Source organism: Acomys russatus, chromosome 3, assembly GCF_903995435.1.
Source record: "Acomys russatus chromosome 3, mAcoRus1.1, whole genome shotgun sequence".
In the NCBI taxonomy this organism is placed as follows: domain Eukaryota; kingdom Metazoa; phylum Chordata; class Mammalia; order Rodentia; family Muridae; genus Acomys; species Acomys russatus.
Genome location: NC_067139.1, coordinates 21,809,071 through 21,879,983, shown reverse-complemented (window position 1 = coordinate 21,879,983; position 70,913 = coordinate 21,809,071). Strand labels below are relative to the sequence as shown.

At 47.0% G+C, this 70,913-nt stretch overlaps 2 protein-coding genes and 1 pseudogene across 2 annotated transcripts; 2 read left to right on the top strand and 1 right to left on the bottom strand.

Moving 5' to 3' along the window:
- Positions 1–8,675: 8,675 nt before the first annotated feature.
- LOC127186969 (ragulator complex protein LAMTOR1-like) lies at positions 8,676–10,206 on the top strand (annotated as a pseudogene).
- A 10,157-nt stretch (positions 10,207–20,363) lies between these two features.
- Txndc5 (thioredoxin domain containing 5) lies at positions 20,364–47,888 on the top strand. Its single transcript, XM_051170189.1, has 10 exons — positions 20,364–20,622; positions 25,176–25,325; positions 32,331–32,436; positions 37,739–37,835; positions 40,011–40,126; positions 42,171–42,257; positions 42,815–42,955; positions 45,576–45,658; positions 46,731–46,860; positions 47,743–47,888. Exons 1-10 carry the CDS (start codon positions 20,402–20,404, stop codon positions 47,863–47,865), a joined length of 1,254 nt encoding a protein of 417 aa, XP_051026146.1. The 5' UTR covers positions 20,364–20,401; the 3' UTR covers positions 47,866–47,888.
- A 2,400-nt stretch (positions 47,889–50,288) lies between these two features.
- Positions 50,289–68,770, bottom strand: Bmp6 (bone morphogenetic protein 6). Its single transcript, XM_051143233.1, has 6 exons — positions 68,760–68,770; positions 64,274–64,422; positions 63,339–63,536; positions 51,685–51,761; positions 50,557–50,667; positions 50,289–50,465 (listed from the first exon to the last, which is right to left on the bottom strand). The coding sequence occupies exons 1-6, from the start codon at positions 68,768–68,770 to the stop codon at positions 50,316–50,318; spliced, it is 696 nt and encodes a 231-aa protein (XP_050999190.1). The 3' UTR covers positions 50,289–50,315.
- Positions 68,771–70,913: the final 2,143 nt, after the last annotated feature.

Here is a 70,913-nt window from a genome sequence, read left to right as displayed (position 1 = left end):
AAAAACAGTTTTTTTGTTGATCCCTGCCTAGGCTAGACTAAGCTCTGAGTAAAAAGAGAGTGTACATGGATTTATTTATTTATTTATTTATTTATTTATTTATTTATTTATGTTTCCTTCCAAAGCCTCATTTTTGTCCAGGGCACTTTATAGATTTGGTATAGATAGTTGCTTCTGGCTTTTTTTTTTTTTTTTTTTTTTTTTTTTTTTTTTTTCCTTTTATCTGTACTTTTAGGGTTGCTGGTAAAAAAAAAAAAAAAAAAAATAGTTCCTTTGTACATGTTCTGGGTGATGTTGGAGCCTGTGTCTTTTCACCAAAAAAGAACTGAAACCTAGAGAAACATGCTCAGCATTCCCCAAACCCATGGGAGCCACTGCAGGGGAAGCAGACCGGAAAGAGTCTTTATGGCCCAGGCCAACTTCAGCACACTGAGCAGTAGCCACATAGCAAAGCCCTGGAGATTAGCATTACAGTAGAAAAAACTGCAGAAGGAGGGAAGGATAACAGCACATACACTTCAATCATTTGACTCCAGAGCCCCAAGTTGTGAAAGCCCTAATCAAAAGGGGACCCAAAACTCATATAACGCCACACAGAGGGAGCTATTGGCCGTGGCTCCCTGGGAAGCTAGTGGCTCCTTGTCATAGCTGTAACGTTACTGTAGTAGCAGTTGCCAAACCAAAAGAAAAAAAAAAATAGGCAACAGAACAACTTTTTATGAATACACTTCCTTTCAAATACCCAAAAGTTGTCAACTTAGTCAGAGCTGTGTTCCTTTGAGTATAAGCCATCTTCTGGGCTGTCAAACCCAAAACATTGGTGGGTGGCAAGATGACATCACTGGGACTCAGCAGTTGCAGTAATTTCCACTCCCAGCCCTGCCCAGAGGTTGCAGTGATGGCTGGAAAAGGGATTTAGGCTTTCAGATGAAAGTCATACTTTTCTTTTCCATTGCAATCACAACATTCTTCTCATGAGTGGGATAACAATTGTGCTGTCACCAACATTATGTCATGCTATCTCCCTTGAAAAAGCATTGTGTAAGCGTGTGAGCTCAGTCAGCTGTGAAAATAAAGCACACTTGCTGGGATCTGGGTTAAATCCTATAGCCACATACTAATTGGCTTGACCTATTAAGAGCAATATCAAAAGTCTAACATGAGAGCACTGATGCTGCAGGTGAGCCAGGAGAAAGTTCAGGGACTCTGGGTGGGGTGGGGAGGTGGGGGGGGCAGTGTTTGGATCAGGCCTGGGCTCTTAGGAATACCCAGGACAGCCAGCGGAAGCCTCCATTGCCATGCTAACCTACCGGTGGGCCCTGGAGGGTGGCTGGGCTTGGGGAACAGGGGTATTGCCAGTTGATAATCAAGAGCAGGACCTTGCATGTTTCATTGTCTGAAGGCAGCATTTATTGGTAGCTTTTGTCAGGATATGAAAACCTTGAGTATCTTTTGTAGCCGCCTAGAGCCCATCAAATAACTGTGGCCACTACACGATTACTAAGCGCTGCTATGTACCAGGGTGTGAGGGTTTGAATGGGCAGTGTCTCTTATAGGCTTAAATATTTAGGCGCTTGGTCCCCGTTTGGTGGTGCTGTTTGTGGACTGGGTTAGGCAGGGAGCCTTGCTAGAAGAGGTACATCCCTGGGGGTGGGCTTTGAGAGTGTAAAGCCTCACTCACTTCAGTTTTACCTCTGTTTCCTGATGTGCTGACAAAATGTGACCAGCCAGCTGCCTACCACACCTCCCCTGCTGCTATGGACTTTCCCTCTGGAACTGTAAGCCAAATTAAACTCTTTGTAAGTTGTTCTTGGTCATATCTTATCCTGCAACTAGAACGTAACCTAAACACAGGGCAAACCAACAAAAGTATCCTGGTGTTAGACATAAGCTTAGATGTTACAAGGGCAGATAGGAAAAGATTAGCTATGTCTGGAAGTGAGTTGCTTCCTTTATTCTACAAACACTAACAGAAATGCCTTATTGGTAGCCATTTCACCCATGGCTTCTCTACACACTGTGTCTCTGAGAGCCCTGGGGTACTCACCTTCAGGGTCATAGGTGGAGGGTTTGAGCAGTGGAGGCTTCAGGATGTTCTTCCTCATAGACAGAACAGTGGCTGGAGCTCTCTTAGCTTTCTTTCTTGTTCTTCCATCTCATTATCTTTTGTTGTGTTAAGAAAACTCAGAAAGAGCTGGAGATTTGGCTCAGTTGGGGAAGCGCTTGCCCAGCATACCGGAAGCCCTGGGTTAAATTCCTAGCGTTATATAAACTGGGTGCGATGGTGCACACCTGTAACCCCAGAATTTAGGGAATTGAAGTTGAAGGTCATCCTCAGCTATGTAGTTTGTGACCAGCCTGGAATACATGAGATGGAAGAGGAAGAGGAGAAAGAGGAAGAGAAGAAGAAGAGGAGGAGGAGGAGGAGGAGGAGGAGGAGGAGGATAAAAGACACTCCTTCACAGAGCTGTGTATCAATAGGCCCAATCATTCATTCTGGGAATATATGTCTCCAAAATGGCAGCATATCCTGAGGTCTGTATCACCAAGGGAAATGGTGGTTTACTTTGATGAGATCTTCATAACAAATATCATAATCTAGGGAACATAAACATCAGGAAAATATTTTTATCAGAGATGTGGAAACTAGAAGTTCAGCTAGAACTGGGTCCTCCTGATGATTTCTCCTTGGCTTGTGGAAGGTATCTTTTCCCTTGTCCTCTTGCATGTCCCCCCTCCCCCGCTTCTTCATATAAAGACTACAAATGGCCTCACTTTAGCTTCCTTGCCTCTTCTGTGACCCTGTCTTCAGACAGTCAAATTGTGAGGTCCTGAGGATTGCATCTTGTGACAGACAGCATGTTTAACAGACAAGGGCTCTGAGCCTGGACCCACTCTGCCTGCCCAGGAAGAATTATAGTGATATGACAAGGAAGGACCACTCAAGACTCTCAGGGACAGTCCCATGTGGATTTGGCTTCAGAGCCCTAAGGCAAAACTATATCACTAACCTTCTGTGCATTTAAAAACCAGCTCTTGGTGTCTTATAAGAGGGGCAATCTCAGAACAGTAGAAACATTTTTCCTCTCTAGGGAAAGAGTGGATTTCTTCCTTCCCTTCTGCCAGCAGAAATTTCTAGAGTGTAGGGCATTAAAAAAAAAAAAAATCCATCTGAGGGCCTCATTAGCATTCCTCTGCCAGCAAGACTTTGGCAGAGCTAACATGTAAGTCAGAAATTCCATACTTGTAAGCCTCAGTGCTACAGATGTGAGTGACCACTTCTGGCGACATGCAGCTCTCTCTGATGGGGTCCCCAGAAGCTTCCTGGATGTACCCAGCAACCTATCCCACCACTGGCTGCCATGCCGCTCTTCCTGGTAAAGGGTAGGGAAGCCAGTGGGTGTCAGGGTTTGGCTGGACAACAGCAATCATGCCACCGTGTTTATAGAAAAACACAGAGACGTTTTAATCTAGTAGGATTACATCACTGAGGTACGTCCACCATTGCATGACTTGATATATTTTATATTATGTCTGACTTTTACGGGCGAAGCTATGGAATCATCTATGTTTACTTAAACACCAAGCAAGAAGGCACAACTGAGTAAACACCAGACATTCAAGATCAAGAATGTGGGCACAAAGGTCCGTGATTCTGCCCACAGCTCTCCAGTTATTTGTAGATCTTTTGTTTCATTCCATAAAGCAAATAGAGACAAGCCTATTTGAATAAAAACCTAATCAAAGATGCAGTGAAAAAAAAAAAAAGAACTGATACTTTAAGGTAGTTCTGCTAGCTAGAGACAATCAGTTTTAACATGGTCTATAATGGTTAACATTCATTGTCAACTTAGCAGGCTCCAGAACCATCTGGGAGACACACTTTCTGGGTAAGGCTGTGATGGATCATTTTGATAACGTTAATTGACATGGGAAGACCCACCCTAAGCAGGTAGCAGCTTCTCATTGGCTCCCACAATGAGAAAAGAGAAGGTGAACTAAGCAGTAGCAACCACTGGCCTCTGCTTTCTAAGGGTGGTTGCAGTGTGATCAGCTGTCTTAAAATCTTGCTGTCAGGGCCTCCCTGCTATGATGGACTGTGCCCCCTGGAGCCATGAGCCAAAATAAGTCCCTTCCTTCTCACACTGAACTTGTCAGGGTATTTTATCTCAGCAAAAAGGAGAGTAGCTAATGCAGTATGTTTGGGGTTTATACAAATAGATTTAAAAAAAGAAGGAGAAGATAAAGGGGGAAATGTGGTGGCACAGCCCTAAAAATCTCAGCCCTTGGAAGGAAGGAGGCAGAGGATTGCTGCAAGTATGTGGGGGGGGGGGGGAGGGGCCAAGCGCGCGAGCGTGTAGAGAAATCGGTGTCAGGTGTCTTCCTCTGTTACTTCTCCATCTTTTTTTTTTTTTCAGAAAAGATCTCCCACTGACCCTGGAGCTCACTGATTTGTTAGACTGCCTCTCCATCACTGCAATCACAGATACTGCCATGTCACCCACCTTTTGCCAAACTCAGGCTCTGGTGCTTGTGTAGTAGGCACATGGATATAGCTACATCTTACCTATGGGTGCCAGGAAGTGGTTTGAATAAAAATGTCCGCCCCCCAACAGGCTCACATACTTGAATGCTTAGTCATGAGGGAGTAGAGCTGTTTGAAGGAATTAGGAGGTGTGGCCTTGTTGGAGGAAGTGTGTAGGAAGGGGTGAGATTTGAGGTTTGAGAAGCCCATGCTAGGCCCAGTCTCTTCCCCTCTCTGCCTATGGACCTGGATGTAGCTCTCAGCTACTGCTCCAGTGTCTTCCTGCAGGCCTCCCTGCTCCCCACCATGAGTAATGAGCTAAGCCTCTGAAACTGTAAGCAAGACCCAATTAAATGCTTTCTTCTCTGAGAGTTGCCATGGTCATGGTGTCTCTTCTCAGCAACAGAACAATGACTAAGACAGTACATTCACCAACTGAGAAATTCTTCAGAATGAGATCTTGGTCTCTATGGAAATATAATTATACCAGTAACTGAAGAGAGAAGAGAAGATGTAATTGTGTAGGATTTTAAAGTTTCGCATTTCTTTCAGTTTTCCCTAATAGGTCTGTTAATAAACAACTTTAGAATTTCATTGCCAGACATTTTGGCTGAAACACAGGAAGACTGAATATGTTCCCTCATTGAAATAGGTACTGTGACCATATCTATCAATTATCTGTCTGTCTGTCTAACTACATATCTGATAGACAGATATTGATATAGATAGAATGTCTTTGGAAATTAAGGGAAATAAACTGCTGCTTTATTAGACATTTGGATGCACAGACCTGAAAGTTTTTTGTTTTTTCAAGCCGTATGCCAAATTGGTAAAATAAGTGACATTTCTAAGCATTTATAAATGCATATTTTAAAATAACATGTGATAGAAGCTAAGACAGCCATTATTACAGAGGGAGACTATTAACTTTTGTTGGAACTAATTTACTTAAAGATTTATTTTTCTTGTTCTTTTACATATGTGTGTGTGTGTGTGTGTGTGTGTGTGTGTGTGTGTGTGTGTGTGTGTGTTTATGCCATATGTGTGTGGGCACCCCTGGAGGCCTGTACTGGGTGTTGGACCCTCTGCAACTGCAATTACAGGCGAATGTGGGCCACCAATGTAGAATCTATAAACTAAACCCAGGACCTCTGCGAAGTGCGTTTAATCTCTGAGCCATCTCAGTTCCCGCCTGGTCCCCTCAAAATGTTTGTGCTGAAGCCAACAAGCTGGCAGGGTCTTGGGGAAGTCACTAGAGTGGCCTTCTCGTGAATTAGGGTCGTATCTTTACAAAAGTTCTAGAAGGCTGTCCTGCCCCTTCTGTCATGTAAGGAAGGCTGCAGGGAGAAGGTGACGTCTATGAGCCAGTAAGAGGCTTAGTCCCAGAACTTTGAGCAAAACATTACTGTTGTTTATAAGCCATTCAGCTTGTGGTATTTTGTTACAGTAACCTCCATAGATGGCAACACTCAGGAAGTGATGTGAACAGTTTCAGTGTACAAACACGAGGATCCCATGTTGTGGGCTCAGTGCAGCGTACAGAGTCCCTTGATTATAATTAGTGGAAAATTATGGTAAAGTGATGCTAATTGCCTGGTAAGATTGGACTGGGGAGTTTGGAGCAGGAAGCACTGTGTTGAACATGAAGCTGCTGGTAATAGGCACAGCATCCCTGGATGGTAGCTGTGATGGCTCATTTTGGCTATCAATGTGACACACCTGAGAAGAGAGAACCTACCTCCATCATACTGAGCGTGTCTGCTGGGCATCTTCTAAATTGCTCACTGATGTGGAAGGGCCCGGCCAACTGTTGGTGGGTGCGATCACTGGGCAGGTTGTTCTGGGCTGTAGAAGAAATTAGGCTGAGCAAGCTAGGGGTTAGCAAGCCAGTCAGCAGCATTCCTTCCTTCTTGGTCTCTGCTTCAGTTCCTGCCTCCAGGTTCCTGCCTTGAATTCCTGCCAGGACACCCCTTGACAATAGATTGACTGTTACCTCTAAGTGAAATGAACCATTGCCTCTATCTGGTTTGCCCTGTGATTTATCACAGGAACAGAAGCTAGAACCAGAGCAATGACCTAACATCAATCTTCATCAAACAGTAACATCTATGTAGGGAGACTGAGCTGCCTGGGGCAGACAGAGTAGTGTCACCGTAACCATATGGGGAAATCACAGGGACAGAGTTCACTGTGGCTCAAATGCTCTCTGCTGTACTCAGACGGATCACTCACTGTGTGAGCAATAATCATAAGTGGAGGAAACAAATAAACAAACCTAATATGCTATCCATAAAAATGTTCTCTGTCATGAAGTCTGAGGTTGGGTTCAGAGAGGACATGTCTTTGGACTTTTTGGCTGATCAATGAATTTCAGACAACATTTTAAATCTCAGTAACATACAAGGAATAGCTCCCCCATGAAATATGATGAACTGTAAGGCGACAGCAGAGGAGTAAGTTGAAAAGTAAACAAACCATAAAGGGAAATAAATGAGATATTGAAGAAATGGTTTAGAACCAGGCAGATAACATCAAGTTTTCAAGAAGCATTAGAAGTGGCAAAGAACAGAATCAAACTTGCCAAAAATCATTTCAGTAATGGAGAAGACACTCTGAATTTGGAGAAGACACACACACATACACGCACACACCATAATACAAAAAGGGTAAAAGAATATGAGAGTTCCTATAGCCATGCAATAGAGAGCCAACATATGCAATAGTTAATCTTTTTAATTATTTCATTTGTTTGCTGTTTATGTGTCTATTGCATGCAGTGTGTATGCATGGCACAGCCACAATGTCAACTTGAAGGAGTCAATTTTCATTTTCTGCCATCTGGGTCTGAGGATCAAACTCAGGTTCTTGGGCTCATTGGCCAAATACTTTTACCCACTGAGCCTGTCCCAGACTATCTGGTATATTTTTTAAAACTGCCAGAAAAAAATGAGAAAAGTATTATTTTTAAGCATGTACTTAGTTGTTTATCTTTCTGTGTGTAGGTGCACATGTGGTGGCCAGCAGACAACTTGTGGAGAAGGGCTCTCTTTTTATACCTCATCAAACCACAGGTAGTCAGGCTTGGCAGCATGTGCCTTTACTCTCTGAGTCATCTCTCTACCCTGGAATGCAATATTTAAAGAAATAAAATTTCCAGGAGCTGAGTAGATGGCTCAGCAGTTAAGAGCACAGCTGCTCTTTCAGAGGACACAGGTACTATTTCTAGCACACAACTAACAACCAACTGTAGCTCCAGTTCCAGAGAATCCTATGCCCTCTTTTGGCATCCACAGGCAGTGTATACACATGACGCACAGACCTACATGCAGACAAAACACCCCTCTGCATTTGACAGCGGCCTGGTCTACAGTGTAAGTTCTAGGCCAGCAGAGTAACCCTGTCTCAAAAACAAACAAACAAACCCAACGAAATAAAATAGAATGAAATAATTAAAGACAAAACTCACTAGAAATCTAAATTGAGATAGTCAGCATATATTAACCAAAATCAAGGCACTCCTGCTAAAGTGCAGAAACCTATGTATAAATGTAAACACATGAATAAATAGCACCATCTATACTCTGAAGGAATTCCATACAGGTAGAGGTAGAAGGAAATAAGCTGACTTTGGAGCTATAGAGGTACCCTGATTTTTACAATATAGTGCAAAAGACAATGAAGCAACATTGAACAGGTGGGGGTAACTTGTGATCCCAAATGCCTTAAAGAGTCAAGTTGTTGATTCAGAGAGACACAGTTTAGTGAGGCCCGGGCCCTGTGAACATGCATACACTTCGTGGAGGGAAGAATGGTCAGAGGTGCAACCTGGAGCCACTCGAGCTGTGCTTTATAGTCCAGCAGGATCCTGTCACCTTAAAAAATCCTAGGAATCATGTAATCATGGACTTGGTTGCTCAGGTGACTGGCACTGCACCCATACAAGACACTAGCAAGTCACCAATGGGAGATAGGATCATGGGCCCCTACCCTTGATGGCTGAAGGGTTTGTTCCTGATAGACTGGGGGGGGGGTGCCATTGCTCTCAGTTGTGTACACACTGGTGAAGTCACCAGGCTCCAGTGAATACATCCAGTCCCAAGCCCACAGAGACAAGTGTGGTCAAACCCAGAGGGACACAGAACCCAAACACATGAGTGCGGATGAGGGAGGGTGAGGTGGGGGGGGGGGAGATTAGTAGGGAAGAGGGGAGGAGGCCAGGTCAGGAAGGAGGAAAATAAGAGGGTGGGAGTGAGAACAATCAGAATTCATTGTATATGTCTATGAAATCTTTAAAGAACAAATTCAGTTCTCTCTCTCTCTCTCTCTCTCTCTCTCTCTCTCTCTCTCTCTCTCTCTCTCTCTCTCTCTCTCCCCCTTCACCCCCAGACAGAATCTCAGACCCACTAAATAAAAGTCTGACATTTATCAAGCTCACCATGTGATTTTATATGCGCATTAAAGACTAAGAACTCAGGTTGAGGAGCTGGCCCAGTAAGTAGGAGCACTTTTAGGGAGCACTTTTAGGAGCATAAGGATCAGAGTGCAGCTCCTTGGCGCCTCTGTGGAAAGCTGTGACCTTACTATGCATTGGAACTGCAGTGTTGGGGGCACGGCAGAGACCGAAAGACCGCTGAGGCCTGCTGTCTGTCAGCCTAGAAGAAAAACAGCAAACTCCAGGTCGGTGGATAGTGATCAAGGAGGATGCTTGAAGTACTCCTTTGGCCTTTGGATGCAAGTAAGTGTATACCCAAGTGCATAAGGGCACAGTGGGGAGTGCAATAGCAAACTCAGTAATTGATCAAAGTGTAAACTGAGGACTGCAGTAAATACCCAAATGAAATCATAGAACCAAATCACAGTCTCTCTCTGTGTATGAGAATTAGTTCTCTGCTTCTACCATGTAGGCTTGGCAGCAGCCCTTCCTCAAGTGCACTATCTCCATAGAATCAAACCTTAATAAACCAATATGGAGGGCTGACACATAGGCTTACAGATCTACAGGACACGTCTCCAGGTTATCTTGGACCACCCCCCTCCACAGACACCTTTCTGAATACCTCAGGAACAATTGTTGAACACGGCGCCGCCTGAGCGCCTGGCCGAACCCTGCCCTGGGGTGCTGCTACAGCCGGTAGAAAGAGGACTCAGGGACCAGGATCGGGAGGAGAGGAAGCTGTTGCGGGACCCCAGCACTCCAACCAAAGGCCCCAATGGAGCTGAGTCCAACTATCATAGCCTACCTTCAGCTTGCACAGATGAGCAGGCCCTGTTTTCCTCCATCCTTGCCAAGATAGCTGGCAACATTATGATGTGTCTGCTGCAGACTCGCAGGGCATGGAGCAGCCTGCGTCCATGGACCACGCAAGGCAGTACAGTACCCGCTTGGCTGTGCTTAGCAGCAGCCTGAGCCATTGAAAGAAGCGGCCATCGCTGCGGTCTCTCACCAGCCAGCCCCACCAGGTGCGGGCCAGCAGGACTATGCCTTTCTCTGACTTGCAGCAGATCTCCAGGATAGCTGAGTATACCCCACAGTGCACTTTCTCAGATCCGTGTGGACGCGAAAGAAGAGCTGGTTCTACGGTTTGGGATCCTATGAAGAGATGGGTCCTGGAACAGCTCTTCCCTCACCTTCATCCCATCTCCACCCCGTCTCTCCTGGCCCCCAGCCTCACTGTGCCTTTCTACAGTACCTAGCCTGCTATTAAGCACGGAGAAGAAAGTGGAGGAAAAGAATAAGGCTAGAAGCCGGAGCGAGTGAGGACTGAGCAAGGGAAGGGAGAGCCCATTGCCATCGGTCTTCAAGCTCTGGCTAGAGTGAGGTTGGGGCCAAGAGGACGGGGCCTGGCAGATCTTCACAGTCATTGGGAAGGTGGAGATACCACTGTAGGGGTGAACGCTGGGAGACCTAGGCATCCCCCTTCTCAGCCTTTCTCCTGGCCTCCGATTCACTCGTGTCCCAGAACCTGACTTGGTGCCCAGAGGCACCTTACTAGGGATGATGACCTTGGTCTAGATGGACTTGAAGGTGAAGTGAGTTTGTATCTCTAGCACTCTGAGTTTATACATGTTTGGTCTTTTTACTTTTGTTTGTCACCCCTCGATAAAGGAAATACATTAAAAAAAAAAAAAAAAAAGAATAATTATTGAATGTGCTGGAAATAGCCTTGTGAGAGGAAAAACTGCCTGAAATTTCCTTCCTGGGTCTTGGTCCTCCAGATGTCCAAGATACCATCTTGACTTAAGAAGGAGGCTCCTGGCATAGCCCAAGCAAGCTTTGTTCCCCTCTCCAGGAGGCGTGTCCTTCAAAGCTCAACCCAGCGAGTCACTTGGGCCCTGAGATACTTCAGTCAGGCAAGCTGACTTCTTCTATCCTTGGCTGTGAAGCGAGTGTGACAAGTGTAAGCCTAGACTCCATCTGCCAATTTTGGGGCCTTGGGTACTGGTACACAGTGAGTGGTAGGCAGGGTACTTGTACACAGTGGGTAGTAGGCTGGGTACTGGTACATAGTGGGTGGTAGGCTGGGTAGTGGTCCATGGTAGGTGGTAGGCTGGGTACTGATGTACAATGGGTGGTAGGCTGGGTACTGGTACACAGTGAGTGGTAGGCTGAGTACTGGCACACAGTTGGTGGTAGGCTGGGTACTTGTCCATGGTGGGTGGTAGGCTGGGTACTGGTACATAATGGGTGGTAGGCTGGGTACTGGTACATAATGGGTGGTAGGCTGGGTACTGGTACACAGTGCATGGTAGACTGGATACTGGTCCACAGTGGGTAGTAGTCTGGGTACTAATACACAGTGAGAGGTAGTTTGGGTACTGTTACACAGTGGGTGGTAGGTAGGCTGGGTACTGTGCACAGTGGGTGGTAGGGTTTCTTTACAGTCAACTTGGTTTAGGTCACTTAGAGCCTGGGAGTGTGCTCTCTCCCCAGACTGAAGCACCTTAGTAACCAGCACACAGCTTTGCAGTAGCACAAAGCAATGCCTTGAAGATATAGTTGTCAAAAAACATAAACTAGAGAGGTAGAAAGAAGGGTGATGGGAAATAAAATGAACCTATTGTTCCATAGAGCTCTTAATCTGAGGATGTTCCCTTTAACTTGGTAGACATCAATGATGTTCTTGAACCTTTTAAAGGTGAATAATAGCCAAATTATATTATTTATCTAGAAAATGACTTGACAGGGGAGAAATTGTATAATAGGAAAAATAAATTAAAAAGTAAATGGATCAGAGCATACTCCTTGTAAAACTAAATGCAAACCAGAGAATAAAAGCAGGCTGGATCTCAGTGAAAAGAGCTGTTTTGTTAATCATCAATTCAAAGGACATAGAAAGTATAAGAAAGAACCCAAAACTCTTCTGAGCTCCCATCATATTCAAATTAATAGAATATTCTAATAATCATTGTCTCCAAAAGTCATCTTAGTGTTTATAAATAGGACCATGCTGCACAGAGGTTTTAAACCTACCCATCGAATTTGATGCCTCCTTGTATTGTCCCTGTTATTCTTAATTCCCCGCCCCCCGCCAATTGTCTTGTCTCTCTGTCTCTGTCTGTCTCTGTGTTTCTCTCCTTCTCTGTCTCTTTCTCTATTTCTCAAAAGGATTACATAGCCCAGGCTAGCCTCAAACTCTCTATGTAACCAAGGTGCCCTTGAACTCTTAATCTTTCTGCCTAAACCTTCCAGGTATTGGGATTGCAGGAATGCACCATGCCCAATAATATACTTACTTAAATGTAAAATATCAAATGACAACTAGCAGCAAGGAAATCATATTTAGAATTAAAATTACAAAGTGGTATGAAGATGTGTTTATTGCACAAAATTCAAATTCAAATGTGTATGTGGTATGCTCGTGTGTGTACATACTCATGAGTGTATGCATGCACATGTGGAGGCCAGATGTTTTGTGTCTTCCTCTGTCACTTTCTACATCATCATCATCATCATCATTCATTCATTCACTCACTCACTCATTCATTCATTTATTGGAGATTAAATCTCCTATTGAACATTGACTTCCTTACTTTGTCAAGACTAGTTGGCCAGAACTCCAGGGTCCCTCTAGTCTCTGTGTACCCATTGCTGTAATCACTGTCCTGTGCCACCATGTCCTTTATACATGGGTGCTAGGGATTGAAACTGAAGCCTCATGCTAGTGTGGTGAGTGTCTCAGTAAGTGGACCAGTTCCCTAGCCATGTACTCTAGGTTTAGTTATCCCTGAGTAGTTCATATGTTAATGCCTTGGTCCCCCTCCTGCAGTACCACTGGAAGCTGGACAAAAGTGAGAAACAGTACAGTGGGAAGTCTCTAGGTCCTTAAGGGTGTGTACACAAAGGGGCTGGCAGCCCCTCCCTTTTTTTTCTTGCCTTCCTAGCCATGAGGTGAGTGGCTTTGCTTTAGGGAATGCTCTTGCCATGACATCATGATGTGTGTCACCTCAGGCCTGAAGCCAGAAGCTAACAGAGAGCCAAAACAAGCCTTACCTTTTATAATTAAATTACTTCAAGCACTTGTCATAGAAGGAAGCTGACTAATCCACAGAGAATATGATGTCTCAGTGAAAAGTTACTAACAGATCGAAGAGGTAATGAGCTCATGTATGCTATATTCATGGCTGAGCATTACACTTCAAAGCTATCAGTCATGTTATTTGGCCTAGATTATATAGTCAGGTATTATGTCTCTTCTTATATATTTGCTGTGTCGCCTCTCTGCCACTACTCCATTTGGCCATGTCATCAGATGGATAAATCCATCTCTCTCTCTACTCTGTGGATGAACCATACAGTAGAACATACCTAGTATTCCACAATGGCCTCAAGTGGACCCTCAAAGCCACCTGGTAACGTTAAACTACCCCGATCCATCACAGCCCCATTCATTTCTAGACCTCCATTTCAGACTTTCTCTGGCCCCCCCAAACCTCAAATAGTTCCCCCATCTTCAGTATTCACTCCAGATACCATTTCCCATTAAAGCAAGAAAGTAGAAGATGCTGAGAGCAGATGCAAGCTTCCCCAAGCATCATTCGTCCATCTGTCTGGGTCTGTGCTTACCCACTGTGTCTGCTCACATCACAGGCGACTGTCCATGCTCTGTGGAAAGCTGAACTTGCCTTCATTTCACCTGGGGACATCCCTGCACTTAGTTCAGTTTCAGGCCATCCTCCTTGCACTGCAAAATCAAGCAGATTGGCTTCTCTTTCATGTTAAGAAAACAAACCGTCCTGGTCCTCTCCTCACCTTCTTTTGCTTAACAAGGTAAGTTCTTGAAAGTGCCATGTACCCTCATTGTCCCCCATTCCTCTTTCAGGTCTCAAAACTGCTCTATCAGATTTTTCTTGCACCTCCTGAAACTGCTGTTCTCACGGTCACCATTAACCTACACACTGCCTAATCCAGAGTGCTTATTCTAGCTCCCCCTATCATAGGATGGCTTGTCAAAGTGTTGTCCAAATTGGGACACATTTAAGTGTGACAGGACGTGCTACCAATGACCAAACTGTCGAAGAGAACCTTCCTTACACTGAACGACCCCAGTGGGCTCTTGTTTGTTTGTTGTCAGTTTTCTTTTTTGTGACAGGGTTTCATGTAGCACAGCCACCATCAAACTTGATATGTAGCTAAGGGTGACCTTGAATTCCTGATCCTCTTGCCTGCACCTCCCAGGTGCTTGGGTTCCGTGTGTGTGTGTGTGTGTGTGTGTGTGTGTGTGTGTGTGTGTACATGCCACCATAACCAGCTATTAGAGTTTGTTCAAACAATGCAAAAACAAGAACGATCCAGGCAGTTAGCAGACACTGGCGCCTCCAGCCAACACCGTCTTACAGCATTTACAGGAAAACAGAAGTGGGGTACATTGGCCACAGCTTAGCCCATCAGTCAACATATTACAGTTTAATTAGATCATTGGCTCCAGGGCCTCCAACAACCAACCAAAGCTTAGTCACTGTGCCTAACTTCTACGTTGGTTTGGGTTGTTTGTGCTGTGTAGGAACCCAGTTCAAAACAAGTCTTCTGCAAATCGTAATCAACAAAAATCAAGTCACTAGGCATGCACTGGGACTATCCATGGAACAATGAGCTCCGCTGGCAGATTTGAAACAGCTGCTCACTGCAGCCTTGTTATTCTATTTGTGTCTCCGTTTGGGCAACAGAGATCAGGCCTTCCTGGTTGCTCCTAGTCAGTTTCCCCCCTGCTTTTCCTCATCTGCTGGTCTTGAAACTGTAAGAGACACCCCCCGCCCCAGGCTTTCCTCTTGCACCTCTCAGACTCCCAGAATGATCTCACCCCAACTCACAGCTTTAAATGCCACCTCCACCCTAATGATTTTCAAATGACCCGGCCCACACCTCTTGCCTGGACTGGAATATGCATGGGCCACGTATCTGCACACATTCAGTTCCTGTGTTCAGCGATGAGGGACTCTAACATCCTCTATGAGTTTCCACTGATGACGACTCAGTTTTCCTGGTTGCTGTACCTAAACCCAGCAGGTCGCCTGAACCTCTGCCCGCCACCCCCACTCTGTCCCACCGCTCTCAGGCCACATCTGCTCATTCAGCAACACTGTTGGCAGTTACAATGCTTCTCTTCTGGTACTGCATCCGTCCTGGCCTAAGTCGTAAGCATGTCCTGCGACACAACTGTGACACCTGACAGCTGCCCTAGTGATGACATTGATAGGGAAAGCAGACCGTGTCACGGTTCGGCTGACCATCCTCAAAGGACATCTCTTCTCAGCCGTGGAAGCCAAGTTCACATGGCAAACTGCTTCACCCCGCGCCCCTGACCCCTCACTGCCTCTACTAATACTTGCTCCTCCATTCAATCTGCTCGGAGTGCTCTGCAGTTGCTGTTCTTTGAGGTGAAGTATTCGTCCTCTCAATGCTCTTCTTCCCATTTCCTCTGAGAAATCCAAACCCTGTCATCTTGAACCCCAACCCTTAATGCCCCTCCCCTATTTGCCCTTTGCATGTACCACCAATAACACGTGTCTCTCCCTCTGTCGGTCCTCATTCCCTTTCTCCCCCTTTTCATTCTTCCTTCTAGGGCTGGGTTTGGACAGAAGTCTATACATAGGTTAGGAAAGCACTTGTCCTCTTGGATTGGAGAAATGGCTCAGCCAGTAAAAGCTCTTGCTTGGACAAGCCTGGCAACCTGAGTTTGATGCCCAAAGACTGTCCTATGACCTCCAAATGCACTTCCTACCACATGTATACACACAAAGAGAGAGAGGGGGGGGTAGAGAGACGGGGGTGGGGTGGGGGGAGAGAGATATAGGGAGACAGAGACACACAGAGAGCCAGAAACACACAGAGAATAAAAATAAATTTATGTATTTTGGGGTTATAAACTCAGTATTCAGCAAACATATTTGAATCAGAACCTGTCTCTTAAGAAAATCCCTGTTCTCCAGGTGCTCCTCAGTAGAGCCATGAACTTCTCCAGGAGCATCAGAGGCAGCACCACTGGATCTTGGTGCTTCTCAGCCTTGGGAGTTAGGCCAGGGCGTTCAAATTGTTTCCCAGACCCAAGTGATTCCAGAGCAGCCAGAATGAAGAACTGCCCTGTTAGTCAAACCATTTTCCTGGATTCGGAGTTTGGACTAGTCTTCTGGGATTCAGGCAGCCCAGACCTTTAAAGCTGTTTCCTAAGCACCATGAGAGAACTGTGCCTCTACGCCAAACCAGGACATTGCAGATCCACAGAGATGACCATCAGCAATGGCTAGCATGGCCAGTGGAAGATTGGCAGGAACCCAGGCGATGGTGGGTGAGCTTGCGTGCTGGCCCTGCGTGCAGGCGCTCTGTGGAAGGAGGGCAGAGGAGCTTCCAAGAGAGCATCAAAGAGTAGAGAGATGGTGGACGGAAAGATGAGCTGACATCAGTGCTGACTCAGTGAACTAGTATGGAGGCAGCCAGGCTTCTGTGGACTTTGTCAGACATTGAAGACCTCAGTGGTCAGGGTCCATTCAACAGAGAAACCTCCTTTATCCCCTCTCCACTGGCCACAGTGAACCCATATGGGTTTCAAAAGCTTTTCCCTTCCGTTAGAGTACTGAATCTATTATGTTATACTGTTTTTGTATGTACTTATTAACTATTCATGAGACTGTGTTGTCCAAGAGCTTACATGGGTAATGAGTAAATATTAAGTTCCTTACACCATTTTAAAACACTGAAAATAGCACTATTTCCCTGAGTGATTCCAGGTTGGGAAATTGCTTTGTTCTTTAGATTATTTTTCCCTGCTGATGAAATTACTCACATTTGAGAATCACAAAAGTTAATTTTTAAGAAAAAGAACATATTTTCTCTCTTTAGAGAGGCATCTTCCAGAATGTTCTGACAAAGTTAGAACAACCAGATGTGTTTACTTTTGGTCCCTACTTAAAAGTAGCATTTTTTTTAGCCCAATAATAACTCCGGATGCACCTGTTAAAGTAGTTCAAGTCACAGCATTTCAGTTTCTGAGCTTTCTGTGGGGCCCTCTTTTCAGAGTGCTATTTTTAGGGGTATGTGAAACCATGAGGAGGTGGAACCTGAAAGTGTAGTTTCTCTTGTTTGGGAGGGATTCCTCCTGATGACTTAATTCTCATGGAATGCCCTAGGGCACAGAAAGCGGTCCTAACCGGGGGCTTCACCATGAACTTCATAGACTGCTACTGGAAGAAACTGCAAGCCCACAAAGGTTCAAGATGTGCAAATAGAGGACTGTGGGCCAGGACATCTTGTTCAGTAATGGCCCCATGTTTATGGCTTGTTTACCTGGGACACCTTCTCAAAGAAGTCAGTCTCTTGAGAGTGAACAAGTAGGGGTTTCTGCTTCCTCATGTCATAAACAGGTGTCAAATACCTGCTGGGCATCAAACATCTCCTTAGCAACCCTCACCCCATGCAGTTCAATAAGCACAGTAAGGAAATGGTACAACAGACTCTATTGCTCTGTTAAAGAGCTGGGAAAGGACACAGTGTCAGAGGTACAGAGTGCAGGAACTCTTTCCTTTTCAGGTCAAACAAGTCCTCTTTGGTGGAAGGTTTGTGGTGTTGTCTGCATAGGAAGCATGTACAGCCACGGGGAGGAACGAGGTCTCTGAGAGAGTGAGTGGGGACAGAAGGTTAGTTGGAGGCCAAGCCCTGAGAAATTAACATGGAGAGGGGGCACGTAGGACCCAGGAGTAGTGAATAGAGAACCAAGTCAGAGAAGCTGAAAGGATGGCAGACTCAGGTGGAGTGAGCGTCTCAACACCGCAGAGGAGCCCAGTGAGATGAAGAAAACGGAGCATTCATGGTCAGAGCGGGGTGCCTTCATGTTACCTCCATGTTAATCTGCTCTCTGCCACTGCAATAGAAACCTGGAACATACAAAGAGGAAAAAGATTTTTGACTCACAGGCTTAGAGGTTCTGGGCAATGATCAGTTATGTTGGCACTTTTAGGCCTGTGTGAGGCAGCACCTCATGGTATGAATAGACCTCCTCCCCTCAGGCACCAGGGATTGAGAGGTGGGGGGTCCCAGGACCTCCTTTGAAGATGTATCTCCAGCAATCTTCAAAACCCCCCACCCCCAACTCCTAAAGCTCCACCACCTTCCACTAGCATCACTCAGGGGACCAGATCTCCATGACCCTACAGAGGGGGACATTCAAGATCCAAACCATAGCACCTTTACTCAGATATCAGAAACAGTAAACATCCTAGATTTCCTTTTATGAAAGAGTTGCTGATGAAAATGTCCATGTGTTATCCAGCTAGATGCCAAAGTCACAGACAGGAATGAAGTTGGAAATTCCGTCAGCTGGAAGGAACCACGGACTTCAGTGAAATGAAGGGACTGTCCTGGAGGAACGGTGAAAACCAGAAGAGCAGACGGTGCCATACTCGGGAGAACCAGTGGGAGCTCATGTTCTGTAGACGGAAGGGAGCAATTTGGTAAAGGAAGGCACCTACCTTCCGTCTCCACCCCAAGAGACTAAAGGGTCAACCCAGCCATCAGCCAATGCATGAGAGGGTTCCAAGAGCTATGCTCCAAGCCAGGGGTTCTCAACTGTCCCAATGCTGAGACCCTTTCATGCAGCCCCTCATGTTGTGGTGACGCCCAGCCATAAAATCATTCTTGTTGCTACTTCATAACTGTAATTTTGTTATTGTTATGAATCATGATGTTAACATCCAATATGCTACCCCAAACAGGTCTTAAAGCACAGGTTGAGAACCACTGCAGTATGCAGATAAAAAAGGAGTTGATATTTTAAACAGTCTGTTGGAATTTCTCAGCAGCATAGTGAGAGGATTTGAGAGGTATGAACTATTGAGGAGCATAGAGTTTCTAGCTTGACTATTACATATCACTGAACGGAATCCTTGGATTTCTTTCTTTTTTTTTTTAATCCTTGGATTTCCAGTCACCAATAAGTTTCATGGTGGAGCACGTCACAGGAGGCCTTGAGCGGCAGGTCAAGGGATTTCTACTTTAGTCTATATGCCAAGGGCAGGGTTGGTGTGCAGCAAACTACCATCATCAAAAGCTTATGAGCAAAGGATGCTGGTAGAATCCTCCTGTTAACGGGCAAGCTTAGGTCTGCTCTGGTCAGGAAAGTGAGAGGAAATGCTTGGTTGACATGTGCTTACTTAGAATGGGAGGGCACAAAGCAAGATAGGGAGCAAGCGAGGGCTTCTGTCTGTAAATCTTGTGAGGACAGGTTTCGGAAGTTTGGTGTTTGGCAGACCATGGTTAAACATTTACAGGAGACTGAATTTAAGATGAGAACAATTAAAGATGATGCGAGTTTCCCCCATTGCCAACCCAGGAATGAAGGTTTTCAGTTTAGAGGGGTCGAGGCTAATAAAGATCAGGTGATTCTCAGAAGCGCTTCTGAAAAGTCCCAATAAAAGATCACCATATGCACTTCTTAAAATGCCAGTTTCTCTTTCCCAATAAAAGATGACCATATACACTTCTTATAATGTCATTTATTTTTCCTCCATCGGCATAGAGTGTAGCTCTGGAACCCTCTCAACTGTTGACTATTGGTTATTTCACTCTCCCTTATTTAGCTCCAGGTTCTCAACGCAGGGCTGGGAGCTTGGATTGCCACCTGTGGTAAGATTTTAGTGTTGGCGTGAGTTAACACTCCTTAGCTCAGGCAATAGTGCTCAGCCAACCACAAGGCCAGCTCAGCCATAGCAGCTGTTGGCGTTTGCTTTTGTAACCAGGGTGAGTTAGGACACACAGTGCTGGAAGAGGGGCCTTCCACTGCCCTTCCTTTTCATCCTAAGGGAAGGCAGGGCTGGATAACAGAGGCGGTGCTCTAGGGAAGTGGTTTCATCACACCCCCTTAGGCCAGGTCCTCAAATCGCAGTTCGTCTCTGGCTAAGAATCTGACTCATTCAAGTGCAAACCCCACGCAGTTTTGCCCAATTTCCTCCTTTCTGCTGAGAGCAGCTCAGCTTGGTCCTGAAAATTCGGGGTCTTGGTGTGTGATTAGATAGCCGGAGCCACTACTCCATTGCTTCGTTGCTTGGCCTCTTCGTTTCCAACCGGGAAAGGCTGCTGAGGGGATATAGGGAGGTGAAGGAGCTTTGTGGGATGGACGGGACCCGGACTGGGATAACGCTGGAGGTGCGGCACGAGGGACCCCAGGATCTGAGAGACCTCATCTTTCCCTTGGCTTTCAGTAGAACGCAGCAAGTGGCCCCCAACGAGCGTCCCGCAGGCCAGGGGGCGTGGCCCTGCGGGTAGGGGCGTGGCCGAGGCGGAGCTCTGAGATGAAGGCGTGGCTCTGCGGTCGTGGGAGGAGCCGGGGCGGGAGGCGGCGCCGTGGAGGGGACCCGGGGCACCGGCGAGAGCTCGCCAGCTCCGCCGCGATGCCCCCGCGCCCAGGTCGCCTCCTCCCGCCGCTGGCCGGGCTGCCGGCCCTGGCCACGCTCCTGCTGCTGCTCGGCGCGCGCCGGTGTGCCCGGGCCCAGGAGGCGGAGGCAAACAGCGGGGCCGAGCAAGACCCGCACGCCAAGCACCTGTATACGGCCGACATGTTCACGCACGGGATCCAGAGCGCAGCGCACTTCGTCATGTTCTTCGCGCCCTGGTAACTGCAGCTCCCGCAGACCGGCGGGACCCGCACTGGGGGACTGGAGCCGGGGACGGGCGCCAGGCCGCGCGCGGGCTGTGCCGGGGGCGTGGGCCGCGCTCGGGCCTCGCCGCTGACGTGGCGCTAGCCGCCGGGCGGCTAGCGAGGAAGGGCGGGCCCAGAGGGGAGACCCGGAAAGGCCTCTGAGCCTCGCCACGCTGCTGGAGTCCAGGCACCCCCAGCTAAGTCCCCTGCCCAGCTCTCCAAACTTCCTGTGCTGGCCGGACGCGGCGGGAGCCAGGCGAACACGTGCCCTAGTCTGGAGCGTCCGTCCCTGCTGGTGCTTCAATATTGGGTTGGACTGAAAAATCTAAGTCCCTCCTAAATTGTGATTTCCTATTCTGTGTCAAGGGTGGGAAGAGAGAGCCTGGGTAGGGGAGGGGGGCTACCCGACCCCTGGGAGCCCGGTGTAGTGCCAGGTCTGGAGTCCCACTGGAGTAGATTTGAGCTGTATTCTCAAGGCCTTTAACTTAAGGCTGTCCTGGGTCACCTTTTTACTTGCTCATTTGGGGCCCGGTCGCTTGGAAAGTGTGAGGTAGAACAGTTCTTCCTAGAAGTCATGCCTGCAGGCTTCCATTCTTCCGTTGGGGCTTCCTGGTGCACCCCGCCGCTTTCTCAAAAGAACTGTGCAAGTCCGGAATTGTTCTAGACATAGCAGTGCTTTCCTGCTGGGGCCTAGATGCTCAGAGAGAGAAGTTCTCAGATTCACAGCAGAAAGCGGTATTCAGAGCGTAGGCTCTTGAGATGTGGGTTGTGTTAGCAATGTTGATTGCTGAGCAAAGTTCTATTTGCCTAGCTCAGTAGGGCCTCATTAAAGAAAGGGGGTTAAATAGTTTAGAAAAATGTGCCTGTGGAATCCAACTTTTTCAGCGATCCTGCCTTCCAAAATGGAAGCAACTTTGCTCTTAATCCTATAGTGGGCTATTACAGCATTTCAATTCATTTAGTGTTAAATTAATTTCTGGGGGTCAGTTTGGCTCACAGCCATTATCTACTAAGAATACACGAATGAGCCTGGCCTGGTGGCACATACCTGTAATCCCGAGACGCAGGGAGGCAGAGGCAGGTGGGTCTCTGTGAGTTCGAGGCCAGCCTGGTGTATAAAGTGAGTCCAGGACGGCCAAGGCTGCACAGAGAAACCCTTTCTGGAAAAATAAAAAAGAGAGTGGGAGAGAGAGAGGGAGAGAATGAAGGAGAGAAAGTGCACGAATGGGATATATTGATTTACGTTCCCAAGAACAGCCAACTTGAATCTATAGAACTACCCAGTGAAAGAGAAAATACTAGTAGCCTGCAACAGTCAGTGTTAATAGTTACTCTGTGCAGGAGTAGTCTCAGGGTAGTGATTGTAGTTAAGCACGCCGCCACAGGACTTAATTGGGGGCCAATTTCAGTGGAATAAATCTATGGGTTTTTAGTTCCAGGAGAAAAATTGACATGCAGACAGTTAGGTTCTCTGCAGTGGGACGGGGTTTTAAGTTCGGAATATCACTAGTAAATAACCAGCTAGTCTTGGCCAGTCAGGGTCGGAAGGCATCACACAGGTTCTTTTTCCACTTATAGCCATTTAGGTTGATGCTGCTCCTCAGAGTAAGCCTTTAGTTGTTTGCTTCTTGCTATGCTGCTAGAAATATTAGAGCTGTGTGGGTGCCCGCCATGGCCTTTTGAAGGTTAGGTCTTTGTTGTTTTGAGGAGAAGTTGAGGCAGGATCTCACAGTGTAGCCAAGCTGACCTTGAACTCATGACTTTTTTTTTTTTTTTTTTGGTCCCAGTCTGTAGAATGCTAAGCTTTCAAAAATAAGGCTTTTAAGAACAGTATGGAACTTGAGATAGAATACCCTGGGTCCCCTCCCCTCTTCTTTCTCAGTTTGAATGCCTGTAATGTTAGGTGCCTATGTGTGATGCAGGGGCAAGGACACTGTGTATTGACCTGTGTGTATTTGTTCTAAGCTTGCCTGCTGCAGGACTTTGTGCCGGCATCAAGTCACAGTGTCTCTAGTGCCAGTTTGTGGGTCATACCGAGCCTGGGCACAGTGAGGTCAAGATGAAGGTTAGGTCCATTTGCTCTGTCACTTGGCTCCAGGCCACCTCCAAACCAGTATTGCCAGCTGGATAGAACCAGTGGATTCCTCACTGCTTCTGGGTGCAGAGGGGCATGCCCCAGATGGTCAGTTTAATTTGGGGTACAGAGTAAATCTTCATCTTCTTTTTTTAATCTTGTATTGTTTTCATATGAACCCTTTCAAAGATGCTGAGGATGTGTACAATTCTAAAATGAGGGCAGCTGATCACATTCCCCAAACATCTCAGAACAGCCTTTGAAAACCTCTCGGGGCAGCCACGCTACTGTCATCCCAGCAGCATCTCATGACCGGGTTCCAGAGCCACCACTAGAACCAACCCTGCTTTCTTTGATTAAACACCAGATGCCACAAGGAGCAAACAGGAACATGGGCCAGCTGGGGAATAGAAAGTCCACGTGCCCCTTTATGTACACACTTAAGGAGCCTTTGGGTCTTGGCTCTTTGGTTCTTCCTTGATAGCCTCTCCTTTCCCACCCACCGCCTTGCTGAGCTCACTTTGCTGAATCAGCGGCAGCCAAGTCCTCAAATACAGTTTCACCTCATGGGTTCTCTTCCCATTCAGTCTGCTTAAGTTGCCAAGTGCTTAGTGCATACCAAGTATTTGGACAGGACAGGCCTTGCTTTCTTGGCACTTACACCATATATATTAAAAGAATACTGACAATCTTTCAGGGGGAAAAGGGAATAATGCTGTATTTTAAACTTTTGTTTATATATTTTGTTTTTTATCTATGCACGTGTGTATATTTCTATGGGTTTGTGTGGCATGTGTGTGGGTCCCGAGGGGAGCAGAAGAGGGTGCCAGATTTCATAGAGCCAGGGATACAAGCAATGGAGATCGCATGTGGGTGCAACAAGTGGTCTTAAACTACTGAGCTGTCTGTAGTCCTGCCTGGGGAAATCCTGCCCGGAAGACACATTAGCTTTAAGCTGACTTTCCAGTGCCACCTTTAGATGTCTGCTTTGGAGGTCAGGTCAAGAAAAGAGGCTTATCACAGATTGTATTGGGAGTGTATTAGAGAAAAAACTCAACAGTTATCAGTGCCTGTCACTTTTGTGAGTGAACATTTGGTAAGGGATCGTTTTAAGTGATCCTTTCAGAAGGTAATGCAGCCAGTAGTTATGTTATAAACACGGCTGGCTAACTTATTAGATAAGAAAGAAAAAAAACAGTCCCATGCCATAATGCTGTGTGATCACACCCATTCGGAACTCAAATGTGATACAGAATGCAAGGTGACAGTCAGCCTTGCCCTTCAGGTCGTGTAACAAGAGAGATCCTGATGCTGTAGTGCGGTGTGCAGGGAGGCAAGAAGCATTGTTGTTGTTGTTGTTGTTATTATTATTATATTTTTTGGTTTTTTTGAAACAGGGTTTCTTTGTGTAACAGCTCTGGCTGCCATGGATCTCGCTCTGTAGACCAGGCTGGCCTCAAACTCAGAGATCCAACTGCCTCTGCCTCCCATGTGCTGCGATTAAAGACATGTGCCACCACTGCCTGGCTATTGTTTTTAATGATAGATGGCTTTCAGATATTTGTCTATAAGTTCACACAGTGAATACGAGACATTTGACCCTACCAACTGTAGATGTTTGGGCTATCACAAACTCTTGGGTAGTGATACTTAGTATAGAGCACTGGGGGTGTAGTTCTGATGGTACAGTGCTTGGGCCAGCATGCACAAAGCCCTGGTTTGATCTCCAGAAAACACTTAACATTGCAGGACTTGGAAGGTGAAGGTAAGAAAGTCAGAAGTTCAAGGTCATCCTCGGCTACCTTGGATACCCAAGACCTGCCTAAATAAATAAGGAATTTAAGTGTATTTATTTTAAGGCTTCTCATTGGAGAAGGTGCAGAGCTGAATTGTCTTGAGATTGCCTTGTCTTTGTGTACATTTCGCCATGTAGTAGAGGAGACCAGTCTTCGTGAACAGTGGAGCCGTAACAACAGAGTGCTAAGCCACTTGGCAGAGCAGGGGAAACTTCAGAAAAGGAGGAAGAACAGAGAGTGGATGGCAGGTAGCCTGAGAGCCAGGAAGCCTTGTTGGAGGAAGTGACGCACAAATTGAACGTGAAGGACAAATAGAACTCGCACAGGGGGAGTTCAGGGAAAGTTTTGGTAGCATGTATGCAAACCTTTGAGCTCCAGGGGCACAGCAAGTTCTCCTTTTCAGGAAACTGAAATACTGACTGCAATTGTGCCCAGAGGCCAATTAGAAGTCAAGGAGGCAAGGTCTGGCTTAGAGGTCAAAAAAGACTACTAGGGCCTGCTGATTGATGTGGAGAGTGGTGCCATTGTGAGCTCTCCAGCAGCTGCAGAGAGATAAAAGGGTGGGGAGTTGACTGCTTGATGGGGAAGGCTCAAGTAGTCATCTGGACACCCTGAACACCGGGCCTCAATGTGCTCCTCCTCTGGCCTCACTGTAGGTGTGGACACTGTCAGCGGCTGCAGCCAACTTGGAACGACCTGGGAGACAAGTACAACAGTATGGAGGATGCCAAGGTCTATGTGGCTAAAGTGGACTGCACGGCTGACTCCGATGTGTGCTCTGCCCAGGGCGTGCGAGGATACCCCACGTAAGTAGGAAGGAAGAGAAGGCATGCGTCTTTGTGCTGCTGTTTCCACATTGTGTGTCTGCTGTCTATGGCCAAGGAACATCCAAGCTCAGCTTCTGGCAACTTCCTTCATAGATCTGAGGAGCTGAATGTAAGCAGGCGGTTCTTGCTATTAGGACAAGATTATATTGAGCACTGTTATTGTAGACACCATTTGTATTTTGTGTGGGGGAATAGCCCTAATTAATTATTGTTGGCTTTTCCCGTTGGTGAGAGAGTGAGCATTTGCAAGGCAGTGGTGGGCTCTGGCTGCCTGAGATCCAGCCCCAGGGGACGCATCTCATATGGTTTGCACATCCTACTCAGGCTGTGTTCTCACTTTTGGTTTGAACTGTTGCCACTGCTATAGTCCTTCCTTTTCTTCTTACTGATTAAAGATCTTTCCAAAAGCTACATCCCCTGCAGCTGATACAAGGTCTGGTTCTATTGGGAAAGAGGGTGACAAACCAGAGTGTGGCAAATCTCATGCAGCCTGGTTCCCTTGACACAAATTATGACTGTCTGCTACAGTCTAGGTGAGTCCCCCCAAAACCCAGCAGACTGCGGTGCTATGGGGAGCATGTAGAACCTTTAGGAAGTGGGGCTAGGTGGCTCTCTGAAACTGTCCTGAAGTGGCTAGTGTGGTCTCAGCCCTGGGTTGGTCGGGTCATGACTGTTGTGAGGGGTAGGGCCTGTTAGCTTCTGTCCTGCTGCAGACCAAAGGCAGCAAACTCAAGTATCTCATGGCCGCAGTTGTCCAAAACTGGGAATCTAAATACGTTGTTTCTCTTTCTTAGCTGATGATTCCAGACCCTTGTTAGAGCAAGAGAAAGCTGACTGACAAATTGACTTAACTAAAAGACGGTATTTTAGTCCATTTTCTGTTGCTGTAATTGGGTTGTGGACTGGATCATTTACACAGGAGTAAAGCTGTAGTGGAGGATCAGTTTTGGAGGGTCAAGTTATTTGAGCTCCTAAGGGAGGACTTGGGCCTGTGGCTGACAGACTCTGTCTGGGAGAATCATCCAGAAACAGCCACTGTGGTGCAGATGCAAGATCTTGTAGACAACAATGTCTCTATTCAGACCACGTGGCTAATGTGGGAGGGAAAGGCAGTTTACCAAAGAGGGTTATGCTATTCCACAGGCTGGCGAACAGTTGGCTACTTCAACTCATAACTATTTGTTATACCATTTTTTTCGGACTGTAAGATGCAACTAACCATAAGATGCACCCAGTTTTTAGAGCAGTAAAACAAGAAAAACAGACCATAAGGCATATCCTAATTCCCCCCACACTTTTGGGGGGGAGTGCATCTGATGGTCCGAAAAATGTGGTAGTTGGGGTACCAAGTCAAATCTGTACAATTCATGACTTAATTGAATACTGCACAGGGCCTGGAGTTAGGTATGAAATACAAACTCTCTACTCCTTAGAGGCAGCAAGGAAGAGTGGAGGGAGCCCTGCACTTTGGAATGTGGAGGCCCCTTTGCCCTCCGTAACTGGGCAGCACTGTCCATGTCACTTAACCTCTAAGGATGATAACAGTGCCACCCACCTTTTGCTCCCGTTAGCACAGGGTTCAGTGGAGCTCTGCATTTGAGGTTTAGCATTTCCATAAAGGACTCCAGAACTCTTGGGCTTTAGTGATTGCCTACTGATATTAGTGCTACAGTTCAAGACTCTATCAAGTCAGAAAAATGTCCTAGAGTGTGTATCTTATAAACAGTACACACTCACTGTCATGTTTTTAAAGTAAGTATGGGGCTGGACATTTAGCTTAAGGCCTTAGACTCTACCCCATGGAATGAATGAATGAATGAATGAAAGAAAGAAAGAAAGAAAGAAGCAAACAAACAAACTCTGCTTGGTTCAGTTGTTGCATTCTAGACAAGCTGATGATAAGTAGGAGGATAAATAAATACCTATTAAAAGCCTGGTACTTATACAGGGACAGTAGAAATGGGCAGGCTGTGCCCCCTTCCTCAGCCATAATGGGCTGAGGACAGGGGTCACTGAGAGGGAAGCTGAATTAGTTTTGTTTCCTGTTGCTGTGAGTACCCTAACTAAATACTCTAGAATACCCCAACCAAAGCAGGTAAGAGGAGAAAGAGCCTGTTTTAGCTCTAAATGCCAGGTTACAGAATGTCATTGTGGGGAAATCACGGTGGAAAGAAGCTGAAGCAGCTGGTCACCTCCACAGTCCATAGCTGAGGAGAATGCATGTATGCTTGTGCTCAGCCAGGTTACTGAGTAGTTGGCCTAGGGAATGGTACTGCATGCTTTACCATCTCGAGGTAATCACAACCCCCCTCCCCCAACACACACACATACCCACAGGCCATCCTACTCTAGACAATCCCTCAGGGAGGCTCTCTTCCCTAATGATTCTAGATTGTGTCATGTTGACAAAACTAACCATCGCAGATGTTTAACAGGGTCCTATACTGTAGCATCAGCACTCCATGGATGCCACTGACAAACTTAAAGACTCACCTTGCATTTTGTGTCTCCTGACTTTTCTTTAGAGGCTCTGTAAGACTCAGGTCTCCGAAGGGAAATCTTTAGTCTATTTCCAGAGTCCCCAATGAGAGATGGAGTCCGTTTTCCGATGCAAATGCATAGGAATTTATTGAGCAGACACCACAGGGTCTGCTAATCCCTGTGCCAAGCTGGAGACCCCGAGGAGTAGAAGCATGGGCTTTTATGCTTTTATACCCTTTACAGAAGCAGAACTTAGCAGAGAAACGTGATTGGTTAATAGACTAGCATTGGGACTTTTTTAGTTGGGGAGGGGTAAGTACAATTTTGGGGTAGTGGAAATTTTTAAACGCAAGCTGTAACACAAAACAAGCTGTCCTTGAGTCAAGCTGGACCCTCCACAAGCTGGCTGTCCTTGAGTCAAGCTGGATCCTCCAGAATTTTACATGCTATGACCTTAATGGGGGTCCTTAAGGGAGGACTGGGGAGGCTGACTTTTCCCAGACTTTGGCCTTAATGGGGGTTCCTAAGTAGGGGGAGCTGGTTCCTTTAGCTCTAGTTCCCCTGAGTAAACCAGTCTGAAAATAAATTCAGACTATAGTGAAGGTGGCCTGAAAGGGATTCCCATGTTGATCAGGGGCTGGCAGAAGTGCCCAAGGGCACGTCTTTGTTTGGTTTTAGTTTTCACAGAGTGCAAGAGGCAAGACTGTTGCTAGGTGGTTGCATTGAGGCAGGCCAGGGTTTACCTGTGTGCTTTTCCTTTGAAACAGCCCCATGTCAGTTGTTGCAAAGCCTCGATCAGAAGATGGCTGTAGATGGGCTTTGTGTCAGCACACTGGCTTTAAAAACAATATTTTTCCTGCTGGCACATTTGAATGGAGTACAGGATTGGAGAGGAAGGCCATTTCAACTTCCATAGCCCTAGAAGTGGCTGACTATGTTCAGAAAAATGTTTAAGGGCTTCACATTGAGCCAGGAAAATGTGGTTGTTTGAGAGGAAATGCTGGGCAGGGGCTGAGCTGAGTGGAGCAAGCATCTGTGTTGATCTCCAGCTGAAAACAACAGAAAGTCATTTTCTCTCAGTTCTGGAGGCTAGGGGTGCTGTGACTGCCAGGTTCCTTCTGAACCCCGGCTTGGAAATCCTTCTGTGCCACTTTCTGGCTTCTCATGGCTTGCTGATATCTCGTTTTTTTGTTACTGTTGCAGAATTCTCAAGATGTGTAAAGGAAAAGTTACATTATAAGTTCTTGGCCAGCCTGAACCAAAGTGAAACTTTGTTTCAACTCCCTTGCTCTCAAAAGAGGAAAGGTTTGATTGACAGTTGGCAGGTTTTAGTCCATGGTCATTTGGCCCTGTTGCTTTTTGGCTTGCAGCAGGGTGGCCTATGGTCATAGTGGTGTGATAGAGCACTTATTGTCAGTCAAGAAGCAGAGAGAGAAAAGAGGATTGGAGGGGAGGGGAGCCCAGGGTCTTGATATAGTCTTCAAGAGCTCACCCCACAATGATCTGAGATTTCCCACTAGGCCCACTTCTTAAAAGTTCCACAACTTCCGAGCAGCCCTGCAGTAGAGAATGTGCCTTTAATGAATGGGCCTGTGAGACCTTTCAGATCCAAACTGTATTAGCATCATCAACCCTTTTCATCCTTGGACCATTATCTGTGTGTTCAACTTTCATTTCTTGTGAAGACACGAGTCACTTTAGTCACAGTGACCTCTGTGAAGGCCTGGTTCTGAGTGAGGCCACATCCTCAGGGTTAGGCTTTGAATAGCTCTGTTTTGGAGGTCACAGTCAAATCCCTAGCACATCAGTTTTGGTATACTTTGTCACAGGTTGTGTAGTGACACCCAAGTGGAGATTTTTTCTCCCCTGTAGCTTCCCAGGAAAAGACAGATTACCAGGAGACACACATGTCCATAGAACATTTGTAGTAGAGAAATTGAGGGCTGAACTTGGGGTCAGAGTGCCTTCTTTCTGTTTTCACTTGGTCAACTGAAAATTAAAATCAAGGCTACAGGCTAAAGTGAGGGTCTGTAACTGTTCTCCAGCTCTCCCTAGGCCCTTTCAGCTAGCTAAGGAAGACTCTCAGACTTAAGCAGCTTGGAAATATTTTTTTTTATCCAACAAGAGATTTGTGTACCAAAGTAGGGGGAAAAAAGACCCCTTCCCCCAAAAAAGCAGGCTAGACTTCATATTTTTAACTTTAGCAAAGAAACAACAAAATGTGTTTAAGCCCTGGTTCCTTTCCGGTATTTTGAGAATCCGTGTTTCCTGCCCTTTCATGTTGGGAGGCACTTAGAGGGAGAGGGACTGGAGAAGTACAATGCGCAGCTTCCATGTCTCTGTGACCCTAACGCTCCTCGCCAGAGCTGCAGGATGCCCAGCGGTGAGTGCACATGTGTGTGTGCGCTCGCGCGCAGTCCTCTAAATATGACAGTGTACTTTAGCTTGCTTAGACTTTGGTTTTGGCTTTGTGGGTAGTTTTCATTTTCAGACAGGTTCTCACTGTTTTTAGGATTGCCCAGAACTGCATTCTTAGGCCTTGTGCTGAAGGTTCACCTGCCTCAGGCCCAGAGTGCTGGGACCATGGGTGTGAGGCTCTATGCTTAGCTTTCACATGTTCTTCATTGGAGGTGCAGTATAGTGGCTAAATCTATGTAGACATTAGCTTTTCTTTGTCTAGATGGTCCTAGACTTACTGATGGCTTGACTTGACATCCTTCGTGATGGGGCAGAAGCAGCCCCTTCCAGCCATTCTGCTCACCGCTTGCAGCGCAGCAAGGGACAGGCGACATCTGGCACTGTTGTAGTGTCAGGTGATTTTGTACATCTGAGGTTCATGTATGTGTTCTGAGGGCTTTTCAGGCTGGGTAGGATGTTTGATGAGTTAAGTGATTGTTTCATCTTACTATGGCTTTAGCTTAGGATGGTTTGGGAGGATGTAGCCCTTCTATAAGCTGAAGGTCATTGTCTCTGAGCTCCTGAGGAAGCTGGGCATATGCTCATACGGTCTCCATCAGGCCAGTAAACCCTTCTTACTGCCGGGTCCAGCCAGTGTCCTTTTTTTCCCCCTTTCTCTTCTGATGTTGGAGATGGAGCCCAGTGTCTTGTGTGTGCTAAGCAAGCTCTCTACTGCCGGGCAGCATCGTGAGTTCTTCTCAAGACCTGCCTTTACTGTGTCCACGAGGCTTGCCGCAGATTTGCTATCCTGCTGTCCTGAAGGGTGCTTCAGAATACTCCACCATACAGTCTGGTTTCCTGTGTAGCAGCGGAACCTCATTTTTAAGACTTCTGTTTAAAAGCATTTGTTTAAAGGGATCTAACATGTTTGTTAATGTGACAAATGTTTGTGTTTTAGAAAACACGATGCCATTCTGACCCCCGGTGTGTTGGTATTAGGGAGTATGCTTTATTGGGGGCTCCACAGAGTTGTCTCAGCTTTCCTGCCACATGAGAGCACAAGGAGAGGGTGCCATCAGGGAATCAGAAAGCCATTGTAGATAGTGGATGTACTACACTGTGAATTTGGACTTTAGTCTCTAGAACTATGGGAAATGATTTCCGTGCTTTCTGGGCTGCCAGGCCAGTCATGTCTGTCACTGCAGCCCACACTGCCTGTGGCACTCCATCTACATATAGCAGCTGTGCACATCCCAGCTTAAAAATCTGTTTCTGAACATTGTATCAATTCACAAAATCCAAATCCTGTCAGGGAGGTGTTGGAGGGTGTATAGGTAAGCAGGCTTACTAACAGGCAAGCCCTCAACGTCATTTCCCTTTCTTCTGACAGGAGCCACATTTTTAGCGTAGTCTTGACAAGTTCCATGAAGTTTCTTCTAAGGCATATTAAGAGTGGAGTAATCCAAGACCAGGATATGTGACATTCATCCTCCGGTGATGTCTTTTGCCCACCATTATAGGAATTGTTCCCTCAACTCTGCAGTTTCCTCAGAGGCCAGCAAATAGAAAAGATTCTTGCTCCGTGGGGATGCAAGTGAAGATGAGGGGACCAGAGTGGATGGAAGGGGGCCATGAGTCGATGGACTGTACCAGCTCGGATGCCCTGATGGCTGTGAGCCATCAGTGACTGGGCATCCATCTGCCATGGTGGCCTAGAAATACTCCTACTGCAAAATGGTGTTTTGTCTGCTGCAGGTCTAAGAGAGACCCACAGGCATCAGGAGCAACAAGAGTGAGCAGAAGCCCGAGGCCAGGAAGGATAAGGGACACTAGCCAGGAGAAGCCTGGGGGAAGCCACATTGCGTTGGAAGTCTTCACCCCAGATGTGTTTTCCCTGAGTAACATCAGATCTGTGTGAAAGTTTAGGATCTCGTGGACCTGTCGTCTCCTGTGACGTGGTTTTGTTTCCCTTTGGAGTTTTGTTTAAGTGGCAGATAGGTGCCTGCCACAGCCCCCGGGCAGCTTCACTGCTGTTTCACTCTCCCCTGAGAGCAGCTTTTAAACTTTTAAGCTTCTGCTCTTTCTAACCCATTGTTGTTCTTCCAGCCTGAAGTTTTTTAAGCCTGGCCAAGAAGCAGTGAAGTACCAGGGTCCCAGAGACTTCGAAACCCTGGAGAACTGGATGCTGCAGACACTGAACGAGGAGCCAGCTGTGAGTGTCCCCTCCTCCTTCCCTTTACTGCCCAGAGACCAGAAGAGGTGAAACACTAAAGTATCAATATTTTTGAAGTTGTAAACAGACCCCTTCTACCTGGGACACTTCTGATTGAGTTAATGAGCTTAAATTTGCATACAGGAGCTTAAAAAAAAAAGCATAGCACCCCAAGTATGTCCTATGTCCAAGATATCGAGTAAACAGGCATCACGGATGCAGATGAGGGACTTCCACACTGGGCATTGGGCTCTTCTGTGGGCTACATCCTGTTGTCAGGACAACTGCAGGTTTTCTGACTCACTGTTCGGGATGGGGCAGTCGTCCTATTGATCCCTGGAAGAAGTATTCTGGGTGTCCTTGGGCAAGAACCAGATACAAAGTCTTCCTAACAGTCTTTAGTTCTGAAGTCCTCAAGCCGCTCATCTGTTTACTTCGCTGTGTTTTTCACTGGGTAGCCCAGGCTGGCCTTGACCTCAGGGTCCCTCTCCTTGTCCCCAGAGCTGGGAATATGGGTGTGTGCCACCACACTTACAGCTCTGCTCTTGTTTCTGATTGTTCCTTTTGTAGCTCAATAACTTCACCTTTCGTTTGTCTACTTTTCCCTTTCGGTAGTTCACCATAACATCCTGAGAGTTCTATTAATTTTTTATATGGATGTTAGGTTTTTAGGGTATAGTAGTCTTTTCCACTCTTTCCATTCTGAGTTGTTTAGGTGGCAGCTGGAGCAAGGCAGCCCACAGTCCCTGGAGGCTGTGTCAGGTGGCTTTGTCATGGAGGCCACTGTAGTGTTTGTCTGCGCACATGCCTTCCGTCGTCCTTATTTCATGTACAGCCGCTGTCCCTTGCGTGTAGCAGGCCACCGTGTGGTGACCATTCTCAGCAAGCGGTGGTGTCAGCTTGGACTGCTTGCTTGTTCACTTTTCCTTTCAGTTTTCTCACTCCCTTCAAGGCAATGCAGGACGTGAGGTTGGTGGAGAGCCTCCCGGTCTCCAGGTTGCACTCTTACTTAGAACTGACCGATAATAATTTGAAAACAGTTTCTTAATATGAAAATTTTTAAACATGTACAAAAGTACAGTTTTCACTGTCTTGCCAGCCTTGTCCCCCTTTCCTTCTGGTGCCCTGCATCCATCCCAGGGAGTGCCATTTGTAAATATGCTTTGTCATGTAGCCACTGTGTCACTTTCTCATGAGCTGCAGTTAGCAACCGTGCGTGCATTTGTACCAGTGGCTGGCTTTGACCACTTGGAGTCAGGACCAGGCCCACCCTGGAATCTCCTGTCTGAGCCAGTGCTTTCTCCTGATTCTCCAACTCCACCTCCTGTAGCTCACTCGGGCTTGCTCCCGCTAGCAGTCCATAGTGGGGCTCTTTTCCTTGCTTCTTGGTCCTCAGCTTTCCAGGCCTTAACTGGCTTTTCTAATAAAACCCTTAGTCATTGCTCCTGTGTCCTCCTGCATCTGTGTGTGTGCAGACACTATCTGAACACTGTAGGAGCGTTACTTACTAAGGCTGGTATGGGAATCTTCATAATGATCATATACGGTTTCCTTGGTACCCTGCGGTCTGTGGATGCTTAGATAAAGTGGAGTGGACTTTGGTGCTTTATGGTGTGGTGTTGGTGGGACTGGAAGAGTAGCCAGCATCCTCCTGTTCCCCATCTCTGATGACTGTCAAGAGCATCAGGAGATCTGGGTACCACTGCAGTTGAATTGTACAATCTGAGTACAGCAGTTCATCAAGGCTGCTTTACTATGTTGGAGCTGTGCACTAACTTGAAGGTGGTCTGTGCATTCATGTGATCCCAGCACTTGGTTTGAGCTCTGCTTCTCATTGGTGCCATTTTCAAGGGCATATGTGACTCTTCAGCCATGTCCTTTACTCTGGGTGTCCCAGTTCATCGGACACTCCTTCCTTAGTGCTTCCATACCTCTGATTTGAAACTTCCGTTACTGTGTCCATGGTGTTGCGTTGGCTGGGGGCTGCATTCATTTTAGGTAACTGGAAGCCACAAGCTTCTGGGTGAATTTGCATCTTTGTTATGCTGGAAAGCCACAGGGACAGGTGGGGTTTTCATATAGATCGAAACAGCATTGCCTTTTTTGGAGGGTGTGAGGCAAGGGAGAAAAGTTTTAAATAGGTAATAGTCTCGAAAGAAAGAAACAAAGAAACAAACTTTTAAAATAAGCTTTGCACTAAAGAGGCATTCTTTTAGTGGAGCCTTGTGCTCCACTAGTGTCAGATGGCAGAGTAGATGTGTGTGGAAGCCGGCTTCCACACTGGGGAGCCCAGGCTGGGAGCGCGCAGGGCTAGCCAGGCTCAGCACGAACGTCTTTCTATGGATTATTCTTTGATTATTGTTATTATCTTAAAGTTACAGGTGTTTAATTTGTGTCCGTGTCCTTTTGTTCGGTGTGGGAGATGGGGGATTGTATGTGTGATGAGATGGCTTGGGCATGGGCCCCAAGTCTAGAGCTGAAATTCATTAATGTCTCCTGGTTTTGTTATATGTGCCTTTAATACATAGCCAAGAGGTAACGCCTGCTTTCTGGGTTCAACCTGTAACGTGAGGCCAGTTTGGGTTCTCCATTATGGTGCCTGCTGGGACTCAAAAAAGTCCAGATATTGGAGTACTTGTGGTTAGGATTGGGGATGTTGGATTTGTTGGAGTGTTTGTTTTTGTCAACGTGGCACAAGCTAGAGGTAATCTGAGAAGAGAGAATTTGACTGAGAAATGCTTCAAGATTGGCCTGTAGGCAGTCTGCAGGGCATTTTCTTGATTAATGGTGGATATGGGACGTCCCAGCTGACAAAGGGGCAGTGCCACCTCTGGGCAGGTGATTTGGGGTTGTGAAGAAAGAAAGCAGGCTGAGCAAGCCAGGAGGCGGTGGTCCTCCGTGCCCTCTGCACCTGCCCCTGTCCTCACTTCTCTCTGTGTTGGACTGTGATGTGGAAGTATAAAAGCCAAATAAACCCTTTCCTCCCCAAGTTGGTTTCGGGTCATGGTGTTTATTATAGCAACAGAGGCAAACTAGAAATAAACTTTTATTTAAATTAAAAATGAAGTTTAAAATTTTTTTCAGTTTGACTAGATATGAAGCAATTTAAAAACATTTCAAGATGTATTGAGAAAAACCAGGCTTTTAAAACCAATGTTTGTCATTACCAAAAGGTAAATATTCTAAAATGTCCATGCTGCCTGGGCCCCTCAGAGGGGTCTAGTGTGTGTGGTCAAGGGACAAAGAGCAAGGATTGGGTCTTCAGCCTTGGTCTTCTGTTCATTTCTTTAAAAAAGAAAATTTTGTTAATATTTTTCATTATGTATATGCATATGTCTGTGTGGAGGTATGTACCCATGAGTACAGTTGCCTTGGAGATCAAAAGAAACTGTTGGAGCCTCTGGAGCTGGAGTTACAGGTGGCTGTGAGCTGTCTGAGTGTGTGTTGGAACCCTGACTCTGGTCCTCTGCAAAAACAATACACACTTAACTGCTGGGTATCGCTCTAGCCGCCTTGCTCAATTCTTACTGCTGGAACTTTATATTCGTTTGTTCTTGTTGGGTGAGTAGAGTGCATGTTGGTAACAGTGGTAAGGCAGCATTTACCCAGCCCTGCCCTGCTCAGCCTTGGGAGCAGACAGATTCTCAGGCAGACTAGCTGTTTTTGTCTCTGTGGCATCTTGTGGTTCTCTGGGCATCTGTTATAGTAAATGAATTTGCAGTGACACTTACAATGACATGGCCGCTGACCTTGATCTTCTTAGTTTCCCTTGCCTTCTTCACTGTCATCCTCTCTCGGCTGTCTTTAGTGAAGAGGGCCTTGTGGAACTGGAGTCTGTAACCCCATATGTAGCATGTCTCCCTGAAGTACCTTGCTCTGCTGAACCCTGATTGTTAGTGCATGCACCCGAACACACACACACACACACACACACACACACACACACACACACACACACACACACACACACAATATCACTTCTCTCCGCTGTTGGAATTATGTGTTCAGTGGACTCAAACATGCTTTCCATCTTTCCTCCTTTCCTCACTCTCACTATTCTGGAAGTTCTACTGTAATTGTGTGGAGGACCTCTCCAGGGCAGGTAGCATCTAGAAGGGTAACGGTCTGCTGTGTATTTGCTGCCTTACACTGGAGCTCCACCGGGGCCTGTAACATTTTCTGCTTCCAAGCTCATTTGTTCTCTGACAACATCAAACTGCAGTCTGTCTGTCCCCCACCCTCTGAAGGTCCTTCCCAGGTTCTCCTTTATGGTAGTCTACTATACGTTCCTTTTGGTGAAAACATTTATGTTGAGCCATTTTGCCATTCTCCAGTCTTTCATTGGGATGGGCTGCCTGGGGAGGCTGTCTGGGCCCCTGTTCCTTCTGTTGCCTGTGATGCCTGGCTTGCTGTCAGTGGCTCTGGCACTGGCTGAGGCTCCTCCTGTGTATGATGGGACCAAAGAGGGAGTTGCTCAGGGATCTCTCCAATTCACATTTTAAATTTATTTTATTTTAGTATATTGTTGTGATTTTTATTTTATCATTAGTTATTACTAAGTCTCCAATTGTGCTTCCTTTACAAATTAAACTGTCACAGGCATGCATACTCAAGAAACACAGTAGATAGACGTTCTAGCCATGATTCCAAGCATGACCTCTTGGGATGTGTCAGTGAGGGCTGGCAGGAGAGCCCTTGCAAGGCTGTGCACTTCTGATCCAAAGCTTGTAGTGTGAGTTCCCCTCTTAAGGTTCAGCTCACAAGGCCTACCCCATCCCTTACCGTGCTTCCTGCTGCTTGCTGGGTTCATGGTTCTTATTACTGACCTTTCTGTCAGTCTTTGGCAGCTTCCCTTCCTTGTGTTCTCCTGCCCCTGGTAGGAACCGAGGGTCACCAGGGACAGCTCCATTGTGATTTCACCTCTGGCTTTGCATGTTTCTCCGCCTTTGTGTCTCTAGCTCCTACCTGTCTAGAGCAGCTCATTGGAAGTTTATTGTGAATCCTGTGGGGAATCTCAGATCAGGTCAAAGAAGAGGGCATGGTTTGGGGGTATACAGACTTCAACGGATTTCTTTGGTTGAGTTTGGATAGAGACAACTGCCCTGGAGCTCAGTCCCGTAGGGTAGGCCTGGTGCTAAAGCCCTGGCGACTTCCTGTCTGGCCTTGTTCAGCTAGCACAGGTGAGAGGTAGACTGGTGATGGCATTTCTGGACTGTTCTGGACAGGCACGGGGCCTCCTCCATGCCTCAAGTGCATCCTCAAGGACAACCCCCCTCATTGCTGGTTTGCTCCTTTCTATTAGACACCAGAGCCGGAAGCAGAACCACCCAGAGCCCCTGAACTCAAGCAGGGGCTGTATGAGCTCTCAGCCAACAACTTTGAGCCGCATGTTTCTCAAGGTAAGGATGGAGCTGGTGGCCGTAGCTCCAGGCTGGCTTTTCCTCTTGCTGTCTGAGGGTCATAACAATATCTGGTCATATTTCAGATTGTCTTTTTGGCCCTGTTTGAACTGTTACTTAATGCAGCCTGCCTTATGCAATATATTTTCTCCTTTTTCATCCTTGTAGATGAGCCTGGCCTAACCCTTCACTAAAGCTGTGAGCACACTAGGTGCACACAACATCCTTGGACAAGAAAGTCTTTATTCATATGTTTACTGGCTGGAGGCAGAAACAAGCGCACATTTTTTACTTGTTTAAACAGTGTAGTAAGACTGTTAAAACTATGAATCAAATTAGGTGTTCTTTATACTCACTTTTTGGATTTGCTCTCCTAAATATCTACCTACAGTCTCCACTGTGAATAAAGCACAAGCCTCCCTTTGTTAACATATGGACATCTTTCAGAAGTTGGCTCAACCCCATATGGCTAGAAAGCAAACGCAGCTTCCTTGCTGGCTCCGGTATCAAGTGCTGCCATGGAGAGAAAACCCCCAGGAAGACTGGGTTCCACACACTGTGAAAAAGGACTTCGAACTGTATCTGGCCCTGACGCATGTGCGTGCTGAGAGCCCAGCCTCCTCTCACCACCTGTGTTACTCAGAGCTGTATCACAGTGTCTCCCATCGCTACTAGAACGAGATACATAGTCTGCACTAACGCCAGCAGTGGAACCTTGCTGTTTTCCCTACTGGGAAGTCAGACTGACTCAGGCTCTCTATAGAATGTGCACCCAAATCCCTTCATCCTAGACACTTCCCCACAGGCCAGCCAAGTCCCACCCAAGAGCCAGTGTCTCCTACAGGACTCATTCTGCAGACCCCACATGCTGGCTTCCCATCAGAGCTGCCTGGTTCTGGGAATTCTGTCTCCATCCCACTGCCTGGGGTTGGCGCGCCACATGTCTGCACAGAGATGGTTTCAGCCTTGAAGATAAGTTGTTCATAGTGTCGAATAAGTCACTCACCATTTCCTTGAGAAGCATTATTACCATACCAAGAAGGCTGTGGCCTCAGCCATCAGTGTGGCCACTACCCAACATCCATTGTGGGTTCTCTCCTGATTTGGGGTTGCTGTCAGCCTAATGTAGAAGCAGAACAACCAGATAAAAATCCCAGTGTCCAGAAAATAATGTTATGAAGACTTGATTTTTTTTTTTAACTAGCCGGGGGGGGGGGGGGGTGGATTTAAAAAACAAAACAAAACATCTAGGTTTGTTTGTTTGTTTTTGGTGAAATATAATGTTAAATACAGAAAATAAAAGCAGGGTTTAGTGAATTTTAAGACAGTGTTCCATGGCTGCTGTCCTGATGCCTATTGTGAACCACTCACATCCCAGGCCTCTCTCTCCCGTTCCCTCCCCAGAGGCCCTTGCCCTGAGTGCCCATGTCTTTTCCTTGTTGCTTCATAGCTCAGGTGTGCATTGGTAGAGACTAGGCTTTAGTTTGGTCATCTGACTTAAGATGGTTCAGTTTATGCGTTTTGTTTGAAGTTTATGTTGGCTTTTATGGATCTTAAATACATTGTTGTACTCACCGAAGGCAGCAGGTGTCTGTGTAAGGCTCTGTGCATCTGCATGTTCCAAACATTTCTCCCTGCACTGTTTGCTGAGCACAAATGGTTTATGGACCTGCATAATTCCCCACAGGCTAGACTCTGCTCATCGAATCCCTGGTGGATTCATACATTTCCTTGTTTTGGGTTTCCCCGTGTATGCTTTTAGGGATGCTAGAGGGCCTTATGGCTGCTAGTGACTGTCACCTGTGATTGGAGGGGCACTCATGGCCACTGTCTGGCCCCTCCCTCATCAGACTTGTTGGTGCTAACCTCATTCATCACTCGCAGTGTTATGGTGGTAAAAGAGGCAGGGTAAATGTACAATTCTTTCCCTTTCGCCAGCTTTCTCGGTGTGAGTTGGTCCTCTGTTACCCTTCAAAGATGACAAATTTGATTTTGTGTTATTATTTTGAATTCAGATATAAACATATGTGGTGGCAAGTCTCTTTTTACCAGAAGGACTTTGAGGTCTGTAAGCAAGACGACAAAGCTGTATTCTTCATTCAAGTTAGTGTCTGGTCCTGCGATGTAAACCCAATGCTGCTTTCTCCTTCCTCTCTGCCTTGGCCTTCCCTACAGGTGAGCACTTTATCAAGTTCTTCGCTCCATGGTGTGGTCACTGCAAAGCTCTGGCTCCAACCTGGGAGCAGCTGGCTCTGGGCCTCGAACATTCTGAAACTGTCAAGATTGGCAAGGTAAGTGCAAGCCCTTGTTAAACTGGGAACAGCCTGCTTTGGGCTGGATTAATTAGCAGAGTAGTCCATTATTCATTCTGTGTGCAAAGTCGCAAACTTGATTTATTAATTCCAGTTAGTGTGCCACTTGACAATTCATTTCACCTTCGCAGATGGCAGCCTGGTTTTGGAGTCTGCTGGCTTTTCCACAGCCTAGAGATAAATTATGGCCTTGGCCAATTTATTCTGAAGGGATGGCCAATTCTGAATTGGCAGCCCTGGAGCTGTGCAAAGATATGAGGTAGAGCTTTGTGGACTGTTCGCTGGATGTTCATGGAGCTCAGCCAGTAGCTTTTCTAAAGCGTCCTGGGTTCTACACTCACACAGGCTCACAGTGGACGCTTCCCCATGGCGTGCCCTCCTTGCACTGCTATGCACAGTTCCTTCCAACTGTTCACACTGAGAAGCCAGAAGTAATGTGTAACACCTTCTATGTGTCCCGGTTTTCTGGAACTATCAGAGCAGCTCCTGGGTTCTCTTAATCTCACCAATTTTCTGGCACCCACCAGATAAGCACTCTTTCTGGAATTGCTCCAGAGAAAGCCTTCTTTTTCCTCTTGCCATAGGGCTTGTTTGCATACAGAACTGGTGCCGTGTGTCTGGGCAGGATGGTCAGAAGCAGAGGCTGGGGGTTGGGTAGACCTGACCCTGGTTGACATATCTCCCCTCAGTTGCCTCTTTGCAGAAGGGAAACAAGGAAATCATGTGTCAGGAAAGTGAGCATGTGCTGTTACGCATGGCCCTCGGGGTCGGGTGATGGCAAGTAATTTGTAATTCTCATTGTTAGTTGTGTGGATTTTCTTCTTTCGCCTGCTATGCTTTCAGTGCCGTATTCTATTACTGACTGGTTATCAATCAGTGACAAACAATACTGATTATTTCAGTCATTGGGCATTGTGCGGAAATACATGATCTTGCTTTCTGTCTGGCCCCATCTTTGTGAGTTATTATGGGAGGTGATTTGTCTTTACTTTATCCAGTAGAGGCTCTAAGCATGAGCAGGCATGAGCAGGCACAGGCCGTGAGGGACCTTTATGGCTGGGCACTTGGGGCTGCTTTAGACAGAACCTTGGAAAGTCTAGAAGCTAGAAGCTTCCTGGACTTCATTTTAATACTTTAATGGCTCTCACTGCAGTCTTATAGCTTAACATAGGTTAAACTCCACTTTATTGACATACTGAAAACCAGCTTAGTTCTGCTTGGCTAATTTTAACGCTGATAGAAAAAAAAAATAATGCTTGTGAAAATATCAGGCAAGCAGAATCTTGATTTACATGAAGTAATCTGAACCAGGCCTGGTGGTACAGGCCTGTAGTCTGAGGCATGAGGATCACAAATTTAAGGCCAGCTGCCACAATTTATTGAGACTCTATCTCAAAAACAGTATGTTAACAAAAAGGCGGGAGCGTAGCTCAGTGTTTGTCTTATTTGAACAGGGCCACGGCTTTAATTCCCACCAGAACAAATAGCTACTGTAGTTCTTCCTTGGACAAATTATAGAGCTACACTTACGAATGCCCTTATTAAATAGAGACTACTTGTTCCCACTTGCGGGGTGTATGCACAGCAGTCAAACACCAGGGACTTGTGCATGCTAAGCTCATGATGTGTCCCTGAGCTTCGTCCCTAGTTTGATTTGAAACTGTAACTGTGAGTGACAGGAGGTTTCCACGGCATTGGAAACTGCCAAGGTGGGCGTCAGACTCTCAGCAGCCTGGCTCACATCCTTCTCAGGTGTTGGGTGGGGCTTCCTAGCCCTGCCATTTGCAGGTGAATTCAGATAAATCCTGACAAGTCTTCTCACCATGTTCCATTAGCGTAGGTGTGTGTATTTGTGGGTGGCTTCTAGGCAAAGTCTTTCAAACCTTGCAGATTGCTGCCAGGGATGCTATGGAATCTAGATTAAAACTTTTTTTTTTTTTTTTTAAAGTATAAATTGTCTGCTAATGCCTTTTACAAAGCTATGAAGAAACTGACTGGGTACTTTATTGTATCTTGTTTCCAGGTTGACTGCACGCAGCACTATGGACTCTGCTCAGAGAACCAGGTCCGAGGCTATCCAACTCTGCTCTGGTTTCGAGATGGCAAGAAGGTATGTCTTCGGCTCCTATGTCCTGTGTGGAGATAATCCTTCCACTGGCTGAGTGGCTGAGCGGCTATAAGGAAATGGCCACTGCCAGCTGCTGGAGGAGTGTGTGCAGCGGAGTACACTGTGTGTGCTTCCCTGAACAGAGAGACCTGGTAGAAAAGAAAACTGACATTTGTCAAAGAGTGCTGAGGCATTTTGGTAGCTTGGTCTCTCACTGGACTTAGATAGCTGTGCAGGCACTGTGCTCCTGTGTTCTGGTAGGAATGCTTTCTCCCAGTGGGGCTTTGTTCCCCCGCCTCGTCCACACCTTGCCCATGGTCAGCATCTCAGAATTGAGGAAGTAAGATGGGTGGATGGATGGATGGCTCGTGGCAGGGGAGGGGACAAGAGAAGGGAGCAGGGAAGAGGGGCATTGTTAAATCTAATTTCCCATCTAATTTGGAGCAGACATGTCACAAGAGACACATAGCTGCAGCTGAGGTGGGGGGCCTGCCTAACCAGGCAGTGGGGTGAGAGGCATGCAGCTGAGAATGCTGACAATATCCCTCTGTCTTGAACAGGTGGATCAGTACAAGGGAAAGCGGGACTTGGAGTCACTGAGAGACTATGTGGAGTCACAGCTGCAGGGTCCAGCGGCGGCTCCAGAGACGGTCAAGCCTTCAGAGGCCCCGGTGCTGGCTGCGGAGCCCACAGGTGACAAGGTGGGTGTTTGTTGGAATGGAGGGAGATGGTCCTGTCTACCTGCAGGGTCTTCTCAGCTCGAAGAGGTTGTCTACTGTTAACCTGCTTTTGTGGATAAGGTCAGTAGGGATTTCCCTTGAAAAAAACCAGAGGTAGATGTGAGAAAGTTTGAGCGAAGGTACTTGGTGTCAAGACCCTCCAGAGTCTGTCCTTTCTCTCCAGTTACTTGGGAATGATACACATGAGTTTGCTGTAAGCCTTTCCTGCTGCCCAGTTCTGTTTCCTCCAGAGCTGGCTTCTGCCATTTTATTTTAACCCTGCTGCAAAGGCTCCTGGGAGATCTGCAGCAGGAAAGGCTCTGCAGAAAATTGAGTAGTCAGATCGAAGAATATTTCATCTGCTTAGGCCGCCTCTGTCCAAGGATCTTGGATGTTAATTCTTGGGTTTTTAATTCTGTGTGCGTGCGTGCGTGCGTGTGCATGTGTGTGTGTCTGTCTTGTCTGCACACGCGCATGTGCAGGTGCCTACAGAGACCTGAGGCATCTGTTCCTGAGACCTGGGGTTATAGGCGTCTGTGAGCTGCTCAGTGGGGTGCTAGGGAAACAACTCAGGTCTCCTTCAAGAGCAGCATGCATTCTTATCCACTGAGCCATTTCTCCAGCCTCAAGGGATCTTGGGTTTTAGATTTAATTCTTTGTCAAGCTTTAGGCACTATTCATGGGCTGCCAGGAAAAAAACTCAGGAACCTTGTAACTGTTTCCCAGCCTGTGAAAGGCCCTGGGCCTCTGGAGGAAACAATTAGAAAACATGAGCAGGTGTCACACTGGGCTGTGACAAGCCTGAAGAGAAGAGAAATGAGCAAGTGTTTGCAGAACTGACTGCTCACAAGTTGCCAGAGGGGGGCGCATGGGAGCCAGGTACAGTCAGGAGAATCAGCTGCTGTGTTCAGAGCAGACCCATTGCTCCAGTGCTGTAGTGGGGTGCACAGAGTGGGGAGGGGGAGGAACTCGGAGTGCGGAGCCCTAGCAGGTTTGAGCAGGTCAGCTTCAGGAGGGTGACTTGCAGCAGCTGGGGTAAGAACTGTTGCATTGGGCTCTGGATGACAAGGAGACAAGTAAGGATGAGACATTGGGGGCAGGAGCGGGCAGTGAGGATGAGTCTGAGTCACCTCAGATTTCTAGAGTCTCTGGCAGATAGCCAAGCACAGGTAAGTGGGGAGTGGGTGGTGGCACACCTGGTTCCCTGGGGCTGGTTTCCAGGTTGTGTGTATGAGAAGGTAGAGACAAAACAGTGAGCAGTCCATACAGGACTCAGGATCAGGGCTGGAGGGCCACACTGAGTGACAGTACCAGCTAAAGTATAGGGAGGATGTGCACACATTCTATCCAAATTGTAGTCATTTCATGTGAGCAAACCCTGAACTCTAGAATAGGGAGGTCCCTGGCACCAGCACCCTGTGGGCACCAACATACTACTGTATGGACATTGTCACTTCAGCTCCCACCACTGAGTCCCTTGACAGTGAGACCCCAGGGGCCATGGACAGAGCTTGTGAGCATACCTTGTCCCCTGGGATGAAGGCAATGACTCACTGAGGACCCACTGTGTGCAGAGAGGGTGAAGACTCACTGGAGCCATCGCTCAAGAAAACCCACTACTTAGAAATTGGAAAAATCAGCAGTGCTAGTAGCTGGCTCTGCCCCCTCTTGGGGCAGCAGGAGGCCTCTTCACGCTTAGGGACCCATTCCTTAGATGGACTATTACTGGTTAGGAATAGCCTGAAAGTTTTGCTTAAGAAGTGTGACTGCATACAAATGTTAGGGGGCCTGTGTGTCATTCCTAACAGGATAATCACGCACTGCAAGTGCTCCTGTCACACACCACGGCTATTTATAACGAAGTTTTCCATCTCTAAGATGGCCTTTCAGAGAGCATGGCTGCTTGTTCTGGACACAGGATGGTAGTGCTTGTGGTGGTCCCGTAAGGCCCATGTGCTGCTGTCGACCCAGGCTGTATGAATGCCCCACGTGCCACTCTGAGAGGGCTGATGAACATTAACTGAGAAATGCAGATGAGGTCCCATGAGGAACTGTCAAGATAGAACTGTTTTAAAATGTCTGCACGAAATGCTCCTGCTTGAGTCAGGTCCACACTCACACTAATTTTGTACATCAGAATACACAGAAGCCCATTGCTGTGGGTGTTACAAAACTTCCTACCACATCTGTGTGCTACGTTTCTGTAGGCTAGAGGAGACAAATGCTTGAAGATAACACAGGACAGGAGAGGAAAGGGGCACGTGAGCTCCTGTAGACCCAGAGGCAGTTTGGCCGCAGGCCTGGAAGCCAGAGGCCTACGCCTAGAATGTCCTGGTCAGTTCCTGAAGGCCCTGGGCTAGGTATGGGCAGAACAGAGGCCTGTGAGGTCTGTCGAGGGTCGCAGTGTACTGCCTCTACCTGTGTTGTGTCTTGCCCACACCATCCCAGCAGACTCTGGACTTGGGTAGAGGCAGTAGCATGGGGCCCCGGTACCATCAGGAGATGTGGCTGCCCTGCGAATCACTTGTCAACCACTCTAGCCAGCTCCCATCTTGCTGCTCTGCTCTGACTATGTGTTTAAATTGACCTTCCTCCCCTGAAGGGCACCGTGCTGGCACTCACCGAGAAGAACTTTGACGACACCATTGCACAAGGGACAACTTTCATCAAGTTCTATGCACCATGGTGAGTGACCGCTGAGATGCTGTGCCAGAGCATCCTGTCACAGCACGTTTCTCAGCTGAGTGGACAGGAGTTACATTTGTACATAGGCCATCCTGCAGGAGATTCCGCTTTACCCTGTCCAGCAGCAGTCATTTTAGAGAAAGACATGAATTTCCTTTAAAGCCCAATCTACTTAGGCACAAACAAAAATGGCAAGTGATGGGCGTAGAAAGGTTCAGGAGAGCTCACCTTTCCCTTAGCGCCATTCAGTATGTGACCTAGTTACCTGGACTTTCCTGCCATGTGGTCCTCAGGGACCAGAATCTGAGTAGATGGAGAGCACACTGAGACCTAGATAGCCTGGTATCGGAGGTCGACAGATCCTTGACTCCCATGAAAGGCTGTAAGTGCATGTCCTTTTGGTGGCCCTTAACTTCTGCTTCCTTAGCTCTAAATTCATGCGCACAACAGTCTGCTTTAACAAGCAGAGTATATAGAGGGGTGTTAGATGATGGACCTAAATACACAGAGGCCACTGTGCACTCTTATCAACTTGTTCACTCTGTGCACTCAGGAGTGTACTGTTAATGAGGACAGGACTTGTGAGTTGGACAGCTTGTTGCCGCAAGTCATGCCTGAAATCCTAGCACCAGGACGGCTCAGACAATAGGACTGGGAGTCCATGGCCAGGTTGCTCCTGTAGTGGGGAAAGGTAGAGGGAGAGTTTGTCAGCACAGAGGAGAGATTTGTGGTCTCTTTGAAATAGCTGAAGTATCAAGGCCTCTCTACCCACGCAGTCCAGTCTAAACTGCTCTCTACACTGTGTGTCCAAGTTCACCCCTGCTGCTCACAGTGACCCCATGTGTCAGCGCCACTCGCAGGCTGTGGAAGCCGACTCAGCATCCCACTCTGCAAACACTCTCGCTTCTCTCAGGTCACCAATTGTGGCGCAGCTGTCACTTCCTTCTCAGGAGAGGACGGGCCCACGTGTACTCAGTGGGAGTATGCAGCGGTGGGTATAGATTCTGAGGAAATGCTGAAACAGACTGACCTTGACTCAGATCCCAATGCAGCGGCCCCTGTTCTCTTCCAGGTGTGGCCACTGCAAGAATCTGGCTCCTACATGGGAGGAGCTCTCTAAAAAGAACTTCCCTGGCTTGGCAGACGTCACCATCGCAGAAGTAGACTGCACCACTGAGCGGAACATTTGCAGCAAGTACTCGGTGGGTACCTCAGGGGAAAAACCTGGGGAGAGGAAGCTGAAGATTTGGATCAGCACCCCAGGGGACTGTCACTTGGCATCACAGATGAGTGCACTCACTCTGTCCAGGCCCCCCTAGGGAGTGGTTTGTATCTGAGTTGTGTCATTTGAGAAACAGGACACTCTGAAAGGCCAGCCTTCTTCTCTGCTTCAGAGTGGGGCTCTGGGATCTAGCTGTCCAGTCCTGAGATGCCAGCTGTTGAGAGTGGTGTACTGCCTTCAGGGCCTAGCAGCTGCCTTGTCCTAACCACCCAGGGGCTCAGCCTTCAGTTATGAACAGGCCTGGTGAAGGATGGGGTTAAAAGAAATCTGTGACTCTAAACCACCCTTGGAAAAGACCATGGCTGGAGAGCTGGTCTGCTGGGCACTCACCATGTGTTATGGGCTATGTACGTGCCATTTATATTTTGCCTTTTATATGTATGGTGCTTCTGTGGTGCTGGGATGGAACCAGGGCCTCGTGCATCCCTAGTTATACTGGACCACTGACTTTAGCCAGAGGAGTTCTTGGCCTTACACATAGCTGCTTTTTGTTGTTGTTCTGTGATGTCTGTGAACTCTCAAAAGTTGACATCAGATGTCTGTCTTAGTCACTGACCACTTTATTTTTTGAGGTTGGACCTTTCACTGAACCTAGAACTCACCGATGGGCTACACTGACTGGCCAGTGAGCTCTGAGGCCCCTCCAGTCTCAACCCCACAGCACTGGGATCACAGATGGGCACACTAGGGCCTGGTTTTTACATGGGTGCTGGAGTCCTCATACTTACTTGATTGGCACGTTAAATCACACACACAAAACAAAGATGGCTCAATAAAGTGCTCTCTTTTTCCCCTTTTAAAGGTACGAGGCTATCCCACATTGCTGCTTTTCCGAGGAGGTGAAAAAGTGGGTGAGCACAACGGAGGTAGAGACCTTGACTCGTTACATGGCTTTGTTCTGCGCCAGGCAAAGGATGAACTATAGAAACCGCTGCTGAAGTCACCCGTCCTGGCCTGGTGCAGAACAGTGACATCCACAGACATCCGCGTTTCCACTGTGGTTAGCCAGAAAGCTGAATGTATTGAGTGTGTGTAGCTTCATGTGGGCTCTGCAGCCACCACACACTACGGACCTTAAGATTCTCTCATCATACTCAGGGTCCCTGGGCAATCCACCCTGTAACCTTCTCTTGACCAAATTAAATTGGCTTCCTTTGCTGCTACAGTACGGTCAAGGAGAACCACATTGCTGAGCTCTGTTGGCGTCTGGGGGACGAGGGGACGGCGTCACCCAGCAGCAGGTTTTGGACTGCCTGAGTTCAGGAAGGTGGCCTGTGGCACGGCTGATGTCCCTCTGATCTGAAGGTCACAACTGACTTTCATAAGGTGGTGGTCCACAGCGTGGAGATGCCAATCCACACAGTTTTGAAGATCCCTTCATAGCTCCTGGTTGTTAACACTTCTCTAGTTGAGAGAGGTAAGGCATAGCAAACGGTACTTCTGATGTGTGCTCAGATTATCATGTTGTTCAAAGGATCCTCTTGTATGCTGTGCATAGGGTGGAACATGTGAGGGGTGGGGCGGGAGGGTACAAAGCGTGGGTCCTCACCATGGTTTTCACCTCCCCGGGGAAAAAAGCTTTCGAAGGTCCAGGGACCAGAGAGGCTCCACTCCGGCCTCCCTAGGGACAGCTTCTGACTCCCTGAGTAGTCCCTGTTAGCAGCTTGCTCTCTGATGTCCACCTTCAAGGAGGCTGACCATCTTCCTGATAATGTATGAGCAGTGGGATTCATTGACCTCAAGACCAAAGACTGCAGTTGGCGGGGCTGCCCTCGCCCAGGTAGCCCAGGGTTGGGAGTCCTCGCTTCTTCCACCTCCCAGCATTGTGGTTATTAGACACTGCTGCCTTCACCCCTGCAAAGATGCAGTTCATGCCACGGCTCTGTCTTTCACCATCGAGTTACTTGTCCTCAGAACTACTCTGTGCCCAGACCCTTCACGTGCCTCCCATGAGCAGGGTGAAGCCAACACCTGGCACAGAATGTGTGGTAAGGAGCCTGGAAACCAGAGCACAGCTACTTCCTGGGCAGCAGACGCAGAGGCACCGCCAGCCCTGTTAACGGACATTTATTATTAATCATGTGTGGGTCACAGCTGTTCTTGAAAACCAGTTCTACTGGCCCAGCTCACAGTGGCTTCAGCTTTGCATCATGAGTCTTGTATTAAAAGAAAACTCAAGTGGTACAATTGGTTTATACTTTCTAAATAAACTTTTTTTTTTTTTTTAAAGAAAAAAAAAGTCTGGTCTTTGCTTAAATGTTACAGCAAAATAGATATAAAATAGACAATAAATTATAGTTTCTATTTACAAAAAAGCTGTAAGTACAAACAGTTACAGATTGTAATGTATTATTTAATCAGTTTAGTATGAAATTGGCTTCCCAGTACATGATTGTGGAAAAAGACATTTAAAAAATATTCTAAGATTTAATCTGAGTCTTACTTTCTACAAGAGGAAATTGTGGTTTTGGTTCACAAACAGCAAGCTCACCTCGACAAACCCACTCTTAGAGGCAGGGGCCTCCTCTGTGGGTTTCTGCTGTAGACTCTAGCCCCCAGCCATGGAATGCTGCTGTAGGGAAAAGGAAAAGGGCAGCGTTAGCAGACAGCCAGTGTTCCTGATGTGCAGGAGCTTGTCAAGCGGTCTGCCTGAGAGATGCAGAATCGCACTCTGCTGTGCAAATGAAGGCTACTACAGATGCTTCGTGGCCTATGATGAAGTACAGTCCATCTGCTCTGGGTTCTAGTAAAAAAATTCAGCTAGTAAGGGTGGAGGAAGGTGTGGCGACACTATAGTGTATTTCGACTGGAACTAGTACATTTTCACACTACCAAGCATCAACACAAAATATGTAACCGCAACAGTAGACAAAAGGCACCTCCTCAAAGCCTGGTGATAGTCAGGCTGCAGGTCCTGTGTGAACTGGCCTTGCTGCCAATGGGATCTGACAGAGCTTTCCCCTCCCTTCCATTCTGTTAGCTGCAAAATCCCCCGTGATGGGTGCGATTGAGCCACTGGGCATTTCAACCAGGGATATTTAATATTCCTTCAAGGTTATTTTCTACTTACACCACAAACAACTTAGATCTAAAAGCAAAAACTAGTCTGGGTGGTATTGGGGGAGGTAAGCATTACGGTTCTGTCATTCCCAGGCCTGTACTGCAAGCCTTACGGCTTCCTTCAGACCAGCAACTGTTCAGCTCTGAGCCGGGGAAGTCAGCAACAAGGTCTTTATAACACCCTCCCCTGGCCGAGGCACCAGCAGGAGTTGCTTCCGGAGCATCGTCATCCCACTCGGCTGTGCTTCTTCATGTGGTTTAAGGCGGATGTAGTTAGCAAGCCAGGGCAGACTCGCCCTTGCGACCAGCTTCAGCTCAGTGGCATCCGCAAGCTCTCACAACCATGTTCCTGTATTTTTTCAAGATGACATTGGAGTTATCGTCGAAGTAAAGAACCGAGATGGCGTTCAGTTTAGTTGGTGCGCAGCATGGCTTGGGGACGTACTCGGGATTCATAAGGTGCACCTGTTCCAGGACACAAGCATGGGAGGGCAGTGTTAAAAATGACACCTGAACTGGGCTTGATCCCCACTTCCAGCCAAGTCAGAACGCTCACCAGGGTCTGTACAATGGCATGGTTGGTGGCATTCATGTGCGCGTTGAGGGGGAAGGAACACTCTCCATCACAGTAGTTGGCAGCGTAGCCTTTGGGTGCGATGATCCAGTCCTTAATGTAAAGCAGAAGGAAGCGGTGAAACATCACCAGGAATCCGTAGCCATCTGCAGTCAGTGACCCCACGAGAAGGCACCATCCATGGCGCACAACGCGGAGCATGCGGGGGGCGGGGGGTTGGGAATCACTCGGGTTCACATGCAAGTGACACTCAGAGGCTGGTTGGTCTGACCCTAGGACCTCCAGTCTTTACATAGGCTCATAGCTTAGGATGGGGTCAAGTAAGGTAAGGTACCAGTCAAAAATGCCCACAATGCACCTAACATACTAAGCATCCTAGCTTAGCACAGAACGCTGTGGGGCTGACTGCGAACTGCAGCTTGCCGCTGCCACCTGTCATGTGTGCTGATGAGCAGAGGCTGCACCCGAGAGAGAAACTCAACCTTAAATCAGAGCAGTGAATACTGTCCCTACACCATCACTCAGCTGGAAAGTGGCCAGCTAAAACTTTGTAAGTCAGGGTCTGTTGTGTACACTTGGACCCAAATGATCCTCGGCAGGTTCCCATAATGCTCCTGTCAAAGTGATGCCACCCACATACTAAGAAACTCTTACCTCCTATTTCTCACCACATCTAGCTGGGCTTGGTATGACCCAAACATGTTCTTCCATTATAGTAGAGGAGGCAATTTAGAGCTACTGGAGAAAGTAATCATCAGGGTTTTTCTTTGTTTGTTTGTTTTTGGTTTTGTAATCCTATTTCAAAATAAAAGTTACCTAAATGTCCAAATAAATACATGCCTCTTGGACTTTGAGAGAATGAGGTTGAAAGAGAAGCAGCCTTGAGTTTGAGGGGTCAGAAAGCTTTGGAAGCCCACAGATGGCCCAGGGGGCGCTTAATATAGCAACAGGCCTTTCTTGTCTTAACTCCAGCAGCCCATGCATCCATCTGAGGGCTTCCTGGATAGCTATGAAATCAGCTCACTTTGGAAACTGATGATGGCAGCCATTGGTGCGGGAAGAAGAAGGTACCCATTAGGGCCCGCTGCCCTCCCTACCCTAAGAACTTACCTGCCATCCCAGGTCCTGGAAGCTCACATAAAGCTCATGCTTTTTGCAGGCTGTTTTTAGTTCACTGCTGTTGTAGTCTGTTGGAGGAGATAACAAGATACACTCATTAACTCACTTGTTCCTTCACTTAAAAACCTACATTAAGAGTCTTTCTCTCATACATGCCAGGCAATGTGTGAGGCTCAGGACAGCTGTGGACCAGACCCTGTTGACACACACGGTCCCCCAACAGCTCAGTTGAGTTTCCAGTTGTTTACCTAAATTTAGAACTACCGGAGAAATTAATCATTAGATTTTTTTTTTCTAATCTGGTTTCAAAATAAAAGTTGTTTAAATATTCAACTACTACATTTCCCCTAAGGCTTTGAAAGAATGAGATAACAGGAGTTAGAGAAAGTTGGCACTGGGTTAGAGAGGTCACAGAGCTTTAGGCCACACTCCACTTTGCCCATATTGGGGTCTGCTCTGGGCACCCTGTTCATTTAATGGACACCTTTAAACAGCAGATGTGAGTCACGGAATTCGCACTGGGTCTGCAGATCGGTGTGCCTAATCATAGGCAGAGGAATGGGGGAAAGGGTGACACTGGGGCCACATTCTTTTGGGGCTCCAGCCTCACTGCTGGGGTTCAGCCCTTTCTATGTGTTATGTATCAATCGTCCCAAAGTCAGCAGTACCCCCTGAAAATCTGGTGAACCTGCTTGTGCAATGGAAGAGCCACTGGCCTGGCTGACAACCTCCTCAGGAGGCCTGGGAACACCTTGATTCATTTCAGCCCACCAGAGCAGCTCTGGTGTGACATGCATGTCTTCTGCCTCATGCCAGGGGAGCAGAAAGACAATCACTTACAGCTATGTCCTCCAAGAACCTGGGGACTCAAAGGGGCCATGTGAGAAAAGCACGCAAGCAGCTCAAACACAACTCAGAACACAGGTGCCACGGCCAAGGGTCATGGATCAATGTTACAGACTTATAGAAGGGACAATGGGGGGAAACAGTTCTGTTGGAATGAATTGGAGGACATATAAAGAGCTGGGAGATAGAGCTGGGAAAAGGAATTACTCGAAATGCCAACAATGATACAGATTTTTTATTGGAGGCATGAAGTGAGTCTTCAAAGGTTTTTGAGCCTCGGAGTTCAGAGCTTTGGTTTTTAAAGACACGTGGGTGTGTTTGTTAGGTAAGAGAGGACAGAAAAGGAAAGCAGGGCAGAGAGACAGTTTTGAGAGAAAGATCCTTCCTCTAATATGGTTAAGAAGAGATACAGAATGTGGGTCACACCCATGTTACCTCTGCCCTTGTCAATCAATACAGACCAATACAGATCAATACAGTTAGTTATCTAACAGATGGACGCATGTGAGCTGGAATTGCACACTCTGACTCTTGGAATTCCCAACCCCAAATCAGAAGACAGTGCGCACAACTCATAATTTTGTAAAGAAACAGTATCAGCTGAGGCTAGTGACGTGGGGAGAGGGATGTGGGCCAAGGATTTACTGATTCTGAAGGTACTCCAGCCACTCCACTCCCACCTCTGCCCCGCCTACCTGGCCTTGCAGAACTCCGCCCGCCCCCAGCACCTGTAGCTTTAAGTCTCATGAGAAGGACATTCAGAGCCACCATGGAGGGAAATGCAGCAGGGCAGGAGGATTCTCACTGTGACCCATCACTGTGCACAGCTAAGCCTTTGTTGCTGAAAACCACCCATCAAAGGAGGAGAATGAAGACGGCACGCAGCCTCAGGGGTTGCAAGTCCGAGGACCTAGCACAGGCTACACAGGAAGAGCAAATAATGGGAAGACAGGAGATATTAAAGCAAGAACAGTATGGCAAAAGGACAGGGCAGATATGGAAGGATAGATGGATGAAAAAAAGAAGAAAAGAAAGAAAAGAAGCAAGTAGAACTTTATGAAAATAATAAGTTTTGTAAATAAAATGGAAGACTTAAGTACCACATTAGATCTGACTTAAGAGAGAAGAATCAGACCATTTACTTAAAGAAACCTCTTCACATATTAGTAAAAGGTCAGAAAATATGACCATCAATAAAGAGACTTGGAAGGCAGAGTAACAAAGCCCAACATACTTCTATCAGGAACATCAGACAACAGTGACAGGGAGCAAGTGACATTTGGAGACCTAACGGCTCGGAGAATTTACTAGAACTGAAAAAGATATACATCTTTAAATTTTAAAAAAGGCATGATGAGTCCCAATCAGAATAAATAAACTCCCATGATGTCAAAACCCTAGTGAAAATAGAATATATTAAGTAGAAAAATTCTCAAAAGTAACATAGATCGAAGAAAGATTACTAAGTACATTGGTGGTGAAATTAACAAAAATACATAATCAAATATTAACTTTAAGAAGAACCGCACTAATCTAAAGTTTTAGACTCAGCTCTAGGCCCTCCTCCCTTTCCTGTGGGCCTCGGCCCTCTCTCCTTCCTCTCCTGACAGCTGGGTACATGGGCTCAGTCTCTTGAAGATTCCAGCTGTCCTTGTCATCCATACAAATCCCCTACCCAGGGTCTCACATGGAATGTCCCTATTAGCCCGGTTTGGGCTTGTCCTTCTTTTAGATCAATCTTAGAGGCACTGGCCATATATAAAATGCAGAGTTCAGGCAGCTGGAACAGCGTTAATAATAGAGAATGTACCTAGTTTACTTCTGTGGTCTCAGCATTTAGGAACCTGGGAAATTTGAGACAGGAGCATTTGCCATGAGTTCAAAGCCAGCCTGGGCTTCATAGGGAGTGCTGGGCCAGCCAGGACTGCAAAGTGATACCATGACTCAAAAACGATATTATCTAGTTTCTGTCCCTATTTTCCTAGCTGAGGGCATAGAAAGCCGTTGGAGTTTCCTGATAGGAGTGCTTTGTTCTAGTAACAGGACACCCCCACACCCATACAGACACCCCCACACCCCCACACCCACATCTATAGCCTTCATTGAGAGCCCCTAGCGAGCTTCAAGATGGGTGCTAGTCACCAGAAAAACCTAGCACATGGTAAGAGGATTGGAGCTTTGCACCTGCCTCACCTCTGGGGATTAAGTATAATCATGTGAGCAATGATTTGATTTTGCACAGCAACAAAATCCCGCACTCAGTGGTTCATATATGGTTGCTCAAAGGTTTGTATGCTGGCAACCTTGTCCTCCATTATGCAGGTGGAACTAAAGTGGGCCTTGTAGGAGGTAATGATGTCATGGGCACCACCTCACAAGATGGTAGATCTACCTTGATAGTAGAGTCCTATAAATAAGTCCCACCCACCTCCACCCCCCACCCCCCCGCTGCCATGTTTGCTGTCTTTTATATGTACCACTTTCTGTCCTTGGATCTAATGTGAAGCTGTCTTCTACACTATGACACTTCTTGAGGTCTTTATCACATGTAGCTGGCCGAACTTTTCAGCTTCCAAACCATGAGCTAAAATAAGCTTTTCCTTATAAGTGCTCAGCCTCAGGTATTTTGTTATAGCAATGCCAGATGGACTGAGCTACCACATTAAAAACCCAGGGCCATGAGGCTTGGGGACATGTCCAGATATGGGTATGTTCTGATGCTGTGAGAGAGTGGTGCACCTGGAGAGGCCACAGAAGCACCAAGACTCCAACCCCCACTCCACCTTGTTCTAGATCTCTGCCTTGGTCATTCCTGAGTTTAATGACAAAATGGCAATTGTTAAGTACAGAGCCTTCTGGAGAAAATTATTAAGCATTAAGGAATACGTGCAGAAACCCCTCAACTTGTAGGAAAACAAGACACAAGTGTGGGTGGCCTGGAGACCTCACCTGGGGGATGGTGTCTGAAGTAGGGTGGGGCCTTCCTGCTGAGGACCTTGCTCTAATGAGTTAGCTTATGTTAGAACTGGACTAAAGGCCACTTGGTCAGTATTTGAAAACTATTGTCAAAACACAGACAGGGACAACTTCTTCACCACTAGATTTCAAGCTTCCTGCCCACAACAGACCTGAGATGACATAGTCCAACAACTTCATCTCAAATTTTACAACCATCCCAGCTGTCTGTGAACATGGCCTGGATCCGACTCCCTCAGTGCTCAACACAGAGAACTTTCTGGAAAGAGAAGCTACTTCTTTTTACAGCCAGACATTGACGTTTTTGTTATTAAGGACGGGGGCCAGAGAGAGGAAAAGCAGGAATTCAATCCTTCTGTTTCCTTTCCTACAGATGCTCTGCAGCCAAGCTTGTGTTTCCTTATAGTTCCATGGTGAGGGCTGGCAAAGAGCGCATAAATATTTGTGGAGGTCACTGACCTTTGGAATACTTGTTTCTGTAGCTCAGGGGTGGGTGCCCTGGGTTCCATGTGGAATGATGCTGACCCAATTTTTTGTGTGTTTTGTTTTTACAGATTGACAGTCGGCTGAAAAAACCACCCTCTTACCCCAACTACCCTTGATATCTGTTTACAAGAAGGGTCTAAGGAGGGCCAGGTTTTTTTTTTTTGGTTGTTTTTTTAAAGTATGCAGCTAAAATTTAGTAAGAACATACTCACTTAAATGGGAGAGAAGATAGAAGCTTTGCCCAAGTGGGGCAGAGAAAGGGGAGGGTATAGAAATAGAGGCAAAAAACAAAACTATGAAAGCATAGAGCCACTGTTGCCCTAATGTCAGGTGCCACAAGCACCTGGTACCAGTATCAAGATACATCTTCAAGACTAGCTGGCTGTTATAAGCTTAATACAGCAAGCAAAACCTGTTTGATCACCCCATATAGTTCTCTGCTTCAACACAGGAGAGCAGAGTCAAGTGAGATGGCTCAGCACTTGCTGCCAAGCCTGATGACCTGAGTCTGTCTATTTCCTCTCTCCTCTCTCTCTTTCTTTCTTTCTCTCCTCTTCCTCCTCCTCCTCCTTTTAAAGAGGGCATACCTACTTTCCCCCCTTTTCTCCTCAAATGACAAGGGCAAAAAAAAAAAACCATCCCAAAACAGTAGCTGTTAAAGTGACACCTCTGTTTTCAGAGGCCTAACCATCTTTGTCTTATCTCTGAGCTTCTAAGCTCCATCTTATCCTCAAAAGAGTCTCTCGTTCCCTCTCACCCCGCCTGTGAAGCAACACGCCATTGAGGAAGATACAGGATGGACCAGCAAACCTCTTAACAGGCCACAGAAGGGCGTGAGTGTCTGCCTACATTTTTATTATACCAGTATGATTGGTACTAGAGACCACAGGAAGGCAGCAGTCCAAGGTGTCTCTAAGAGTTCAAGGTTACATGCATGCCATTTAGTCAATATGTGACTTTGATCTCTTCACAACTACATGCCTTTAAAAACAGACAAAGCTTCCAGTAAACATGGGGACATCACGAGGTCCACACAGCTTCCCTTGGCTTTGTCGCTTCCTAGACTGAGGCGTCTCATTCCCAGACCCTTCTTGTGGTTGGTGATCACTAACTTCTTGGGCATTGTACACCTGCTTATTCTGTGTTATTAAGGTTGAGAATCAAAATGTTTGAGGCTAGACCGGACATGTTTCAGATTTAAAGGCTTTTCAGATTTTGGAATACGTGCATCAACTTTCCTAAGTTGAACTTCTTTGGTAAAGCAACAACAACAAAGCAAACATGAACATTTTTGAGTGCTGGCTGGTGCTCAGAGGGTTTTTAGATGAAGTGTTATAATTCTGGACTTTTCAGATTGGGGATGCATGGTCCTGCATCCCATTGCTGACCATCACAAGGGGAGACCTAAGGAGGAGGCAGAAGGAAAGAAAGTTCCCAGCTTATTGCACCCCAGGCAACTGTTAGTCCAGAGCAACCTAGTAGTAAAATCCAAGCATGGCAAAGGAGGGTTCTGCAACGATTGCAGTTTTGAGTCACTAGGCCACACCTCGCCCTTCACATCTATGAAAGATTAAGATTTGAAAATTTGCTTAACCATGTTCATAGCAGCCTTATTCATAATAGCCAGAACATGGAAACAGCCTAAGTGTCCCTCAGTAGAAGAGTGGATAAAGAAACTGTGGTACATATACACTATGGAATACTACTCAGCTATTAAAAACAAAGAATTCCCGAAATTTGTGGATAAATGGATTGAGCTAGAAATGATCATAATGAGTGAGTTAACCCAGAAGCAGAAAGAATCAAATGGTATATACTCACTTATATCTGCATACTAGCCCAAGGGGCATGTCCCAGGAAAGCCTTCACTTACCAGGAAACTGGGACAGAGGGGAAGGCATCTTATTGGGACTCTAAATGAGAGACGCATGGGAGAATAGCAAAATAAAAGGATACAGAGGATCCTAGAAATCTACAAGTAGAACAATATGATAGGCAGATTTGGGCCCAGGGGTCCCGCTCAAACTAAGGCACCAGCCAAGGACAATACAGGAGGTAAACTTTAAACCCCTACCCAGATCTAGCCAATGGTCAGAACATTCTCCACAGTTGAGTGGAGAGTGTGATACGACTTTCTCATGTACTCTGGTGCCTCACATTTGACCATGTCCCCTGGAGGGGGAGACCTGGTGGCACTCAGAGGAAGGACAGCAAGTAGCCAAGAAGAGACTTGATACCCTATGAGAATATATAGGGGGACGTAATCCCCCTCAGGAACAGTCATAGGGGAGGGGAATAATGGGAAAATGGGGGGGGGAGGAATGGGAGGATACAAGGGATGGGATAAACATTGAGATGTAACAAGAATAAATTAATAAAAAATAAATAAATAAATAAATAAAAAGAGAATAACAAAAAAAAAAAAAAAAAAAAAAAGATTTGATTTCATTGACTACGCTCTGATCAAGCCTCTTTCTTGGAGGAGGCATCTCGAAGCCAACCTCAAGCTCTACAACTTTTGCTCCAGCTCAAAATGACTAAGGGAAGTCCATACCTCCTTAGGAAAATCAAAACATTGGCATTTTCAGATCCAGGCCACGGCTTCTTTGGAACCATGAAGCTCATGCTAGGTTGACCGCCATCAACGTCTGCATCCTCAGCCCAAGGCAGCCAGAGAGGAAGCACCGCGAACACTTTGAGATGCTACCCTCAGTCTGTGACTGAAGGTCCCTGAACTCTACAGCAAAGGATCACACGTTATACTAAAGTCATGGAAGACATGTTTTCTATGGCATGCCTTCTGGTTACTCCTCTTGTGCTTGACGCATACTGAGTGGATCCCAGTGGGAAATGTAAGGGACTGGAGACGTGAGTCATCAGCGCGAAGGTCATGCAATTGTTGGGAACCCACACTTAAGAGACGTATGTTCAGATGGGTGGCAAAGAGATGGGAGGAGGATTTATTCCCAGGCAGCAATACAACAATGGCAGACTCATGCCCAAGGATGCTCAGAGTCCTTGGGGGCTTGTTGTTTCATAGGCAGAAATATCAAGAACAAGAGACAACTGCAATTTCATATCATCTGGTAAAAGTGACCATAAAGACTGGGATGTAGCTCAGGGGTAAAGAAGTTGCCTCACGTGCATGATTTCAACGATCAGCTGATAAAACAGAGACCAGGTCAGCGTCACAGGATCAGACTCACTAGCTGAGTTGGAATGGCATGAATGGGCCCCTCTGCCCAGATGTGTCATAGGAGGGGGTCCCCCAAAAGTAGCTGGAGCAGAACCTACAACTGCCAATGGAAACCACCCGCCAAGGCCATCCGTTCACTGACCTCACAATGAGTTGTCAAGTGGTATCGGAGTCCCCCACAAGACAAAACAGCAGAGGCCAAGAGAAATATTATAAAAGAGGGGAGAATGGCAGCCAGCAGAGACTTCAGACTGTAGTTGAAGGACCTAGGGCAGGCGCGCAGAGCACACCGGACAATCAAGAACTGGGGCTGAAAAACAATTGCCAGATTCATGAGAACCCCTCCTGGGCTACACAGAGCTGCTTGGCCCAGCACTGTCCAACAGGTGTCAAAACAGTAAGGACACTGTCCTGAGGCTACACAGGCCCATGGGAGAAGTGCGACCCAGCCAACATCCACCATTCCTGTGGCGAGCAGAGCTGTGGAGAGGCACAGGCATGTGGACACCATGCGGGGAGACTTCCCTCCAAAGCCAGGGTTCGACGCACGTGTCTGCAGAGTCCAGCTTGGAGTCAGGTGCAGATGTGAGGGCAGGTTATGGCAGGCTGCAGGGACTGGGAGGCAGTGGGTGGGCTCTTGGCTACTTCCTTGTGGTGGGCAGGTCTGGCTGTCTCCAGAATCCACAGCTCGGTTCCTAAAATAGTTGCTTGTCATGTTTCACTCTGATGACAGGTGATTTGACGAATGATGCTAACGTCTTTACTCAGGTGCAGATGTCCCTGGTGGGCTTCTTCTAGACAGAGCCCCTTTGGGAAGATGCATCAATGCCCTGGGAGTGTGCTACAGAAGACATGGGCAACCAAAGAATAGCAATCTATTCCTCCAATCTCTGGAAAGGCTTATGAGGTGTAGGGAGATGGGGGTAAAAGGGTGATGGTGGCTGGAGTCACACGGCAGATGGCACCTTTTCTTGAGATGCTCTAGCTCACAAGGGCCCAGTAATCTCTGACCTCTTTAGAATCCTGAAAGGGAAGCCTAGAGAGAGACCTGTCCACTCTCTAAGCACAGGCCATATTTCTGAAAATCTCCCTTCTTTTCTTCCTTAGTTTTCCTGTGGTTTGTTAGGTACTTGGCTTTAGGAGGTTTTTGTTTATTTGTTTTATTTTTTCCAGAGCTGAGGACTGAACCCAGGGCCTTGCGCTTGCTAGGCAAGCCCTCTACCACTGAGTTAAATCCTCAACCTCAGCTTTAGGATTTTTAATGCATTTACTTTAAGACAAAGTTTTATACTGTATGCTAGTGTTCTGGCATCTAGCTCTCTATGTAGTAGGCAAGGATGACTTTGGAATTCTGATTCTCCTGCCTCTACCACCCAAGCATTAGGATTATGGGCACGCGCTACCATACCCAGTTTATACAGATCAAAGCCAGGGCGTTGCACATGCTAGGCAGGTGCTCTACCAGCTGAGCGCATCTCCAGCCCTACGAATCATTTCTTGGGTAGAGTCTGGCCCTTTGCTGTCCACTTCCATTGACAGAAGAAAGAGCCAGGTGCCTAAAGCAGGGCTTTGAGGGGCCGAGGGGGAGTCGCTTCTCATCTCACTGGAGGTTCTGAGAAGACAGTGAGATGAAGACACCCCTTCATTCAATGCTTCCTTGAGGCTTTTCAATACGCGAGGCCAGAGGAATTTGGCATGGATTCCTTTGCCCTGGCCTACTGAAGGAACAAAGCAAACTCTAGAAGGACTGGATTGGGAGGTGGAGTGGGGAGACCAAGGGACAACAGGAACCCTTGGACCTCATTAAAAATTAGGGCACTTTAATATCCATAATTAATTTTAACTCATCAGATTGAAAGAAAAAGTTGAAAGGGACGTAGGAAAAATAGTAATTGGATGGCTTTACTAAAACCCAAGTCAGAGACAACATATTTTCTTAATTAAAAAGAACTGGTCTATATATTTGGCGGGCAGGATGAGTGTTGAATCAATCAAGTGAAATTATAATTGTGAAAAGCAATCAACATTGCAAGCAATGCCTCCATGGCCTGAGGTCTGAGTGACCAAACTGGCCACAGTTCCCAAAAGAAGTCTACCACTGGCTGACTTCATCAGCAGGTCCCGGAGGAGAATGTAGACTATTAATTCAATTCAGCCAGCAGACTGCCTCCCAGGGCAATAAAACAAAGCAGGCATTCCTTTTTATTTTTTTATTTTGTTAGGGCCTCAATCCTGACTGTTTCTAGTGGTAAATACAGGAGGAACACCCATGCTGTGCGGTGCTTCCAAGAAACACCACGACGGGAGAAGCAAAATGTCCTATCTCACTGGGTGGTGGCTACCCAAGTGTCACGTCTCAGTTACTGGCATGAGAGAAGCTTAGTAAGTCACAGCATTGAATATAAGAGGCACGTCTCTCCAAAGAAAAGTGGGGTACTTTGAGAAGCTGCATTCAAATCCCAGGCACCAAAAATGACAGTTGTAATGAGCCACCTCGAAAAATAAGCACATTCCCCTTGGAATATTTCACTTCCTTGGGATCCCCACCCATGCCCTGAGCACCTACTTCCTCCAAGGGGGCACAAGTAAGCTCTGAAGGTGACTGTGCACCTTGTGACTGCATTTCATTAGATCATAACATCTGTGACATGTCCCACACCCTTATCACGCAGAGAGGTGAAGCTCAGACCCACTAGGTAGGTTTCTCCAAAGTCGCAAGGTTGCAAGAAAGAAAACTCTGACAGAGAATCTCACGGCAGGTACTCAATCACTGTCACACTTCTTTCCTGGGCTGCTGAATGACGCAAGCAGTCCAGCACTCAGGAGCACTCGCCCTAGCATGAGGAACATCGGCGCTTGAGTTCAGTGCCCTCAACAGCTATGCACTTGCTTCCGCCAGGACCTTCCACTCCCTACTCCTCCCCGTTCTAGGGAAGACTTCTGAAAGCTGGGACTAACCCTCAGACACTGGGGGCTGTTTCATCTTTCTTGCCCTTTGGACTTGCAGTACCCAATGCAGGCTTGGCCATTGAGAACACTTCCCAGACAGCAAGATGATCAGAGTTGGGCACAAGGTAGGAGCCAGTCCAATGAGTGTCACAAGGATCCAGGAAAAGAGAGAACTCTGTATTTGAAGATGAGGTTTCCAAGGTCGCCTTGAGACTCTGAGGTAATCTTACTGTGCATACATTGACTGTCTTTTTGAGGATTCTACCAAGAACACAGGAAACAACTTTGTAGTACCATCTGGTCCCAACAATCCAACCAAGCTGAAGTAAGTTAAATGAGCCAATACAATCCACTTTAGAGGCGCTGACTACCTTGCCCAGATAAGAGTCCTGGTAAATATAAGTCCATAGTACACAAATGAACACCACTTCATGCAAATTGAGCACCCAAAGTCTGAAATTCACCAAACTTAAACCTCAGTTGACGGTTGATGGTCAAACCGAAGTGCACTAAAACTACTGTATAAAATTAACATATAGCTATAGGTATGTAAGGTGAATAGGGAATATAAATTAATTTTGTCATTAGGCATAGATCTTATCCCCAAGAAATCTCATTATGTATATAGGCAAGTATCCCCAAACCTAAAGAAAAGAAACATCTGAACCCTTTCTGGTCACAAGCAGAAGACGACCCAGGTTCAGTTTCTGGCATCCACACAGTGGCTCACAACCATTTGTGACTAGTCCAGAGGACCTGACACACCTTCTAACCTCTGTGGGTGCCAGGCATGCACATGGTACACATATTTACATGGCACCAGGCATGCGCATGGCAGACATATATATGTACAGCCAAAATAGTCACGAATAAAAAAGTAAATGTAAAGATAAAATAATTGGGGTGTTTCCATGATTTTGTGGGAAGGAAAAATAAAAAAAGAGTTGTAGAAATCTCATCAAACAGAAAGATGCTTGTCTGAACCAACAGGTGTGGGGATTTGATACCGACAGCCCAAGCCTCTGGGTAATAGCGCTCTACGCGGAGGGTCCTGGGATCCCATACAAGGCATCAGGACCATTCCTAGGACCCGCCCCCACTAACCACTGTATTTGCTGAGCAGAAGCTGTCCAGCACCTGAGGCCGTAGGTAACTTTGTCCTGATGGGGACCAATGTCCTAGTCACACTCACCTGAAGCGCTGGAGCTCCGGGACACATCCTGCGACTGGGTGGACCGGTTGCGACTCTGCTGCCGACGCCGACTGGAGGCTGACCTGGTGGTGCGCACGTGGACCTCGCTCACCTTGAAGAAGGCCACCATGAAGGGCTGCTTGTCGTAAGCGCCGTCTCGGCCCACCAGGCCCGCCGCACGGGGATTGATGTGGAGTCCTTTAATGCAAACCAAAGCCCACCTCTCTTTACTCCACAGACCCGGGGTCTCAGAGGGTCGGGCGACTCTTTCTATTCTCCCGTGTACTACTAATGTAGAAGAGCGTGGGAAACGTGAACAAGGCCCCACGCATTCTCCCACTGTTTAGATAGGGCAGGCTTAAAGTGTGTCTCCCAAGGCACAGGACCACGCCCCTTCCCGCAAGGAGTGCTCTTGTTTCTGGTCCTCCTATTCGTCAATATTCACACTTCCTTTCTGGCTCTCCCTATTGGTGGACCAGAAGCAGGGAGCCAACCAGAAGGGGTAGTTTTCTCAAGGGTCCCTTGGCAAAAATCACAGAAGAGGCAGATTCTGATGACGGCCCCCCTTTTCCTCTTCCCATGCTCTCCCTTTCCTTTTCCTCTTCCTTTGGTGCTGGGTAGCCCCGAGGGACTCATGCTAAGCCAGTGCTCAATCACTGAGCTTCCTGCTTTCCTCCCAGGCTCTCCCACCTGGCTCAGCGTGGGGAAACTCTCCTCCCATTGTTAGTCTTGTAGGGGACATGGCCTGAGCCTGCTTCCAAGTCCTTGCTAGGAGAAAGGTTTTGCCTTCGAGATGGTCACGAGGGAAGTGTAAACAAGGTCATCCTGGCACCAAGGACTGGCCTACAACAACGGCCCCACCACAAACTGCTGCAGAGGGAATGAATGAAAACGACTGTGGGGCAGATGCTGGCCGTGTGCAAATCACAACTCACCATCACGAGTCACCACACTCAGCTGGAGTCCCATGTTGTGCTGCGGTGTCACCACCCACAGATTGCTAGTTGCTGTGATGTCAAATTCCAGCCAGCCTTCTTCAGAGGCCCACACCACGCGGGTGTCCAACAAAAATAGGTCAGAGTCTCTGAAAGAGAGGAAGACAAACAGCACGCTGAATCACCTGCCGTGCGGCCCATTCCTACTGTGTCTTGTCACTAAGGACTGCTGGAATCAAACCACACCAGTCTGGGCGACCGGTCACAGCTCTGCCCGAGTGACACCATATAGAGTGCAAACACGATAGAACAGGCATGAGCTATCAGGGGGCTCCTTAAATTCATCAAGACCCACTCACTCTTCCTACACTAAGTCTTTCTTGGAATTAAGGTAAATTGCAAAGGTTATTTCATTTGCCTCAGTATTTAGTTCATTTTTTTTATTACTGCATTGCTTTATTTATGGTACCATTTGTTGGTTAATAGCTTAGTTATGGCTAGTGAACCCTAAAAAGTAGGAGGCAGGTATAAAAACTAGATCAAGTCGGGATCCAAATAATTTATAAAAATTAGGTGTCTTTTACATCCAATCTTGGAAATACCATCAGGCTATGTGTGTAAGATATATGTGAATCAAAAATAAAATCTGCATTTAGACTTAGCAGTCATCCCCAAGATATGTCATTATATATGCAAATCTCAGCACCCTCCTCCCTCCATCCCCCCCATCCCCCCACCCCCCCACCCCACCCCCCACCCCCATCACATCACTTCTGGTCCTATGCAATCTACAAAGGATGCTCAACCTTCACTAGTTTAAAATATGCATCAAATTCTAATAGTGTACATTTACAAAGTATTCTCTTCTGCCTCGCATTGCTTCATGGCTATAGTAGCCATGACTGCTGGCGTCCGGTTATCTGCAGTGTCTACTGGGAAACTGAGTCTCAGACAGGAGGTTATGGGTCAGGATCACATGGCCAAGATGAAAGCTAAGCACGTGTGAGAATTTAGTGAATGAGCAAAGGAAGGCACTCACCTCCCATTCAAAAAGTGTGCCGTAACGCCAGACTATCTTATGAGCTTGTTTCCAAAGACAACCTGAGGGAGGTTCACACCCCGTTCACCAGCACTCTTTGAGGCTAGTACAACATCTGAGTTTGAGATCTTAGATTCTTAGGTGGGAAATACACTTTTTCCTGCTTCCAAGGCAGCCTGGGGCTAGAAGGGCTACAAGAAGGGACCTCTATTGTCATCTTTCCCGAGCATAAATACCAGGCGGAGTTTATTCAGCTGCTTGGCAGTCTGTGGGGGGCTTACTGGAGTTTGTCCTCCTCCAAGCTCTCCCCCACGTGGATGTGTCACGTTCCCTGTGGACAGAATACTCCCCCCCCCCCCGTGACTGGGGCAACAACTTTGGGCAGGGAGATGAGGGGTGTTCATGGAAAATAGCAAGAGGGCACTGTGAGTCCAACGCTTTGAAGTCGAGATGCAGAAAGACATAAGGTCCACGCTCCACGGCCATAGAAGACCCTCATCCAGAAATAACACAGACGGTAAGAACATCTCTGTGGGAAATAAAACAGCCCTAATCCCAAAGCAAGCTGAAGATACAGTCATATTTGGGGCTGACTTTGGCTGGCACTCCCCAGAGGCAAGATCCAGAGAGAAGCTCGAGGTAGGAGGCAGAGTGTATGTGCCCACATACAGAGCCCCTGATGAGGGTCAGCTGTCATGTGCTGAGCTTCAGTCATGCAGTAGGTGCCTAACATCTAAGGAAGGGGCAATAAGGATGCTACAGACGCAGGAGGGTATGGCAAGCTGGCACACAGAGCCGGAATGAGCCTGTTTTTGTTCTCAAGAGTGAGGTTCATAAGAAAGGGTGGGGAGCTGAGCATGCTGGTACATGCCTGTTATCACAACACTAAAAATCATCATATAAAATGGAGATGGGAAAAAGAGAAAGAGGAGGGAATGAATGAACGAAAGAGAAAAGCAAAAACATGGATCTGGAAGCAAGTAAAATTTGTGGCAACAATGAAAAGAAGCTGGCAAGAAACATTAATTATTACATTTTGGAAGAAATTACATTTATACAGTTGTCCTGGCTAGTTTTATGCCAAGTTGACACAAGCTAGAGTCATCAGGGAGCAGGGAGCCTCAACTAAGAAAATGTCTCCATAAAATCACACTGTAGGCCAGCCTGAAGTACATTTTTAAAATTACTGATTCCTGAGGGAGAGGCCCAGTCCATTATGAGTGGGGCTACCCCTGGGGCTACTATCCCTGGGTTCTAGAAGAAAATGGGCTGAGCAAGCCATGAGGAGCAGCCCTCCATGGCCTCTGCATCAGCCCCTGCCTCCAGGTCCTTGACCTGTGTGGGTTCCCATCCTGACTTCCTCCATGAAGAACAGTGATGTGGAAGTGTGAGCCGGATAAACCCTTCCCTTGAGTAGCTCTGATCATGGTGTTCCATCTCAGCATAGGAGCCCTAAGGCCTGCTTCATGGTCAGGGGCATCTGTGGACGTTGGGGGCTGAGTCTCTGTCATAGCCACTACAGTTATCTCGGGTACACAGAACACATGGTTGGTTCTCTGGTACCCGTTGCTCATTAGAATGTAGCTCATGGCAGTTCTCAACGCTTAGGAGACTGGCTAAAAGCAAATGAGGTCCAACAGCTCCTGGTTCAAGGTCAGAGGGGCAACTTTGACTTTAGGACGCCCAGGTCCTCTGTAAGGTCCAACAGTAAAGTTCCTTTCTCGTGGTTGTAGCAAAAATGCTTGACAGACACAACGTAAAGAAGGAAGGATGACTTTTGCCTCGCGGTTCAGGCAGCTCAATCCACAATGGCTCGGATCCATGGGCTTGGGTAGAACACCCTGACTGTAGGCACATGCCATAGGACAGAGCTATGTACTTTGATGCTGTCTCTTTGAGACAAAAGAGAAATGGGGGGGGGCAGGTAGGGACAAGGACAATATACCCCCTGGAATATGTACCCCAAGTTAGCCTCTAGCTAGGCCTTACCACCTTCCAAAAATGCCACCACCAGTTAGAGGCCAAGTGTGCAACACACCAGACTGTGGTGAACATTTCATATTCAAACTGTAGCAAGGAATAACTTAACACAGAGACTAATAGTAACAGGACTAGATAAAGAGATATACATATATACACGGAGAACCATCAAATAAGATGCTCTGTCTCAAAGAAGATGGTAAGAACTGACCCCCGGGGGTTGCCCTGTGATGTCCGTGCAGGTGGCCACACCCCACACCCCACCTCACACCTCCGCACAGAAGAGGTTGTAGCAAGTGGAAGGGTTCAGGTAAACTGGAAATGAAAACCATTGATTTGGGCAGGGGGTGGGGGTGAGGGTGTGGGTCGGGTGGGGGGGTTGTTTGTAGGATCTGGCCATAGCTCACTGATAGAGATGGCCACATATGCCAGTCAAGCTGCTCATCTGGAATGTTCCGCTATGAGGAATGGCTTGCAGTAGCTCTTGGATTGAGCGACAGAGGCTCATTCTTCTAACCCCTGTTCCCATCTATGGAAAGCAGAGTCTAAAAGAGTTCACAGTACAGGCTGAATGTCCTGAGCAAGGGCTCAAATAAAGTCAGGGATCAAGACCCCACGTGTTTGAAGATCGGAGTTGACTGCATATAGAAAAAGGGCAGCAATAGGTTAGAATTTGCGAGTCCACCTCACACAGCAGGTTCAGGGTGCCTGAGAGGTGCATGCAGAAAGGCTGGCTGTGGTAGAACCCCAAGACTGTCCTGTCTTTGCCCTGTTCCTCCCATTCAAGAGAACTCCTATTAAGGCCTCAAGGTGTCCCCCAAAGTCACAAGTTGGGAACCTATTTCCCAATGCAGTGGTGCTGAGGTGGGTCTTTAGGGTGTGGTTAAGTTGCAAAGGCTCTTCCCTCATGAATGGACAGTATCCCTATCACCAGAGGTTTCTGACAAGAGGACAAGGTTCCCCCTCTCTTTCCATGTGCGCCCTCTCTTTCCTTCCTATTTTCCATCCTGGGATGCCATCCTGGGTCGTCACCAGCTGTGGCTCTTGATCTTGGACTGCCCATCCTCCAGAACTGTGGACTAAGAAATCTCTGTTCTCTGTACAATACCACACTAGGGTATTTTGTTATAAGTAAAAATGGACCAAGAAACACTTATTCACACAATTAGTGCCAGGAATTTTACAGAGGGCTTATGCTCTAAAGCACAACCTCAAAGCACCTAGGAAGGCACGCATGCAGTTCTGTTCCGGCCCACATCTATTCAATTCTTCATTGACTCACGGCCTTCTTTGCCTACTGTCTCCTCTGAAAAGTGTAGGCCCCGCCCCTCGGGTAGGTCTAGAGCTCTCGCTCACTGATGGATGCACCTGATCTTCTTAACCACACTTTGGCAGAGCTGAGATGAGACAGCTTAGACACAGCATACTGCTAAATGAAGACTCCCCATCTGCCCACAGTCACCCCACCTCACCGACATGGCCGACTCAACTCAAATATCAACAACAAAAAAACCCTCAAAATCAAAGAAAGATACAATTTGTAAGGCACCTGTTGATTATTTTGCTCTCAGCACCACATATATCCCATCTTGTGTATTGATCAAGGCTTCCTTGTCTAAAGACAGCGCGATGCCATGTATTTCCAATCTAGAGTATAATTTTCCTCAGACAATCCATTCTGGAAAATGAAGTTTTTAACCAATGGACAAGGCTGACTGAAGAGATCTACAAATTAAAACACACACACCCACACACACACACACACACACACACACACACAGGAATTAAGGTTGACCAACTGACACTTCTCTCTAAGACCTGAAAGGCTCCAGTTGGTGGGCACAACTGTTTCCATGTTGTCTCTACTATGACTAAGCTTCCAAGGTACCTTCCGGGTTGGTACTACTCCATGGGGGAAAACACTGTGGGCCTTTCCTTCCTTCCTTCACTCCAGAGAAAGGCAGGAGGTGCCTGAATATCAGTCCTCCTGACAGACTGTACCCAAGGCCAAGGTGCTCCATCAGAAGCAGCTGTGTTGGCCATAACCCATGTGATTAGAAAAAAGTTCTTGATAAAGTAGAATTTATTCACTCAAAATAAGCAGTTTCATAATATATTTCTTTGCCGTGTACAGGTCTGGATTTAGTGGTAAATTAAGATACAAAATTCAGATGCTGGTAAATTTAATATAACAAGGAGAATTCAGCTTTTGAGGAGATTGAAAGGTAAATAAGATGGGGTTGCTGAACACGTCTGGAGACGTCAATGTTACATTTCTGTTTGCGTCATATCCATGTACAGGGAGATGTGCCCCGCAGGCAAACACACACACACACACACACACACACACACACACACACACACACACACATTTATGCATACTATACCCATGCTCCCTTCCCCCTCTAAAATAGCTCATCTGATGGCTCTGAAGGTTGCTGACTCAGAACATTTGCAGTCTAGTTTATAAAACAAGCATTGGAAATTGGCCACAAACAAACAAAAGGAAGAACATTTGACACTTGAGCTTTTCTTTATGTAAGGTGCTTATTAAAATTTTTGCCACTAGAAAGGTAGAGATGTAATTGTAAATTTGTAAGTAGAGTACTACAACCCAGGATCCACACACACACACACACACACACACACACACACACACACACACACACGTATGCACGCCCGCACACACACATCCACATATCCACACACACGGGTTTGAGTAGGAGTGATGGATAAATACATGTGTTGGTTATTCTGGTTAATTTCATAGCACTTGGTTGTGCTGGGTATTTGCCTCAGTGACCATCAGACTCTAAGATGTTGGAAATACTAACAGGCACCTTTTCATCTTTACCCAGTACAATCCACTTTATTATCAGAACACAAACCGAAAATTCCTGCAGTGTTTGCCCTGTGTCTGTTCCAAAAGCTCTTACATACGTCAGCTCCTCCTTAGCACCCTACTGGAGACTCTGACCAGCACCAGCACAGGTTTGCCAATAGTTTAAGTACCTTGGTCATCATGGCCGCACAGCCAATAATAGCACATGCACTAACCATCTTCCATGCACCCTCCAGTGAAGCCTGTGACCCCCTCAGCAGAGAGCTTTGGCTCCGTAGACCCAGGCAGGGCAGGTGTTTATTTGCCGGGCTTCAGAGAGATGCAGACACCACTGGTCTCGGAGAACACTCCGTGGGGCGAGGCTGAAAGCACACCATCCCTCCATTCAGCACTTCTGTTCTCCCCTTGCCTGTTTGGTAGACACCAGCTTGGAGGCCATCCGCCCTCAAGATGTCTTTCTTCCTCTCCTTCCAGAAATAGGGAAAATCAACTGGAGGCCGGGCCAGGAGCTAAGGTTTGGTTGTATTACGGATGGGCTATTAAATAAATTAGGCCTACAAGCTGAGGCACAGAAAGATCTAGTCAAAAGTTGCCGTGTTGGAGAAGACAGGGAGAGGTTCACGGGAACTGGATACTTTATGTACAGCAGCGCTTCTCAACCTGTCTTCTTTAGCTACTAAACAAAGCAATGACTCCCTGTCCTAGGGTCTACTCCAGCCTGCCCTAGTGACAAACACAAAGAGGGCGAAGATTCCCTATACCTTTGAATGAGAATACGT

Bases quoted from the DNA above. Each gene is read 5' to 3' on its own strand.
- Txndc5 (XM_051170189.1), top strand. From the start codon at position 20,402: ATGCCCCCGCGCCCAGGTCGCCTCCTCCCGCCGCTGGCCGGGCTGCCG. The intron at 32,437-37,738 runs GTGAGTGTCCCC...CCTTTCTATTAG, and splicing joins CACTGAACGAGGAGCCAGCT to ACACCAGAGCCGGAAGCAGA. The intron at 46,861-47,742 runs GTGGGTACCTCA...CCCCTTTTAAAG, and splicing joins ACATTTGCAGCAAGTACTCG to GTACGAGGCTATCCCACATT.
- Bmp6 (XM_051143233.1), bottom strand. The intron at 50,668-51,684 runs GTAAGTTCTTAG...CTTTACATTAAG, and splicing joins TCCAGGACCTGGGATGGCAG to GACTGGATCATCGCACCCAA. The intron at 50,466-50,556 runs GTGAGCGTTCTG...GTCCTGGAACAG, and splicing joins ATGCCATTGTACAGACCCTG to GTGCACCTTATGAATCCCGA.